Below are 72,089 nucleotides of genomic sequence, written 5' to 3'. Positions count from 1 at the left end.
TAGGTTATTTTCTTGTTGTTCGATTGGTCAGGTGGATTGGGCCTAATTCTCATATGGTTTTGTTATCATAGGAAAAGAGAAAGAAAGCGAGGAAAAGATAGAGAAGAGGTCCAAGCAAAATCTTAGTTGCATGATTATATTATTTTGGGTATACTTGTTAAATTTTATAAGTTCAGTAGTTTGTTGAGATTCATTGTAAAGTCTAAATCCAACTAAGATTCTATTTTTAATTGATCATTAATTTTAATGATTAATTATTTCTTCTGTATCCTATTCAAATAGAACTCTATCTCTAGTGTTACTATATCTATTTTAGAGTTTGTATTTTAGTGAATTTTATTTTTTTAATTCAGATAGGAGTTAAACTCCCACCTATATGATCTATATTTAAAAGGACCATTGGCATCTCATGTGGGAAGAGTGAGAGAGAGTTAGAGATGTCCTCTTTGGTGAGGATGACAAAGCTTCCTTATGTGGCTCTTTTTTTAATAAAGATTTTCTCTCTCCTAAATTTATTTTTCTTTCAATATTTATTTCCTATTCTTTTTGTGTTTGTTTTGGATCTTGAGCTAGCACATTTGATTTATTTGAGATAGCGTATTGTTTGTTGGGATAGTAGAGCCTGATCTATCCCCTGACCTGAGTCTTATTTGTGCACTACGATTGGTAATCGCGGGTTCTGTTGTATGGTAGAGTGTACATACTGTGGATGGCTGTGATTCTCCTTCCTTCTTATTGGAATGGAAGATAAATTCGAAAATATTTCTATCAATTGTTAATCGTATCCTTGGTATAAATAAATAATTATTGAGTAACTAAATATACGAGAGCATTGCATCCAGAAGAGAAAAGAGAGCCAGCAGCTGTGGTGTGCAGAAGAGAGGGCATGTGAGAGAGAGTTTCTTTCCATCTCTTATACTTATATAAACTCCCTAATTATATGATGAAAATTCTCTATACGACTATAGATGTAGAAGCAAGAGACTCTGAATCACGTAAATCTCTGTGTGTTCTTGTATGTGCGATTTGGTGTTCCTTCTTTCTTTCTCCCACTATTCTTCACATCTCGCTATACATAGGATCGAGCCTTAGTTCCTGACAACTGATATCAGAGTAAGGTTTGAGGAAAAGAGTGAGAGCGATGGTGGTAGAAGAAGAAAAGGTAGAGATCGATAGGTTCGATTACAAAGACTTCAATTTCTGAAAGATACAGATCGAAGACTATCTGTATCAGAAGAAGCTTCATCTACCTCTTGAAGGTAAGAGATCTAAAAAAATGTTATAAGCAGATTGGGATTTATTAGACTACCAGGCATTGAGGGCATTTGGTTGACACTGACTAGAAATATCGCCTTCAACATCCTGGAAGAGAAGACGACGGCAGATTTGACGAAGGTGCTATCGAATATGTATGAGAAGCCCTCGACCTTTGACAAGGTATATTTGATGCATCAATTGTTTAATTTGAAGATGAATGAGGGTGCCTTTGTCACAGATCATATCAATGGGGTTAATTTAATTACTAGTTAGTTAAGTTCTGTAGAAATCAATTTTGAAGATGAAGTTCGTGCCTTGATTCTTCTATCTTTGCCTAAGAGCTAAGGTGCTACTGTGACTACCATAAGTAGTTCTTATGGCTCAAATAAGTTAAAGTTTGAGGAGGCCCGAAAACTAATTCTCAATGAAGACATCAGAAAAAGAGAGTCTAGTGAGAACTCTGGCTCGGTCCTAAATGTACATGAAGGCAGAGAAAAAATTATACAGTGTATTGAAAATCGTGACAGATCCAAGTCTAAGAAGAGAAGCCAGTCAAGACTGAAGGATGATGGTTGTTGGCATTGTGGCAAGAAGAGTCACACTAGAAAAAATTGTTACTTCAGAAAGAAGAATCAGAACAAAGGTCAGAATGGGCAATCTATGAATGTAACTACAGAAGAAGCTAATGATACCCTGATTCTTAGTGTGGACAGACCTATGGAGTCATAGATTTTAGACTCTAGAACTTTCTTTCATTCTTCCTCATGAAAGGAATGCATGGTGAAATACATTGCTGGAAATTTTGGAAAGGTTTATCTTGCTGATGATGAACCTTTGGACATTATGGGGAAGGATGATGTTCATATCAAGATGCCAAATGGGTTTATGTAAAAGCTAAAAAATGTCAGACATATTTCAAGCTTGAAGAGAAATTTAATCTCTATTAGGTAGCTAGACAATGAAGGGTATGTCACTATCTTTGTAAGTGGCTCATGAAAGATCACTAAAGGTGCTATGGTGATGGCACGAGGGAACAAGATGGATACTGTCCATATGACCAGCAGCATAAAAAATGTGGTGGCATTTGCTAATGCAAAGGCGGACATAAATCTTTGGCACTGCAGACTAAAATATATGAGTTAGAAAGGCATGAAGGTGATGTTGAAGAAGGGCAAGCTAGCTGGTTTGAAATCTATTGATGTTGGTCTTTATGAGGATTATATATTTAGAAAGCAAAAGAAAATCAGTTTCTCAAAGATTGAAAGAATACTAAAGATAGGAATGCTAGAGCTTATGCACATAGATATGTGGGATCCTTCTCCAATTCCATCTCTTAGAGGTTCACGCCATTATGTCACTTTTATTGATGATTCTACTAGAAAGAGGAATGGACAGAAAAAGTAGTGAATTTGTCACACTTGAAGGTATTCGGTTGTCTCCTATGTGCACATCAATGCAGAAAAATGGGACCAGCTAGATGCAAAATCCAAAAAGTATTTTTTCATTGGATATGGCACTGATGAGTTCGACTACAAGTTTTAGGATGAGTAGGACAAGAAATTCATCAAAATAAAGATGTAATATTCAATAAAAAAGTTCTATAAGGACAAGAATATTTTTTATTTTGATAGTGCAGGAGATCTGACCAAGAAGAATGAGCAAGTTGAGTTGGAAGAGATCATAAAGAAAAATATTGCTAAGAGGGTTTAAAAAAATCCTGAAAATGTTATGGCATAATCTCAACCAAGCACACCTCAATTGAGGAGATCCATGAGAACCTCAAGACTATCTAAAAGGTATTTGCCCTCTTTACACTATCTATTATTGACTGATGGTGATGAATTCGAATGCTATGAAGAAGCAATGCAGAGCGAAGATTTGGTAAAGTGGGAGCTAGCCATGAAGGATGAGATGCAATCTTTGAAGAAATTTTAGACTTGAGAGCTCACTCCACTACTGAAAGGTAAAAAAATATTACACAATAAATGTGTTTACAAAATTAAAGAGGAATATGATGGTAGAAAGAGGTACAAGGCAAGGCTGGTTGTGAAGGACTTCCAACAAAAAGAAGGTATTGACTATACTGAAATTTTTTCTCCTATTGTTAAGCACCCAATAATTAGAGTAATTCTAAGTATAGTAGCAGCTTAAAATTTATACTTAAAATAGTTGGATGTTACGACTGCTTTTCTCCATGGTGAGGTGGATAAAGACATCTACATGCAGCAACCTTAGTTTTATAGTTCCTAATAAGGAGAGAATCTTGTGTGTAAGCTGAAAAAGAGCTTCTATGGCCTAAAATAGGCCCGTAGATTATGGTACAAGAAGTTTGATGGATTCATATCTAACAATAATTTTGCAAGGTATGATGAAGATCATTACTGCTATTTCAAGATATTTGATTAGAGTTTTATTATCTTACTCTTATATGTTGATAATATGCTTACAGCTGGACCAAATATACAAGACATTGAAAGATAGAAGAAGTTATCAAGAGAACTTGCAATGAAAGATATGGGTGCAGTAAAACAAATACTTGGGTTGAGAATTGAAAGAGATATGGTAGCTGGAGCATTGATGCTTTCTCAAGTTAGTTACATTAAAAAGGTACTGGTCACACTAGCAGATTTATGTTGAGGGGAGGTGTGTCACATGACACACCTCAACTCCTAATAAATTATATATATATATATAATATAATTAATATGAAAGGATACCTCTATCCTTAATAAAAGAACAATCCTCAAAGTCCAATGGGGATATTATAGTATTTAATATACAATAATTGATGGATACTCACTTATAAAAAAAAACAGCTGGTGGATACTCATGATTCTCCGATTCATCTGACTTGTACCCAATAAAAAAAAGAGACCACCTCTACTAGTGGTGGTCCCCTACCAACAAAAATATAGAAAAAATTTACTTACTTAGGGAGTATTTATGTGCTGAAGGCTGAAGCTTTTTTCATTAAAAAAAGAAGTCTGTTGGACTTCTCAAATAAAAAATTTAATTGTAGCATTTTGCTTAAAAAAATTACTCTCTCTTTTTGAAAGTTCAAAGCATGCAGACTTCTCAGGCAAATTTGCTTGGGCAGCATTTTGATGGCAAAGATAATTTAAACAATCAACAGTCGATCGAGTGGATAGTGGTGGTTTCCTACAGACGTACAGTGACGACTAAGTGACCAATTACTCGAGTTTAATCTGGGTACAATCACAATTATAAATCCTAAATCTTCAATTAAAAATTTTAATTTAATTTTTTAGATGAAAATTAATTAATATAGAATTAAAGATTGAATAATGAAATTGATTTTTATAATTAATTAAGAATTGCATAAATTAATACTGTAACTTGTGAGATGATTAGATGTTGGTGTGTTATATATTTCTTCCCCAATTTTTTTTTATGTTGATGCCTGTTGGGACTTAGTTGTGATCTTGATTGAAATTGTGAGATGGTGAGATATTGGTTTGAATCATTTAAAAAAAATTATGCTTTTTAGATACAAACTAATTAAATTTAATAATTGCTTTGGTCAATTAACCTATGGAGAGATTTTTGATAAAGAAACTTTTTTTATCTCAATCACAGGAAGAGACAAGTGGAAATGGTTCTAATTCTAGTACTTAAAAAATTGAAATAGACTTAGAAAATCTTTCGGTTAATCCAGATCTGAAGAAAAAAAATTCAAAGTATCATCTTAATAAAAGAGATGAAGTAAGGAGAAAATATTTGTAAAGAGGCCCCTATCAAACTCGTGAGCATAATTTTCCAGATTGATTGGAGGAAAGCGACATAAGTTTGGTCCTAATTGGTTTGATTTACACAATAAATAGTTGGAATATAGCATATCGAAAGATGCATTGTGTTGCTTGTATTGCTATCTGTTTAAGCCTAAAGAAAAGTAAGATGGGGTGAAGCTTTTATTTCAGAAGGATTTTTAAATTGGAATAAAAAGAAAAATTTAGTTAATCATGTTGGTAAATGTAATAGTTTTCATAATAAAGCTCTCAAGAAATGTGAGAATTTAATGAGAAAAAAATAATCTATCCAGATTTGTCTTCATAAGCAATTAGAGCAAGCTAAGAATGAATACCGGATTTGGTTACATGTTTGAGTTGTTTGTGTGAGATTTTTATTGTATCAAGGATTGCTTTTTCATGACCATGATGAATCCGAGGATTCAAACAATAAAGAAAATTTTTTTGAACTTGTAAAAGTTGTTGTCTCTTTGAATGATAAAATAGCTATAGTGGTGTTGAATAATGCTCTTGAGAATCAACAAGTGACAACCCCTAGTATTCAGAAAAATATTGCAAATGTAGTTGCAAAAGAGACTCTTAATGTCATCATTAAGGATCTTGGAGATGATCTATTTGAGATATTAGTTGATGAATCTAGTGATGTATTTTAAAAAAAATAAATGGCCATTGTGTTACATTATGTTGATGACATGGGATCTGTTAAAGTGAGTTTTGTTGATATTATATATGTTACTAATACTTTCGCATCATTTCTTAAGTCAGTAATTGATTCCTTACTTTGCGAACATAAGTTGAGTACATCAAGAATGCATGGGCAAGATTATGATGGAACAAATAATATGCAAGATGAGTTCAATAGTCTTAAAACTTTGATTTTGAAAAAAAATAAGTCTACATATTCTATTCATTGTTTTGTACACTAGTTTCAGTTGACACTTGTAGCTATGGCAAAGAATTATGATGACATCATTTGGTTCTTTGACTTGATTTCTCATATAACAAATATAATTAAAGCTTTTTGCAAGTGATAAGATACACTTCGAGAAATAAATACTAAAAAAATTGCAAAGACAATAAGTAGTGGTCAAATTGAAAGTGGATAAGGGTTAAATCAAGAACTTTCTCTGAAAAGAGCAAGTGATACAAGATAAGATTTTCATTATAAATCATTTTTGAATTTGACTGAGATGTATCCAAATGTGATTAAAGTACTTGAGTATATTTATGAAGATGCTTCAAATGCAGAGCATAAAAAGAAAGTTCTCTTGTGGTCTTATTAGAGTCATTTGATTTTATTTTCATCATGTATTTGATATTGGATATACTTGGCATTACAAAGGAGCTATCACTGGCTTTACAAAAAGAAGAGCAGGATATTGTAAATGCAATGCGACTTGTAGAAGTATCTAAGCAAAGATTACAGACTATGAAAGAAGTTGAATGGAACTTTTTATTTGAGAAAGTTTATACTTTTTGTTGTTAATAAGATATTAACATCCTTGACATAAATAATGTTTATGTGCTCCTAAAAAAATCAAAGCACAAAGTTGGGTAAAACACCAATTTCCATCATTATCGGATAAAAATATTCTATGCAGTTATAGATATATAATTGCAGGAGCTTAATAATCATTTTAATAAGATAAATAATGAGTTGCTTCTTTGTATAGTTTGCTTGAGTCCTAGAAACTTATTCTATACTTTTGATGTATCCAAGTTGATGAGAATGGCTGAGTTTTATCCTTATGATTTTTTTAGGATTGATATTAAAGCCCTTGAGCCTCAACTTAAAAATTACATTACTAATGTGCAATCACATGATGAATTTGTAAATCTTAAAAGATTTGGTGATCTTTCTAAAAAGCTAGTGGAGATCAAAAAATATTTTCTTTATCCCTTAGTGTTTTTACTTTTGAAGTTAGTTTTGGTTTTACTCGTTGCGACCGCTAGTGTGGAAAGAACCCTTTCAGTAATGAAGTATGTTAAGTCTGAATCGTAGAATCAAATGTATGATCAATTCTTGAATGATTGTTTGGTGATATTCATTGAAAGAGATGTATTTGAAACAATCACTGATGAAGCTATTATGCCTCGCTTTTAAAACATGAAAGCAAATAGGGGACTTTATTAAATATATGTTATTTATTCATTTTGATGCAATTATAATGCTATATTTTCTAATTCTTAATATTTTATGTATATTTTTGTATGATAACTTGTTATAAAAAGGACATCGGTAACAAAAATTTCTAGATCCGCCACTGGTTGGTTAAGTTTAATATGTTAGATGCAAAATCTACGAAGACTCCTTTGACTGATCACTTTAAACTTTCTAAGGAACAATCACCCAAGAATGATGATGAGCTGAAGAGAATGTCAAAGATTTCTTATGCTTCAGCTACAGATAGTCTAATATATGCAATGGTATGTACTAGATCCGATATTGCACATACAGTGAGAGCTGTGAGTAGATACATGGCAAATTTAGGTGAACAACATTAGGAGGCTATCAAATGGATCCTAAGACACTTAAAAGGTACCAAGAATGTAGGCTTATATTTCAGGAGGAGCAGTTAAACACTACAAAATTTTATAGATGCTGATTTGGATAGTGATGTTGACACAAGAGAAAGCACTATCGGATATGTTTACACTATTGGAGGGATAGCAGTGAGCTGGATTTTCTAGCTATAGAAAATTATTGCTCTTTCTACAACCGAGGCAAAGTATGTTGCTATTACATAAGCTAGCAAAGATATGATTTGGCTGTAGAATCTTTTGAAAGAGCTGGATAGAGAATAAAATTATAGTGTACTATTATGTGACAGTCAGAGTGCTATTCATCTTACTAAGAATATGATATTTCATGATAGGACAAAGTATATACAGCTGAGGTATCACTTCATTAGGAGATTGCTTGAAGATGAAAGTTTATCGCTTGAGAAGATTCAAGGTGCAAAGAATTCAGCCGACATGTTGACAAAGACAATCATTGCAGAGAAGTTGAGGCTATACATGGCCTCAATTGACCTCCAAAATTATTTGAATAGAAGCACCGTATAAAATATATAGATTTATGGTATGGGAGTTTGTTTTTTTTTTCAAATGGATGTATATTTGGATGTCTCAGTCTCCAAGTGGGAGAGTTGTTGGGATAGTGGAGTCTGATCTATTTCTGATCCGAGTCTTATTTATGCGCTACGATTGATAGTCGTGGATCCCACTGTGCAGTAGAGAGTACATGTTGCGGATGGCTATGATTCTCTTTTTCTGTCTTATTGGAATGGAGGGCAAATCCGAAAATATCCCTATCAGTTGTTAACCCTATCCCTAGTATAAATAGATAATCATTGGGTATCCAAATATATGAGAGCAGAAGAGAGAGCTAGTGACTGTGCTATGTAAAAGAGAGGGCGTGTGAGGGAGAGTTTCTTCCCATTTCTTATACTCCTGTAAACTCTCTGATTATAAAATAAAAATTCTTTGTACGACTGTGGACATAGGAGCAAAAAACTCTGAACCATGTAAATCCTTATATGTTCTTGTGTGTATGTGATTTGCTGCTCCTTCTTTCTTTCTCCTGCTATTCTTCGTTTCTCGCTGCACGTAAGGCTGAGCTCTAGTTCCTAATATTATTCTATATGGTATCAAAGCTAAGATTTTGATAGTCATGGCTCATGTGTTTATAGCCTTACATGGTATCAAATCTAAGCATTTGAGATTCATAGCCCATTTGTTTGTGGCTCTATATGGTATTAAAGCTATAGATTTTGAAGATTAGTGATTGATATATTGGTTATTCTATATGATATCAGAGCTATAGGTTTGAAGAGTGGTTGAGTAATTTGCAGCTTCGATCAAATTTATTAAAGATGCGATCTTTTGGAGTGGCATTTTGGCTATTGATGATTTTGGTGTTCATAGTTTGGCATGATTAAAGAGCTTCTAATAATTTGTTATACAGTAATGCAAGCATGTGGACTCTTATTTCGATGATTCAAAAAGTAAATCATCATGATCGATGCTATTATCTTCTATATCAATAGATTTAAGCAAGAAATGTTCGATATTACCACCATTGATAAGGTTGCTTTTACAACCACTACTTTTTATAAATTGAACAACATACGTTATCCATATTAGAAGGCTCTTATTAAGCCTTATTTGAAAGAATTGGTTTTATGAGATATCTTGGACGAGTCAGAGATGATGTCAATAGATAAGACTATGAGAAGAAAAAAAAATTAGAAATCTCAAAAGATAATATGGATTCTTCAAATTTTAGTTAATAAAAAAAATTTCTCCATATTCATGATGTAAAGAAGCCAAAAAAAGCATAGGATATTCTTGTGGCTGTCTATTCTAATTCATACAAATGGAGACATCTCAAACAAAAATTACCTAAATAATAGATTCTAGATCTCCCTAAAAATCTAAAAGAAGAATAAATTTGATTTAAAAATGAACATTTGAAGCAGGGAGAGCTTAATCAGTTAGAGATTGGATCAATTTCGAAGATTCAGAATATGATAAGGTGGATCAGTTTGATGATTAATCGAGTCTAGAAGAAAATCTTAAGTAAGAGAAGCTTGATCAAGTAGTTATGATTGAAGAATCCGTTAATTTTAGAATTATTCAGGAAGAGTCAAACGATGCTACGATTGATTTAGTTATAAAGATCTGTATTGAGGAATCAAATCATATGGAAGAGTCTTATATTGAAACTATCCAAAATATAAATATTTTATTTGGAGACTTAATCAATCATGTGGATAAAAAATTGATTAATTTTAAAGTAGCTTCGAAGACCAAGCAATAAGAATACATACTTATGATTTTTATTGTATTTTAGTGGCCAACAAGATTTTTGGTAGATGGGTTGATTTTGAAGTTTTTCTAAAGTTTGAGTATTGAAATACTCTATGCATGAAGATTTGACTCCATATATAGAAGCTAATTATGTGCGGATACTTGAAGATCCTAAAGTGAAGGTATATGAATATGACTAAATTTTTATTTTTAATTTTACCTATTTGCAGGTAATGCTTGATGCTCATAGTTATTGCAACCGGCAACTTGATATTCATTCGAATAAACTAGATACTCGAAGAAATTTTGACATCATGATCGTGGAGTTAATATCGAGAGAAAGTATTGAAGGACATTATTGTCTTGAATATATACATCGAAGAAAACGAGTCAATAAAGAAATTATTGTTCGAGCCACTAATGAATTCCACTATTCAATCATTGGATTGACAAGTTGTTATATGTTGTTATTACTATGATAATGATAGTGATGGCTACGATGATGCTTCATGACATCGACAAATTCAGAATTGTCGATGTGGACTTTATAATGAGAGAAAATATTGACCTCGCTAAGTTGAAATCCAACTATGATTCTGTTTTTACTTGGTCATTAGTTTTTGTTGGGGAATATCGACCGACCCCGCTCATGCCGACTTATAATCGGGCAAACACGACCGACCGACCGACCGATCGATCGTCGGATGCCGTTACCAATTGATCAACGGCTGTCGATCGATCGAGGATATGTCGGTCGGGCAGACCCTTTCCGCCCTCCCGACCGACTGCACCAGGGGGTCCGATGCCTAACTCCCGCGACGTGCCCGACTGACCATCGAAGGGATCCGAATCTCCACCCGACGCACCTCAGCTGGGCACCGACCCAAGGTCGGTTGACTCCTCCAATCACCGTACTACTGTCAGAGACTGTCGGTCCTGACAACAGCATGCGGCACTGCCGCCTAGGGGCATTATCCCACCTAGGGTATGGGTCAACCCTAGCGATTTGACAGTCCCATGACGATTTGACACATTTACGGTGACTCTGATAATCTCCAGTGAATTGACAATTCTTTAATTGTCTGCGCCATTAATGACGGCGCCATACCACGCTCCACTATATATATCGGAGAAAGCAACAGTGCTAGAGGTCTTTCCGAAAACTATCAGGCTTGCTCCCTCTCTCTCTTTCCCTCTCTCGTTGAGCTCCTTGTTTTCTTCTCACTGTTGCCTAGTCTCCTCTCTGACTTGACCGTCGGAGGGTCCCCGCCGGAGCCATCTCCGGTCAGTGCGGACTTTCTTTTGCAGGCGCTCGTTCTCGACGACCAGACGATGAGGGGATTGGCCGCAACAGATTGGCGCGCCAGGAAAGGAGAAACAGCATCAGGTCTTAGTGCTTCATTGACAGCACCAGAGATCGTAACCCCCATAGAATTTAAGATGACAAAGACAAGAGCTCAGCGATCGAGGGTCACTGGATCGGCGAGGCGATCTTCCCACCGGGAAGAGGCCTCTCCTCCACCCTCCGCGGCGGAACCCAGTTCTCCACACCCCGCGGTGACCACGGAGGCGCAAATCGCGGTGATCGTGCGGCAAATGATCGTGCTGACGGAGCGGTCAAAAGCCTCCAGCAACAGTCGGTCCAGCTGCCGCCATCACCGACCGGGCAACCGGCGGCACGTCCGATGCCCTCCAGGAGCAGCCGCCGACGCCCGCGTCGATCTCCGTCGCCTCCGCGGGAGCACCTGCCACAGCACTCCTACGGAGAGGAGGAGGAGCGGCCGCGGCGCGACGCCCACCGGTCCCGACGGCATTCTCCCTCCCAGCTAGAACGAGCAAGGAAGGAGAAACACCCACGAATGCCGTCCGCCTCTCTCTCGGACTCTTTCGGAGACTCCACTCCTGGGGTCTCCCAGCACCGACGGACAGACGACTACGAACGCAGGTTCGAGAAAATCGACCGTCGGCTCGCACAGCTACAGGTGGACGGACGAAAGTCTTCAAACGATGTTGACTTCCAGACCGCCCAATCTCTCTCTCGACTCGTCCTCGACGAACCGATCCTCAGTCGGTTCAAGATGCCGCATGTGGAGCCTTACGACGGCTCCACCGACCCAATCGACCACCTGGAGAGCTACAAAGCTCTCATGACGATTCAAGAGACAACCGACGCTCTCTTTTGCATCGGCTTCCCCACCACGCTCCGCAAAGCTGCCAGGGCCTGGTACTCTGATCTTCGATCGAAAAGTATCCACTCCTTCGGACAGCTCGAGCACTCTTTCGTGGCTCACTTCAGCACCAGTCGGAAGCCGCCGCGAACGTCGGACAGCCTTTTCTCCCTCAAACAGGGAGAAAATGAGATGCTCCGATACTTCGTGACGTGATTCAACGTGGCCACGCTTGAGGTCTGGGACCTCAATGAAGACATGGCTATCTCGGCCATGAAACGGAGGCTGAGGGCATCCCGGTTCACTTACTCCCTGGACAAGACCCTCCCCGGACGTATGCCGAACTATTGGAGTGCGCATACAAGTACATACGCGCAGACGAAGGAGCCTCCGACCGGTGCTTGACCGAGTTCAAGGGCCCGAAGAAAAAGCGAAGAAAGGGTCGGGACCCCGCTGAACCTAGCAGGCCCCCGACCGACGGTCGGGTCTCACCCCCACGACGAAGCCAGAAGTCGCCCCGACGGCAGACTCCAAGGCCGACACGCCCCAGGTATGACTCCTACACTCCTCTCTCTGCTCCTCGTGCGCAGATTCTGATGGAGATCGAGGGGGAAGAGTACCTGCGACGGCCTCCGCCTCTGAAGGCAAAAGGCCTCGACCGATGAAAGTACTGCCGATTCCACTGGGGCCACGACCACAATACCGAGCAATGCATCCAACTTAAGGATGAGATCGAAGCTTTCATCTGTCGAGGGTATCTCGATAAATTTCGGAGGAACCCGCCGACTCAACCAGTCGTCGATCGACGACCCCAGCCGATTGAAGAAGCGACGACTAATCAGCCAACGGCCAGGATCATCAATATGATTTTCAAACGACTTGGCCCGGGGACGTCTGCTGGAGGGGAGCCGACGAAGAGGCTGCGCTCGGACAACGTAATTACCTTTACGGAAGAAGATGTTCGGGGCATCCAAACTCCCCACGATGATGCTGTTATTGTCTCGACGACAATAGCGAACTACGATGTAAAAAGAATTTTTGTAGATAATGGAAGTTCAACGAACGTTTTGTTTTACTCGACCTTCTCCCGGATGCGACTATCAACCGACCGACTCAAGAGGGTCCCTACGCCCTTGATAGGCTTCGCCGGGGACGCCGTCGTGACGGAAGGAGAAATTATCCTGCTCGTGATGGTCGGCACCGAACCACGATAAAGCACGGTCCATTTGACTTTTGCGGTCGTCCAAGTACCCTCGGCCTATAACGCCATACTTGGAAGATCCGGACTAAATGCCCTCAAGGTGATTGTCTCGACGTACCATCTCTTGGTTCAATTTTTCAACCAAAAATGGAGTCGGAAAGATGCGCGGAGACCAACAGCTCGCTCGCCGATGCTTCTAGATCTCCGTCCAAAGCGACAAGTTGAAGGGCTCCCTAACAATTGACAAACTAGACCAACGGGAGGAGGAAGAACAGGGCTCACCGGTCGAACAGCTCGTGTCAATCCCGATAGTGGAAAGCCCCGACCGAAAGGTATGGGTCGGGTCTCAACTACCCGACCCAGAACGACAACGGTTGGCGGAGCTGCTGAAGGCCAACGCCGACATGTTTGCTTGGTCGGCAGCAGATATGTCGGGCATCCCTTCGGAGACAATAACGCACCGACTCAACATCGACCCGACGATGAGGCTGGTGAGGCAGAAGAAAAGGTCTTTTGTTCCCGAAAGACAGAAGGCCATCGATGAAGAAGTGGACAAGCTACTCGAGGCAGGCTTCATCAGAGAAACTGCATATCCCGATTGGCTCGCCAATGTTGTCATGGTAAAGAAAGCCAACGGAAAGTGGAGGATTTGCATCGACTACACCGACTTGAATCGGGCCTGTCCGAAGGACAGCTTTCCACTTCCAAAGATCGACCAGCTAGTGGATGCGACGTCCGGTTATCGACTGCTCAGCTTCATGGATGCCTTCATCGGGTACAATCAGATCCGAATGGCACCTGAAGACGAGGAGCACACTGCCTTCGTGACCCCCAAGGGCCTCTACTGCTATAGGGTAATGCCCTTCGGGCTGAAGAACGCTGGAGCTACCTACCAACGACTTGTCAATAAGGTCTTCAAAGACCAGATCGGACGCAATATGGAAGTATATGTGGATGACATGCTGGTAAAGAGTGTGCCGACCGCAGACCATGTTCGAGACCTCGAAGAAGCTTTTCGCACTCTACGACAACATCGAATGAAGCTGAATTCGACTAAGTGCACCTTCGGAGTAACCTCGGGAAAGTTCCTCGAATTTCTCATCTCGCAATGGGGAATCGAGGCCAACTCTGAGAAAATCAAGGCCATCATCGACGTGCGCCACCCGAACACCCAGAAGGAAGTCCAGCAGTTGAATGGAAAAATCGTCGCTCTTAGCCGGTTCATCTCTCGATCGGCTGAAAGGTGCCTCCCGTTCTTCAAAACTCTGAGGCAGGCGAAGGGCTTCTCTTGGTCGAATGAGTGCCAACGGGCCTTCGAGGATCTGAAGAGGTACTTGGCTTCCCCGCCGTTGCTTGTGAAGCCGGAGGTCAGGGAGACATTGTATCTCTATTTGGCCACCTCCCTTGATGCGGTCAGTTCGGTGCTCGTCAGAGAAAATGAGAGCCAGACCCATCAACCTATCTACTATACCAGCAAAGTGCTCCGCGACGTTGAAGCTCGATATTCGGAGATGGAAAAGATAATTTTCGTCCTGACCATCTCCGCACAGCGACTCCGCCCATACTTCCAGGCGCACGCCATTGTGGTTCTCACCAACCAACCCCTGAGGGCGATACTGCACCGACCTGATACATCGGGATGACTGGCAAAGTGGACGATAAAGCTCAGCGAGTTCGACATACAGTACCGATCGCGACCTGCCTTAAAGGCCCAGGTCCTGGCCGACTTCATCGCAGAATGCCCGACGACCGACCAAGGGTCGGAAGATGTGGACCCCGGATGAGACGCGGCCTCCAAGCCTGACCCGATCTCCACCTGGGTACTGCACATCGACGGAGCTTCAAATGCTCAAGGAAGCAGGGCTGGGTTCCTGCTCACCAACTCGGATGGGGTAGTCATCGAGTACGCCCTCCAATTCGACTTCAAAGCCTCCAATAACCAAGCCGAGTATGAAGCACTCCTCGCCGGCTTGAGGATGGCAAGAAAACTTGGGATCGACAGCCTCAGGGCATTCTCCGATTCTCAGCTGATCGTGGGGCAGGTCAAAGGCGAATTCGAGGTGCGAGATCCAGCCATGGCAAAATATCTTCAGAAAGTGAAGGATCTCGTGACGCGTCTCGGGTATTTTCAAATCTCCCACATCCCCAGGTCGGAGAATGCCGGGGCCGACGCACTCTCCAGGCTGGCAACCTCGGCTTTCGACTCTTTGGGTCGGACGTTCGTGGAGAATCTCAAGCAGCCGAGTATCAATAAGGTCGAGGAGGTGCTATAACTGACGACCGAACCAAGCTGGATGGATCCGATTGTTCGGTACCTGACCGATGGGATCCGATTGTTCGGTACCACGGAGGCCAGGCGGCTCCGATGGTCGGCCTCCCAATATGTGATCATGGATGGCCGACTGTACAAAAGGTCATTCTTCCTTCCCTTGCTCAGGTGCTTGGGACCGACCGATGCAGATTACGCACTCAGAGAAGTGCACGAAGGAATCTGCGGGAGTCACTTGGGGGGCAAATCCTTAGCCTACAAGGTCCTGCGGCAGGATTACTACTGACCCACTATGAGGAAGGATGCGGCTGAGTTGGTCCGAAAGTACGAACCATGCCAGAAGTATGCCAACGTACAACACCGACCGGCCAGCCAAATCACTCTTATTGCCGCCTCATGGCCCTTTGCTCAATGGGGGGTCGACATCCTTGGTCCTTTCCCTCCGGCATCGGGCCAGAGGAAGTTCATAGTCGTCGCCATCGACTACTTCACCAAGTGGGTGGAGGCCGAGCCCCTGGCGCAGATTACCGAACGGAAGATGGAGGACTTCATCCAAAAGTCCATCATCTTCAGGTTCGGATTGCTGCATACCATTATCACCGACAATGGATGACAATTCGACAACCAGGACTTCAGAGACTTCTACGTGAGGTTTCACATCACGCACCGACTGACTTCAGTCGGACATCCACAGTCCAATGGTGAAGTCGAGGTGCCCAACCGGACCATATTACACGGGCTTAAAACCCGACTGAATGAAGCCAAAGGCCTCTGGGTCGATGAGCTGAGCTCCGTTCTGTGGGCTTACCGAACGACCCCCCGCGTTCCAACTGGAGAGTCGCCTTTCAGTTTGGCCTATGGGATGGAGGCGATGATACCACTCGAGATGGGCTGCCATCTACCAGGGTCGAGCAGTATCAAGAGCCGAACAACTCTGATTGCCGGAGAGCCGATCTAGACCTCCTCCCCAAACTACGGAATGAGGCTCAACTTCGTATGGCTTCATACCGACAGAGAGTGGCCCGATATTACAACGCCAAGGTCAAGCCAAAGCTTTTCAGGCTCGAGGACCTAGTCTTAAGAAAGGCAGAAGTCTCGAAGCCCCTAGACCAAGGGAAGCTAGCTCCGAATTGGGAAGGGCCCTACATGGTAGCGGACACCTACGGACCAAGGGCTTACCGACTGAAAACTCTGGAAGGGAAACCGATTCCCCGTACCTGGAATGCTGACAACCTGAAGTTGTATCACCAATGAATTTTGTACCTGTTCATTCGGAATGCAAATCCAGTTCCAAGTTTCAGAGTTTTCACTCTTCGACTGACGACCGGCGCTCGCCAAGAAGGCCGAGTTCCGACGTCCCGACTCGGACTTAATGTCCACATGGAACCGATGGCCCGATCGTCGACGATGCATCGGATGCTCTCAAGGGTTGAATCATCCATGACAACGGGAGTTAACACTCCTACGATCGAACTTTCGGGCCAACCGATCGGCTAACTTGCCGACTGAGCCCCGACCAAAGAAAGGCTTGACGCCTGCGCGATTGCCGTCGCGACTCACCGACCGAGCTACGGCCAGTCGAAGGATATTCGGCTTACCACCGTCTATCACACGAAGCGACCACTGTCGCATTCATAACTCACCGACCGAGCTACAGCCGGTAGGGAGATATTCGGCTTACCACCGTATATCATGCGGTGCAGTGTAAGTACCCGACACAAGGGTATCGGGATCCGACTTATCATCGTTTCTCCGAGTAAACGTGTCGGACGACATCTAACTGAATGCGTTGAAAGAGACCCGACTGCCAAATCTTATCCGACGGTCGGTCGGCTTTCGACTCAACGAGCGCGCCCGACTCACAGCCAGGCGAAGGACGCCCGACTTAGGCCCTCGACCATCGAAAGGCCGATCCAAGATCGGAACTTGTTCTACCTTCGTGGCGGCAAGAATTACCGAATGTCCTAACTGATCTATATGGGTTAGCGACTTACGTGTTCAAATGCATTCCACGACACATGAAAAAAGACGTGCGGAAGAAAAAAGTTTAAGTCCAAAACTTTGACTCTGATTCCATTAAAGATCAAGACAAGTTTACAAACTGGGCCGAAGCCCGACTACAAGTATAACCGGTCGAAGCAAAAATAAAAACAAAAAATTGACTAATCCTCAGAGTCGGCCTCCTCCACTAGATGACGGTCGGGGACGGTCGGCGAACCTACTCTGGCTTCGGCAGTCGGGGCCGCTTGATCTTCGGTGGCTTGCTCTGCGTCTTCTTTGGCTTCTGCCCTGGTGGTGAGGCCTTCCGATGCTGGGTCGGCCGTCTCCTCCACAGCTGGGGCCTCCGACTCTGGCAAAACAATGCTGCTGAGATCAAGCTCCGGGTATAGGCTTCGAACGGCTTCCCGAGCGTCCTCGTACCCGACCCGGTACGAAAGGAAGCCGCTCTCCAAAAGCTCTTCTCGGTACTCTTCCGAGTCACGAAAGTCTTCGACGGCCCGACCCATGGCCTCCTTCGCCGACTCCGCTTCTGCCCTCGCGATGTCTGCGTCGGCCTGGGCAACGGACAGACCTTCCTCGGCCTTAGCAAGATTTTCGAGGCTTACTCGGAGCTGCTCGCGGTCGGCCTCCAGCTCCTTGGTGAAGCTGTCCCGCTCGTGCCGAAGCCGACGGACGGTCCGGGACTTCTTCTTCGCATCGTCCCGGGTCGACTGCAGCTCCGACTCCGATGTCGCCAAGGCACCCTTGAGTCGGGAGACCTCCTCCGTGAGTTGGGAGACCTCCCCCTCAAGTCGGCCCTCCCATTCGACCGACTGTTGCAGCTGGTCGACCAGGACGACCTTGTCGGCTTCAACGGCCGCGACCTTGTCCCTCCAAGCCGCGCGCATGTCGCCGAACTTCCGGTATCCAGCCTCTAGCTCGGATATGTTGTAGACCAGCTACAGAAAGCAAAATCGACCGTTAGGAGATCGGACTCACGGAAACAATATTGAAAATGAAGGAGAGAGGAACTTACCCGGATCATCATCGGGTAGAACGAAGACAGCATGTCGGAGACACGCTGGTTCTTCATCGCCTCGATGTCGGCAGGAAGAAGGAGCGCCTGGCACAGACTCCTGGCCAAGTCATGGTTGGCCAGGCCCGATGCACCTTCGGGGAGTGGGAAGTCGGTCGATCCTCCACCGTCGGCCGACCGTCCTTCATCGCCCGACGCCATAGCGGCCTTCCCTCGACCGGACGCCCAGGCCCTGACGTCGGAGGTGGACGGCAAACTTGAGCCCGATCGAGTCTCGACCGACGGTGCAGCAGCAGCGGGCGCAGGTCGCTCGGGCTCGTGCGCCTCCTCTCGATCCTCCTCTGTCGGCTGAGCGGCCGGTGCGCCATCGACCGACTCATCGGCCGCCCTTCTTTCGGGCGAGGCAGCGCCCTCGCCCGATGGTCCCTCGGACGGGACTTCGACGAGCACTGTCGGTGCTGATAGTGCGATGACGGGCTCCGCCCCCGACCCGATCGGTTCGCTCGGCGGAGCTACGTGAGGCCTCTTGGGAGGCCGCGATGGCCCGACCCCTTGCACCGGCCTCTTTCGAACGGCGTACTGACGTACGTCGGCTGCCGTCAGTCTTGATCTCGGTGGCATATCTGCAAACAACGTCAGACGGTCAGCACCATAAAGAAAAAACAAAAAGAAGAAAAAGGGAAAGAAAAATGAAAGACCGACCTAAGTGAGGGACCGGGCTGAGGCCGGCGTCGTATAGGGCCTGCTTGATGACGAGCTCCCTCTGCTTCGACATCGAGATGTCCTTCAGCTGGTGGAAGTCTTCCCGGTCCTCAGCTTCCACCCGACTGTTCTCGTTCGGCTCAGTTCGGGGATTCCCCCAACGGACAGGGAACCCCCAAGGGGTGGAAGAGGATGCGAAGAAGAACTGGTTCTTCCATCCGTGAATAGACGACGGAAGACCAGTAATGAACGAGAGCCCCTTCCGAGGATTGAAGTACCACTACCCTCGGGCTTTAGGGTGGGGTCGGAGGACGAAGAACGCTCGGAAGAGGGAGATCCGAGGATCAGTCGGCAAAAGCCGACACAGAAGAGCAAAACTGACTATTAGCCGAACTCAGTTCGGTGCGAGTTGCACCGGGCACAGCCCGTAATAGTCTAGCACGTTTCGGATGAACTCCGGGATCGGGAAGCGAAGGCCGGCCCAGAGGTCCTCCACGTAGAAGGCCACCTGGCCCTCAGGCGGGCTGTTAACCCGACTGTTGACACCAGGGGCGAATAGCCGAAACTGCTTCGGGATGCAATATTGCTCCCAGAGTTGATCGACGTTCGGCCCCGATAGTGAAGAAATCTCCACCTCCGGGGTCGACCGAGGGTTGTCAGTCGGCTCTCCCGACCGACTGCCTCGTGGAGACGTTCTAGCTATGGACTGGAACAAAAGACAAGGAAATGAAGACGAAGGCAGGGAGGGAGACGGTGAAGATGGGGAAGGCCCTTAAAAGAAAATCTGAAAGGAAGGAAGACGGAGTACCTGAAACTACGTGCGCAGAGTTTCGACAGCAAAGTGAGGGGGGTAAAAACTGAATATGGGCGACCCTGTATATATAGTACCCCCCGACGGTCGAGATGAAGGCACGACCAACGAGGAGTCCCTAGATCTCACCACATGGCATCATCCGGACCGTCCGTCGGCCCGACGGTTCGATGCACCCATCTTCAGATCGAGCCACGTCACCTCAATCTGCTCCAACAGATCCGTCCCAATGGCCACATGCCACATGGCACAGAGGCTGTGACATTTCGTATCCTCGAAGGGGCGGCGGGAACGATGGTTTTTCTTCCCGATGGGACGAGACGTCTGACACCGACAGGACGTCCGACACCGACGGGACACCTGGCGCCGACAGGATGCCTGGCGCCGACAGGACGTCTGACACTGACGGGACAGGACATCTGACACCGACTGGACATCTGACGCCAGCGAATCGTACGGCATTCATGAGATGCCTGACATCCTATCAACCCACGGTACAGTCGGAACTTGATACACAGAGGATCCACTCTTTTTCGCCCGACGCTACTATCCAAACGAAGACATCGGCTAGCGCGCCGTCCGACTCAGGAGTAGAGGGGGACAACTGTTGGAGAATACCGACCGACCCCACTCATGCCGACTTATAATCGGGCATACACGACCGACCGATCGATCGTTGGGTGCCATTATCGACCGATCAACGACTGCCAACCGATCGAGGATATGTCGGTCGGGCAGACCCTTTCCGCCCTCCCGACCGACTGCACCAGGGGGTCCGATGCCCGACTCCCGCGACGTGCCCGACTGACCGTTGGAGGGGTCCGAATCTCCACCCGATGCCCCTTAGCTGGCCACCGATCCAAGGTCGGTCGACTCCTCCAATCATCGTACTACTGCCAGAGACTGTCGGTCCTGACAACAGCATGTGGCATTGCCGTCTAGGGGCATTATCCCACATAGGGTATGGGTCAACCCTAGCGATTTGACAGCCCCACGACGATTTGACACATTTATGGCGACTCTGACAATCTCTAGTGAATTGACAATTCTTCAATTATCCGCGCCATTAATGACGGCGCCATACCACGCTCCACTATATATATCGGGGAAGGCAACAGTGCTAGAGGTCTTTCCAAAAACTATCAGGCTTGCTCCCTCTCTCTCTTTCCCTCTCTCGTTGAGCTCCTTGTTTTCTTCTCACTGTTGCCTAGTCTCCTCTCTGACTTGACCGTCGGAGGGTCCCCACCGGAGTCGTCTCCAGTCAGTGCGGACTTTCTTTTACAGGCGCTCGTTCCCGACGACCAAGCGACGAGGGGATTGGCCGCAACAGTTTTAATGATTTTAGGACTCTATTTAATTATTTTTTATATCATATTCAAATAGGATTATTTCTAGTAATACTCTATCTATTTTAGAGTTTTTGTTTTAGTAGATTTTATTTTTTAAGTTGAGGTAGGAGTTAAACTCCCATCCATGTGATCTTTATTTAAAGGGACTATTAGTGTTTTCTTTAGGATGTAGGAAGAGAGAGAGTTAGAGGTATCATCTTTGATGAGAATGAGGGAGCTTCTTACTTCATTGTATGACTCATTTTTTTAATAATTTTTTTTTTCTCCTAAATTTTTTTTCAATATTTCTTCTCCGCTATTTTTTTGATATTTATTTTTGAACTTGGATCGGATCTACTTCAGATAGCATGCCATTCTATATTGTTGACCATATGAATCTTCAAAAAATCTTAAAGATAATATAGCCAAATATTCAAAAGATCACTAAAAACATATTCAAAAAATGATCAAAATATATTTCAATAATCCATCATTCTATATTTTCATCATTATATCCATTAACATTATAAGCCGTTATATAAAAACACTATAGAAGATACGAACACCACCTCACCTGCATAGATTGAGATAGAGATTGTCTCTACAATTTCAATTTTTTTCCTTCAAGTTCCTTTTCCTTATGTAAAGAAGCAAAGAAAAAGTTTACTATAGAAACAACAGTAACGAAAAGCAATTGACCATACAAATCCTAGTCATAGCTGTTGGGATATACCGACCGACCGACCGACCAATCGACCAACCGATCGACCGATCGATCGACCGACCGATCACCGGATGTCGTTACCGATCGATCGACGGCTGTCGACCGACCGAGGATATGTCGGTCGGGCAAATCCTTTTCGTCCTCCCGACCGACTGCACCAGGGGGTCCGATGCCCGACTCCCGCGACGTGTCCGACTGACCGTCGGAAGGGTCCGAATCTTTACCCGACGCCCCTCAGCTGGCCACCGACCCAAGATCGATCGACTCCTCCAATCATCGTACTACTGCCAGAGACTGTCGGTCCTGACAACAGCATGCGGCACTGCCGCCTAGGGGTATTATCCCACCTAGGGTATGGGTCAACCCTAGCGATTTGACAGCCCCACGACGATTTGACATATTTACGGTGACTCTGACAATCTCTAGTGAATTGACAATTCTTCAATTATCCGCACTATTAATGACAGCGCCATACCATGCTCCACTATATATATCGGGGAAGGCAACAGTGCTAGGGGTCTTTCCGAAAACTCTCAGACTTGCTCCCTCTCTCTCTCTCTTTCTCTCTCTCGTTGAGCTCCTTGTTTTCTTCTCACTGTTGCCTAGTCTCCTCTCTGACTTGACCGTCGAAGGGTCCCCGTCGGAGCCGTCTCTGGTCAGTGCGGACTTTCTTTTGCAGGCGCTCGTTCCCGACGACCAGACGATGAGGGGATTGGCCGCAACAGATTGGCGCACCAGGAAGGGACGAAGCAACGCTCATAGTGACAAGTTAGTGCTTCATCGACAGCACAGGGGATCGTAGCCCCCACAGAATCTTAGATGACAAAGACAAGAGCTCAGCGATCGAGGGTCACCGGATCGACGAGGCGCTCTTTCCATCGGGAAGAGGCCTCTCCTCCACCCTCCGCGGCAGAACCCAGCTCTCCACATCCCGCGGTGACCACGGAGGCACAGATCACGGTGATTGTACGACAGATGATCGTGCTGACGGATGCGGTCAAAAGCCTTCAGCAACCACCGACTCGGCTGCTGCCTTCACCGATCGGACAGCCGTCGGCACGTCCGATGCCCTCCAGGAGCAACCGCCGACGCCCGCGTCGGTCTCCATCGCCTCCGCAGGAGCATCTGCCACAGCACTCCTACAGAGAGGAGGAGGAGCGGCCGTGACGCGATACCCATCGGTCCCAACGGCATTCTCCCTCCCAGCTAGAACGAGCGAGTAAGGAGAAGCGACTGCGAACACCGCTCGCCTCCCTCTCAGAATCTTCTGGAGACTCCACCCCTGGGGTCTCCCAGCACCGACGGACGGACGACTACGAACGCAGGTTCGAAGAAATTGACCATCGGCTCGCGCAGCTGCAGGTGGACGGGCAGAAGTCTTCAAACGATGTCGACTTCCAGACCGCCCAACCTCTCTCCCGACTCATCCTCGATGAATCGATTTCCAGTCGGTTCAGGATGTCGCACGTGGAGTCCTACGACGGCTCCACTGACCCAATCGACCATCTGGAGAGCTACAAAGCTCTCATGACGATTCAAGGGGCAACCGACGCTCTCTTTTGCATCGGCTTCTCCGTCACGCTCCTTCGGACAGCTCGAGCACTCTTTCGTGGCTCACTTCAGCACCAGCCGGAAGCCGCCGCGAACGTCGGACAGCCTTTTCTCCCTCAAATAGGGAGAAAATGAGACGCTCCGACACTTCGTGACACGATTCAATGCGGCCACGCTTGAGGTCCGGGACCTCAACGAAGATATGGCTATCTCGGCCATGAAACGAGGGCTAAGGGGGTCCCGTTTCACATACTCCTTGGACAAGACCCTCCCCCGGACATACGCCAAACTGCTGGAGCGCGCGTACAAGTACATCCGTGCGGACGAAGGAGCTTCCGACCGGTGCCTGACTTAAGGCACGGGCCGAAAGGAAAAATGGAAGAAAGGTCGGGCCCATGCTGAACCCAGCAGGGCCTCCACCGATAGATGGATCTTGCCCCGACGACGGAGTTCGAGATCGATGCATCGCAGGTATGACTCCTACACCCCTCTCCCCGCTCCTTGTGTGCAGATCCTGATAGAGATCGAAGGAGCGGAGAATCTACGACGACCTCGGCCTCTGAAGGCAAAAGGTCCCGACCAACACGGTCGATCGTCGATCGTCGAATCAACGGCTCGATCATCGATCGTCGAACCGACGGTCTCGGCCTCTGAAGGCAAAAGGCCCCGACCAACATGGCTCGATCATCGATCGTCGAATCAATGGCTCGATCATCGATCGCTGAAACCGACGACCTCGGCCTCTGAAGGCAAAAGGCCCCGACCAACACGGTCGATCGTCGATCGCCGAATCAACGGCTCGATCATCGATCATCGAACCGACGGCCTCAGCCTCTGAAGGCAAAAGGCCCTGACCAATACGATCGATCGTCGATCGTCGAATCAACGGCTCGATCACCGATTGCCGAACCGACGGCCTCGGCCTTTGAAGGCAAAAGGCCCCGACCAACATGGCTCGATCATCGATCGCCGAATCAACGGCTCGATCACCGATCGCCAAAACCGACGGCCTCGATCTCTGAAGGCAAAAGACCCCGACCAACATGGCTCGATCATCGATCGCCGAATCAACGGCTCGATCACCGATCGTCGAAACCGACGGCCTCGGCCTCTGAAGGCAGAAGGCCCCGACCAACATGGCTCGATCATCGATCGTCGAATCAACGGTTCGATCATCGATCGCCGAAACCGACGACCTCGGCCTCTGAAGGCAAAAGGCCCCGACCAACATGGCTCGATCATCGATCGCCGAATCAACGGCTCGATCACTGATCGCCGAAACTGACGGCCTCGACCTCTGAAGGCAAAAGGCCCCGACCAACATGGCTCGATTGTCGATCGTCGAATCTATGACTCCGTCGTCGGTCTGATCATCGAATCGCCGAACCAACGGCTCAATCTACGTCTCGATCGTCGAGGACACATCGGATTCTACGACGGAGATCGAAGGGGCGGAATATCTACGACGGCCCCCACCTTTGAAGGCAAAGAGCTTCGACTAATGTGGCTGGCTAACTTGCCGACTTAGCTTCGACTAAGAAGGGCAAAACACCAAGACGACCGCAGTCGCATTCGCGACATACCGATCTGGTCATGACCGGTCGAAGGATATTCGGCTTGCCACCGTTTATCATACATCCCGACGCATACGTCCGACCAAGGGCCGGACAATGGATATTCGACTTGCCATCGTTATCCTATCTGAATACGTCGGACTCTACTTGACTATCAGATTCTGCGAAATGATCGTGTCGACGAGCAATGTTCGGAGGTTGGCCGACCTCCGACCTGACGTGCATGCTCAACCTACAGTCGGGACGATCGATATTGGATCGTTCGTTGATGTGATCGCCAGAGTCGGGGCAAGACGAGATGGAAAATCACTCCTTTCATCCGAAGCCGTCGCCCACGTGTTCATGCGAGCCAACACGACATCGGACTCAGGAGTGGGGGGGGGCAACTGTTGGGATATACCGACCGACCGACCGACCGACCGACCAACCGACCGATCGATCGATCGATCGATCGATTGCCGGGTGCCGTTATCGATCGATCGACGGCTGTCGACCGACTGAGGATATGTCGGTCGGGCAGACCCTTTCCGCCCTCCCGACCGACTGCACCAGGGGGTCCGATGCCCGACTCCCGCGACGTACCCGACTGACCGTCGGAGGGATCCGAATCTCTACCCGACGCCTCTCAGCTGGCCACCGACTCAAGGTCGGTCGATTCCTCCAATCGCCGTACTACTGCCAGAGACTGTCGGTCCTGACAACAGCATGCGGCACTGCCGCCTAGGGGCATTATCCCACTTAGGGTATGGGTCAACCCTAGCGATTTGACAGCCCCACGACGATTTGACATATTTACGACGACTCTGACAATCTCCAGTAAATTGACAATTCTTCAATTGTCCGCGTCATTAATGACGGCGCCATACCACGCTCCACTATATATATCGGGGAAGGCAACAGTGCTAGGGGTCTTTCCGAAAACTCTCAGACTTGCTCCCTCTCTCTCTTTCCCTCTCTCGTTGAGCTCCTTGTTTTTTTTCACTGTTGCCTAGTCTCCTCTCTGACTTGACCGTCGGAGGGTCCCCGCCGGAACCATCTCTGATCAGTGCGGACTTTTTTTTGCAGGCGCTCGTTTCCGACGATCAGGCGACGGGGGAATTGGCCGCAACAATAGCCTTTCAGCATAGATGAAATCTGCTTGATCCTTCCATTTGTGAATTTGGAGTGCATACATCTACAATGCGATGGCTTAGGACATTGATCAAGCGGTGGACTCAAGCTGACTCCCGCTTGAGACAGGGCCGGGTGGTTTTTTTTTTTTTTTTTTTTTTTTTTTGTGGGTAAAAGAGGCCGGAAGGCTTCGCCTCGCAGACGCACAGCACAGGGGTTGGGGACGAAACGCAGCCCAATCCTTCATGGGCACACCTCGTTCCCACGCAAGACGCCCATCCCTCCCTATCGTACCCCTGCAGAACACCATACCCCAGACTCCAGTTCCAGCCAATCGCTGGCTACTCCATCTTGGCGGCTCACGGCCTCCCACTGCCCCATCCGTCGCCACATAGTCGGGCCACATTATCCTTAAATACTCCTGCGGACCACCGACGCCTCCTCAACCCCGAGCCCAGCGTAGGGTGTCCTAGGCGACATCCCCTCTCGCAATTCACAAGCGTATCCAACTCCGAGGTGCACATTTTCACTAGAATGTACTCCTACGTGGCATGTTTCCGTTGGCCATTCGCCCCACATATCTCTGAAATTAGGGTGACCTAAGCGAGCTTTAAAGAGAATCGGGAGAGGGACGGGGGACGCCCTCTCTATAAAGAACGTATCACCGTAGGAGAAAAAAGCCCTCTATCTGTGATCTCTCCCTTTCTTTTCCCATCTGTGTTAACACCTCTCCCTCTCTGTTCTCTTTCTCTCTCGCGTGGAGGCGTCGACCCGCGAATCCGAAATCCCCTTGCCCGCCGCCCGAAATCGGCCGATAAATCGCCGAAACCCGCTACCGATTACCCCCCACCTCCCCTGCCTCCCTCCGCCGATTCGCCCCCGAGACCAAAAGAATTTGGAAAAAAGATTAAAAATTTGAAAAAAATTCGAATATTTTCTCTCCCTCCCCGTTCCCACTCTCCACCGCCACCCCTCCTTCGGCGCACGGTTGCTAATCTGCGCGCCGCCGCTTCTTTATAAACCCCCCTTTGTCCTCGCTTCTCATCTGTTCTCCGAGGTACGTCTCTTCTCCGGTGAATCTGGTCTTCTTTCCATCCTCTGACCGTCCCGCTCGTTCGGTTTTCATGCGGCTTCGAGCCATCTCGCATCGGTTCCGTCTTTGCTTCCAATCTATCGCTTCGATTCTAGGATTTGTCGAGGCTTGTGGCGATTAATTTGATCGTTTTGAGGGTGTTTGTTTGCCGATCCGCCTGGTTTTTGCTTGGATTCGACGTTTTTCGGTGTCGATCGGGGTGGAATCCCGTGGGCCGATCTTGTCGGTGCTTTTTCTGATTGGATTCTATTTGACTTCGGATTGCTCTGTTATCCAATTAAGCGGAGTATTTGCTGCTGCTTGTTTGTTTGATAGTAGGTGTGTTTTTCCGTTCTTCTTTTTTTTATTTTTTTTGGTGAGATTTCATGTTCTTTAATGGCGTTGTTTAGATAGTGCTTCTAATATGTTAGATTGTGTCTTTTTCTTCCTATAAATGGATTGTTTAGTACGCTGATCGTGGATATGGATATGGACGTGACTTTGTTTTAATGGCATGCTTTTTGTAAAATTTATGAGTTTTGTTTCCAGAATTGGATTTTAGGGTTTATGAATGCAATATGGGTTTGGAAATTTTATTTTGAGCGAATGAGTCTAATTTATGGAATTATGTTGGAGTCTAATTTCTTTTACCATATTTGTAACTTTATAGCTTTTAGATGAAACAAGGTTGTTAGTTTACTGACTAGTGAATGGCAATTAAGATAGAATGAAATTAAAAGATTTTATTTATTTCTTTGTTGGCAGTGAGAGTGTTAGGTGCACGTTCGATACTTTTATGTGAGAGTGCAATGGCATTCTTCAGGAGCTATGGGAGCAAGATGGAATCTGCGCATGACTTGAATGAGAAGGCAAGGGATGGTGGGGCTGAGGATGCATCTGGCTCTGTAGGCAATACAGATGCAGATGTGAATATAAGCGATAAGGATGTTGATATAAAGGCAGAAGACACTCACCAGAGTGAAGAGGAGCCGTTTGATGCTGGTAGACTGCAGAGTGATACTTCTGGTGGGAATGCCACTGGGAAGCCTGGAAGAAGAACAGCTCCTGGTTCATGGGGCTCAAATTTCTGGAGGGACTGCCAACCAATGTGGGACTCTAAAGATGCAGAGGATGATGGAATTAGAGGCGAGGAAGAATCTGATGGTAATTCTTTAGAAGAATTAGATGGACAGGGAGATGGTGGAAGATCTCGAAGAGGGCAAGTCGATGTACCTGCAGATGAAATGCTATCAGATGATTATTATGAGCAGGATGGCGAGGAGCAGAGTGACTCATTTCATTGCAGAGCACTAAGCCATCATAGCAACTCTGGTTCGAGATTGTCACCAAAGGCATCTTCAACCAGCAAGAACAAGTCAAAGAGTTCAAAGTCTGCAAATTATGATGAATATGATGATGATGAGGATTATGAGGAAGAAGACGAGGAAGAAGGTGAATTTTTTTTAACATTATGGAACAAGCAGTTTTCGGTGTCCTTGGATGAACACAAGCTACATGCTTTATTCTTTAACTAATGACAGTATTAATAAAGTAGCCTCCTGTCTATTTGCTTTCAGAAGATGATCCAGATGATGCTGATTTTGAGCCAGATTTTAGTGAAACAGAAAAGGGCACCAAAAACAAGGTTGCTTTTGGACATTTTTATAATTTTGGAGTTTTTATAATTTATCATTATTTTGGATTTTTCTCTCTCTTTATATATATTTTGAATTTATATCTATTCTAAATTTGCTCATAGAGCTACCCAGCTGTGGCATTTAGCTATAACCTTTTTAGGGGAATGTTCAGATGTGGTTATTTTGTTATATGGTTTCAACAAACTCTGGTGGTTAAAATTGAGGACTTAATTGTCTCTAAGGCCTTTGGCTAAATTGTGTTTTTTTTTTTTTTTCTGTTTGTATCTTGGTAGCTTATCTGACAACTTTTACTATATTTATCTTTATATATCTTTGGTTTTATTCAGTCCAACAAGTTTATGCTGCTTATCTATGCCCATTGTAATATGCGTAGCTTTTCTATCAATGAATAGTATGCTTCAGAAAATGCTTTATTTTTACATCATTATAAATGATCATGACATGTGCGAGCAGAGCGATTATTACTGAATTATATGTTTCAAATTCCCATCAGTATATTAGTGTATTCTGCCAATGCTTATCTTGTTCTGTCTACCAACAATTGTTTTCTATTATCACCTTGGACACCACTCAGCCTATATTGTAAAAATAACATTAAATTGCTTTTTAATGTTCATGTCACCATATTATTAAACTTTTCATCGGAACATTGGTGGTCAGAATGTCCTCTCTTGAGTTACCTCTGCAGTCACATGCTTGTAGGTTTTTTAAAAATTGATGGATTCTTCATGTTATTCATTTTTTTAAAATCAAAGATAAAATATTCATGATACGATACTTAGGGATTAAATTTTTGATCCACACATGACTTTTCAAACTGAAAGTATGAGGCTTTATAATTTGTGTTGTTATTCTGTATGAGTCCTTGTGGATCAGAGTACTTAATTTCAGTAACTTTTTAGCAACCAATCTGCCAAAACTTATTATTGCTTTGTAACTGTACTATCATTGCTTGGTAATTGTTATTGTTTAAATAAAAAGTTTAATGTTTTAGTGCATTGATTTGAGTTCAGACAGTTATGTTCTTTCCTCACTCATGTTAGCTTAGTTGAAGGATGATTACTTCTTCTTGCTTGCAATATTATATTTAGGACGAACCTGTGATTGGAATGGAGAACATCCCTAGGTTGAGTTTTTACCTTCAAAATTCTTAGGTGTCATAATACATTAGAACAGATCTTTGATTATGTCAATTATTTGCTTGGAAGTTTCATTTTTTGTTTGCTGGACTCTGAGGAACTTCAAAATATAGCTAATAATTTGTTAAATATTCATGCTGCATCTTGCTGAGGATAGGTTTATTTCTTTGGGTATCAAAAGAAAGTGGTTCACGCGCTTCCACTTCATCTTTTACATCTTTGCATTGAGACAATACTCTTCATTTCGTTGGTCATATATTCACCAGGTAGTCATGTTGGAAGCTAAATTGAATATATTTATTGTTTTGATGTGCACTTATGCTGTACTCTATGACAGGCAAAATTGTCAGAGAGCGATGATTTTGATGATGATGATGACGACGACGATGATGATGAGGATCTTGATCTCTCTGATGAGGATGATTTTATTGATCGGCGGCGAAAGGTGCGTCGTAAAGCTGGACGCATTCTGAAGTCCAAAGAAATGAAATCTTCTGTATATAGTCGACGGAAAAGAGGCAAAATTTTCTCAGATGAGGAATTTTCATCAGGAAAAGTTTCAGAAGATGATACTGATGGAGACTTTGATCATAAAACAAGGAGATCATTGAAGGTGCATGGAAAAGTTGGAGGTCGATCAACCATGTTTGAGAATGTGAATTCTCATAATAGTGAGCTTCGTACATCTGGTAGGTCAGTGAAAAAAATTTCATATGCTGAAAGCGAAGAAAGTGAAGATAATGATGAAGAAAGAGCAAACAAGTCCCAGAAGGTGTGGTTCTATATCCAGAAACTTCGTTCCTTGTAGCTTTTGGGGTTTCTTTTTGTCTATCTGGATCAAAATTTCTATATATCCTTTGCAGTTCTTTGACTTGGTCCAACAAGTTCCTATATGTATGTTAGATACATGTTTAGATTAGTTGAGATAATTTTATTTCTTTCCTTGATTTCCTGGAAATCTAGATGTAATGTTGTGTATTTTTTTTTGGCAACCAACTTGCAAAGATATCATTAAGGTGTTTCTAGAGAATGGCAACAGAAGTTGGGTTATTGGTTTCAACCCGTCTCAGTGGTAATGTGCTTTGACTTGTAAAGGCCATTCTGAGGGTTTGAAACTGATGCTGCCCCTTCTGCCATCAAGACATTGGGAGCTTGATTTGACTGACTTGCTGATCATTTATTTCTTTTAACGAGGAGATGCTTGGCAATAATGAGGTTATTGGTCCAATCGATGATCTATTCCGATAGACACAAACCTTATAAGGTTGTTTCTTTGTTGCTATTTTAATTTGATGAATAATGCTCTTCTCTTGTAGATTCATTGTTGTCTTGAAACCCAATATTTTTTCACAAACGACTTCTGGTTCAGAGTTATGTGGTATGCCATGAGTGTGGTGAATCATGCTACACCTTTAAAATTCTTGTTCATCTTTTATGTCTAGGTTTTGCAGGAGGATGTTGAAGAAGATGATGGTGATACAATTGAAAAGGTAGTCTGGCACCAGGCAAAAGGTATGGCTGAAGAAGCTACAAGGAACAACCAATCAATTTTCCCTGTTCTATTGAGCACCATGTCGGACTCGGAACTTGATTGGGATGAAGTGGAATTTTATATAAAATGGAAAGGACAGTCATATTTACACTGCCAATGGAAATCCATCTCTGATCTTCATAATGTGAGCCTTCAGATCACACTGTGGGTCACAAATAGTAATTATTTTAAGTAAATGTGCAAATGTTTCCTTCTTTTTTCTTTAAGTTTTTTTCACTCTTATCCATATAAGTGTCTTGCTTTCTGAGGTTTAAGTTCTCTTTTTTTAACTCTACATGGTGAATGGCAGCTTAGTGGATTTAAAAAGGTTTCAAACTACATGAAAAGAGTTTCTGAAGAAAGAAAATACAAAAAGGCCTTGTCACGTGAGGAGGTAATGCCATAGCTGGCTATGTTCTTCCTTTTTGTTTGATGAGTGACATGCTTTTGGGCTTGATATGCTGCCTTTTGTTTTGATGCATAAATTTTGTTTTCTTCTTCTTCTTCATGACTTGTTTGCTCAAAATGTGAGATGTCTTTGAACTGTAGGCTAATCAATTTATTTGAAAACAACTGCTGCAGTGTCAAATTGCCTTTCACATTGAAATCAATGAAGTTTTAATTTGCGGAATATTTGCAGAAGAACTAAACTAACCCTGTTTGACGACACTTAAGTATGAATAAGTCCATTTGCGCCAGCCACTCTAATCAGCTAAAATAATTAACAAAGTGGCAGTATCCTTGTTAGGAGCTAAAGCTATAGTAGGCATCTGTCCTGAGATCAACCTAGTTTACTGAGATTTCTTTCATGTTGAATGGCCACTTGATACTTTGTCTAATGAGATACTGAAATTGGATATCATGTTGACAAGTTCCAGAAATATAGTGATTTTGAAAAAAAAGTCAGACTTTTCATAAATTATATGAAACAAGCATATTTCTGAATGATTATATTTTCAGTTAAGGATGGATATGGTGGGCTCCTCTTGGGTGGAGATTATTGTCAGTATTTTTGATAGAAAGGATTAGAGACTACTACATTTTATGGTGAATAAACCTCCTTCATCTGAGACATAGCTTTCTTTGGAATGTAATTGATCCAACTAGACTAGAGACCTAGATATGTGTTTTTAGGAAAATATTTTCAAATTCTCCACCTGGGATCGAGTGCTAGTTTAAAGACCTTGAGTTGTTGGTGGAAGTTTGTTTTTGTTAGTCTTTGTTAATCTTTTTAACATTCAGAAATTATAAGCTGCTTAGAAATTTTGATAGAACATCGACATCAGGTGCTGAGAAGTCAAAATATGAATATTGGAAAAAGGAGAGCAAAGGGGACAAATTAGTTGATTATAATGTAGTTTTCCAACCAATCATGTCTTTATCTGTTAAAGAGCATGATATAATGAATTGAGAAATTGTAGCTTCAAATGCTTTATGGAGTTCGGTATTCTTCATAAAGTTCAAGCAAAATAAATTGCTGGTTTTGGCATGATAAAGTAAGTGCCTTTTTTATTAAATTTCTGTTAGTGGATATATTATATGCATGATGGAGCAGCGAAATATGGAAGGTTGTTTCAGTAGGTTTTGAAAAATGTCCTGAACATGCTTGTGGAATGGAGTAGGAAATATGTTTGAACTTCTTTGCAAAGAGAATTAGAATTAGAATGCTTATACTGAGTGTTTAGTTTCTGAACTTCAGTTTAGTTCTTATGTTTCCACTCTTGGCAATTCAGATATTCGTGTGTTTTTTGTGCTGAAAGTTGCATATGAGAGTATTTGTTTTGTTACTCTGTCTTTTAAAGTTATTTTCACAGAATTTATATGTTGGATGGTCTTCCTTGTTTTCCTTTTATTGTTTTTCTATTGTTTTCCTTTCATCTTGCATCTTGGAAGGAAAACAGGTATCTCATTTGACTTGTAGGTTTTGAAATTCTGCTTCTCAAATAAATGTCATAGTTTTGTTTTGTATGGAAAGTCTTTCTTTGTCGTAAGACCCTATTTTTTAACAAATTATCAATTTAAAGGAAATTGGGATTTCCTGTGACAGGCTGAGGTTCATGATGTAAGCAAGGAAATGGACTTAGACCTACTTAAACAGTATAGCCAGGTTTTATTTCATCTGTTTTGCATCATCGGTGTTATAATCTAATTTAGAAGAACTCCTATTTCTCTTCTTTTGTCGGTACTTTAACCGGTCTTTGTGTATACATAATCAGGTAGAAAGAATATTTGCGGATAGAATCAGTAAAGTTGGTGATGATGTGGTACCTGAGTATTTAGTCAAGTGGCAAGGGCTTTCTTATGCTGAAGCAACCTGGTATATTTTTTGTATCCTAATTTCATTATATTTAGATTCTGTCAAGCATTCTCATGCAAAACCTTGAGGTAGATTCACAATGCTTTATGCTAAAATAATCATTCTACATGTTCGTACTCTTTTGCTACTTTTATCTGGTAGTATTGATGAATCTTTTCAGCTATGCTGCTTGTTTTAATCTGCTAACTGGTGAGGCATTATAACATGTAAGGATAGGTACCACACTAGGTAATTCATGTGAGTTGCACATATTGTACTTCTAAATTATGGCAATTGGAGGCATACAATTTAGTTCTTGATAATTTCCACAACCAAATAGAAGGGAACAAGTATTTCTTGTTTATTTTTATCATTTTTTTTTCATAATGACTTGTCTGGACTCAAGTTTCTAGTGTAGGTAAATGTCATGTTAATGTACATTAACAATTGATATTTGTGTTTGGTTGACGTATGGGATGCATGATAAATATCAACTTTCCCAATGAAGTTCGAACACCCACATCATTTACTTTCCTTAGTGTCAAATTATTATTCTTATGTATCTCCGCCTCAGAAAAATCAATGAGGCTTATGCCGATTGCTACACTCCTTAATTTTTAAGCCTTGTGTTGTTAAGACTCCGAACTCCTCTGGCTTGTTAAACATTGGATATGTTATTTACTAAGGAGTTGTGATTTAGAAGGTTGGTGAGTTGACAAAGTAGGGAAAGAATATGGGCCTTGTTGGATAGGTGATGGCATGAAATGAACCAGTATGGAAGAAGCTAAATATTATCTAATAAGATATCAGTAAGTTAGCTTGGCAGGAGCTTCTATGAATGCCATGGCATGATTTATTGATTGTAAATACATGATAAATTTTGGAACTAGGACTAAAAGTGGATTGAATTATCATGTACTTTGGAGTGGTAAAAATGTATTCTATAGTACACATGAAAAAGCGATGCTAACATCTGTGAGTGCATGCCAGTATTTTAATAGGGAAATTGCGAGTTTAGGTTTATCATTTATGATGAAATTACAATAAACTTCTTTGAATGTCACTTGACAGACCTTGTGCTTGCTGGGCAATGCTTTGAATTGAATATAATAATGCACCACTTGATCTACCTATAATCTATTTGGTTTCTATTTGGAAATATTTGTTTGCAAGGAAAATTACGTTAATGACAAATTCAAAAATGAATATTATAGAGAATTGTGCAGGAAAGTAGCCACTACGCTTAGTCATGAAGAGTTTAAGATGTATAAAATGGTAAAGAAGTTTTATGCCAATGGAATACATTTGCATTTGTTTCAAGGAGCAAATTGGAGGCATAAAACTTATCAGTTAACCGGTGTAGTGTATCCCTTCTTGTAATGGTGAATACATTATTATCACAATTGATGAGTTGGCTAAATGTACAAAAGAGAAAAAAGAAATGAAAGATCCCAAAGTACTGAAATATGTATCTTTGTGCCGCTGGAGCGATAAGTTAATGGTTTTAAGGAATTTGCATTAGTGGTGACTTCTCTGCAGTGCCTAGATATAAGTTCATATTAATGAAAGAATGTTGTAAGATTGAAAGTAATGAACAAGTTGTTCAACTGCTGAGGAAGATGGCTTTGAAACTGGTTATTTACATCATGCATGCTCTAAATTTCTTCACATTACTCTAAGGGTAAGCTTTAAGGGCTTGGGCAAAGTTTGCTGTATCGATTGGTACTGTACCATACTGGGCATACCATATTATACCGACACTTAGTATGCCTTGCCATCTTGTACCATATTGCGTACCGATACTGTAATAAGATGGTACTTATACAGGATTTGGTACCGAGGTGGCGAACCTTTAAGTTGTCCATTGCAAGGAAAACCTAGAAAACTTGCTTTTCTCGGAAAATCTCGTGTTTTTTTTTTTTTGTTTTGTTTTGATGGATAATTGACAACTACATAACCTTCTTTCTTAATTTCTGAAAACCTTTTCCTTGAAAAACTCTTATTTTTCATTTCCTTTTCCAAAGATTCCCTTGCAACCAAAGATACCCTAAATATATGGCATTGATTCAACAATCTAGCTCTTGTCTAGAAAGAAGTGCTTTAGTATCTAAGTTAAAAGCATCTAGACCTGTAGTGTGCACAGAGTTTAATGTGATTCAAGGGAGGTGTGCAAATATTTGATGGCCATTAGCATTAGGAACAAAACCATGGAGGTCAAACATTCTATACCTTATCAACTATCCTCTGCCTGGCAAGAAAGAAATTTATTGGGGTCATACAAAGAATGTTTCATGACACATGCTTAGAATGTAATGTTCCGATGAGCTACAATCAATGATGAAATCATGAATGTGGGATTTTGATTACAGATTTCTTATCATAAAATTGGGAACAAGGTGTCAGATAAGCTATATTCTGAGTGTGATTACATTGAAGTTGTTGGAAGCCATTGCTATATTAACAGCTATGGAGATATTCTGTTCTGTATAACTAGCTTATCTAACTATATATTTTGTTGAATATTGACTAGAGGAGAAAGAATTATTGCTCACCACCATTCTACCAATGTAACTTTCATGGAAAATGATTCAGTTGTGCATGTTGGTACTGAACTATTATGATGTTTAGGGCCTTAAGAGATTACAGGAGATTGTATTGCACTATCAAATCATTGTTGACAAGGATTTAGGTTCCGGTGGTTTGGGTCGGTACCATCAGTATCATACCATGTTAACCAAAAATCAGTACCTGGGATGGATGTGGGACTCCTGGTTCCTTTGTGGGACAAGATGTCCAACCCTTGCCACTTGAAAACTGTCTGAGACTTTGGATTTGCCAGTACCAAGGCCAGTTTGGCTGGTACCAAGGCACAACCTGGCCGGGTTGCCTGGTTCCCCCCCCCCCAACACACACACACACACACACACACACACACACACGCAGAGAGAGCATTGTGGGGGTGCTCTTTTCTCATTCATCAAGTCACGAGGATGGGGCATTTGGAGAAAAATAGAGAAAGGGAGAGGAAAAAATGTGAAAAAAGAGAAAAATACATCTAGGTATGGTATTGGGATGCAGGACTGTCCCATACTATTCCAAGAAAATACTAGTACAGAGGATTTTAAACCTTGCTTGTTGGCATATTCAATTTTAGAATTTGTTAGAAAAACATTGGGTGGTTGTTTTTACTCGTAAGAGGTTAATCTGTTGAGGCATTTTTATTTGATGCAATCAATTGGTAAATTAACATTATGCACTGTTGAGAAATGGCCTCTCAATGATTTTTAGATGCAGACATTGGCTTTGGTCAATTATAAGCCTAGTCTTTAGTTTTAACTGATAATAGTACATTCAAGTTCATGTCATCCTGCTTTGAGGTTTGTGCTTTATTGTTAATCAATTGAATTTTCTTTATTTCATTGCAGGGAGAAGGACACTGATATTGCATTTGCTCAGGATGCAATAGATGAATACAAGGTAATATAGTTCTTAACTGTGAACTTTGTGTCACAAATATCGATTCTCTTTCTTTCTATTATCCTGTTCATAAAAGGATACAAACTTTAATGCATCCCAGAATCAGAGTGGACTGCATGCCTTGAAGCTGAAGTGTGATTATATTAGCATTTTATTGGATGAACATATTAAAGTTAAATAAACAATTGTAGAGCTAGAATTTTCTCCTGCACAATGTTTGTGTCTATTATATGGTTTCTTTTAGATATTTGACGTCAAGACATGCTTCCAAGCTATGGCATGGATATTTTGTGTATATGAATGGCATGGATATATTTCCTGGCTGTCTATACATTAGGTGCCCGGGTTTGACAATTCAGCCTCATATCTTATAATGGTAGCTGAAAACATTGCCTTGTATCAGTCTATAACAAAAAAACAATTTCTTTATCACATTTTGTAACATATATAATCTCGATGGCTGTAAAACCTATTTTAGCTTTGGTTCTGATTTTTATTTATAGAATTCAATCCTTGATCAACTATTTTGTCAAACTAATTCTGAAGAACCCATAGATATCCCCTTTGCTCTTCTTCTGTATTGAGTGTTCGAGTTTTCAAATTTTCAGTTGTTATGGGCTTCTCCAATAGGACAATATTGTTGGTATGTAGTGGATGAGTATAACCTTGAATGTTTGGAGGACTTTGTTGAGCTACTATATAAATTTAATTTAAATTTGTAAATGCATTTTTCATATGTTTTCTTTTTCTCGATAAATATTTTACTCTTTGTTAGTTATGTACTTTTATAATTTTTCTTATGCAATGCCATCCTGCTATTTTCTTGTAGTAATATATTTCTGGTTTGACCTTTTCTATGTAATTCAAGCACATTCATACGTTCATCACCTTATTTATTTTGTACTATTAATTTTTTGGTAAAAAATTTTTTTTGATATGCCTTTAGTGGAGCATCTTCTTGCTGATAATTCTAACCCGTCAATCATGGAGTTTGTGTTTAGTGTTAGCTACCCTAAGATAGAGCTAGCCATTTTGAATCACAAGTGTATATGTGCAAAAATCCTTTTGAGGTTGATTTTTCTAATGTTTCCTGAATGTTATTCGAGCTTGGTTTTAATATGCATATATTATATATCCATCTATTGTGCTTTACCTAGTTGTACCTGTGTTCTTCAAGTTCGTGTGGATATTTATGTGTGAGGTAACATTGGCTTTTTGTGGTAGATTTTATTTTAATTTTTTTAGGTAAAGATTTGATTAAGCTTAGACAAATAAATGCTGTTTTTCTTGAAGTATGAGTGGGTTGTTTCTTATGTTAGACTGTTGCTTGAATAGTTGCTGACAGAACATGAATTTCTCAAGAATACTATGAATATGGAAATGCATGTGATGCTTTGGGTATGAATAGAACAGCCAGAAGTAATTATTTGGGCCTTCATCTAAAACTAAGCCTGATCAGTTTTTAGAAGGTTGTGCTGAAGTCTAGCTTGAGCCCAAGTTCAAGGCCTGAAGCTGAGCCATGCCATCTCTTCTTTCATCAACCCCTTGCTCCTCTTAATCTCTACCTCTAACCATTGTCCGGACCTTTCAAACTGAAGGTTTCTTTTAGGAGTATGGGAGATTAAGTGGTGGAGCCATGGTGGTAATAACGAAGATGCAAGATCGTGGTTCTTGGTTTGGATGACATGCAAGATGGACTTGGGCCATTGGCATCCTGTCACATTCCTGCGGGATGGCATCCTGTCACATTCCTGCGGGAAGCCATCCCTCCTCAACTACCATGAAATATGGGCATTTTTTCTACTTCTACCCTATTACACGGCCAAGGATGGTGCAATCCTGCATTGTTCCATTTCTTTGGAGGGAGATGGTATGTAGGATGCGAGCAGTCTGGAGGGTTGTCGAGGGCATGGGAGGGAAGGTAGCAGGCATGGAAAGATAATTGAGCTAGAAGCTGGGCATAGGAGGCAGTGGCAAGGGGGAGGATAATAGAGATCAAAGGTGTAGGGCAATGGCGATGGTAATGTTTTGGGGAGAGAGAAGTAGTCAAGGTTAAATCCTAGCCATGGTTCGCCGTACCGGGCCGAACCGCCCAGTACGGGGTGTACCGAGCCAGACCGGTCCCTTACCGGTCTGGTTCGGGCCTTTTTTTCGGAAAAAGACCCCGAACTGCACCGAACGGTTCGGGCCCATACCGCCCGGAACCAAGCGGTACGGCTCGGTTCTAGACCGGTTCGGGGTGAACTGAATCATACCGCCCATGGGAAAGGGGGCGGAAGGTGGCTCAGTTTGATGAGGATCTTGTGTTATTTTCTTGGTATCTGAAATAAAATGAAATCTCAAGCACATCTCTCTCTCTCTCTCTATCATATCTGTTATATCATCTGTCTTGTAGTATTCGATATGATGTATTATATCATATTGATATGTTATTTCATATTATACCAATATTTGGTATGTTGTTTTGTACCAAATTGAAATATATATCGGTATTATAATAGAATGGTGTCAGTATAAGATCCGGTATCGAGATTGTAAAGTTTGTACCATGTATTAGTTCATCGGAATCCAACTCGTAAGATGAATTTGATTTGGTTTTTCATCACCAAACAGATGGAAATGCCTAGGGAAGCATTCTGAGAACTTGAGAGGAACCTGAAAGAAAATTTTGAACCTCTGATAGCTAGTAATAGAGATTCCCCGCCCCAACAATTACTAAGCATTTACCATTATCCTTCTCCCTGTTTGGTACCATGACTCCTTGCTCATTTAATCTTGTGCATTCGTACCGTTTTAAGTATTCGTTTCCACAACAATTAATCGCAGTTGTAACAGATAGTTTAGAGGCCTCAACAAGATTTTAAAATAAAAATCTCAGTATTATAATCACACAACACTCAGTATTTATGATTACAAAAGAAGCATGGGCGATATCTAATATTCCAATTAGTAACTCAAAATGGCATCATAAAATTGAATAATATCTGGTTGTATCAATATCATAAATCTTGTGATGCTAGTAGTGGTATATATGTCTCAGAGTTAATGAAGAAATTCTTATGGTGGAATCATAAAATTGAATAACTTCTGGTTGCATAATGTTGTGATGCTGGAAGCTTAAACTGTTATATGCGATATCATATAGGATCACAATTGGAGCAAGGCTTTTCATAAATAAGTCAAATAGGAGAGAGTTCAGGTGTTTTACCACCCTAATTTTAATCAAGATAAATGGTTGAGGGCTTTATGATGTGTTCTGAATCTTCCAAACCCATTTTCTTCTGCATGAAACTGATTCGATTGCAACATATGGCTATTAAGAGTCTTTGTACCGCAATCTAACTCCAAATTGAACCCAAATATGTCAATAATATGCAATATAATGCCATATTGAAGTTGTATTTATCAATTATTAACTTAAAAAATCCAAAAAAAAAATTTGAAAATCGAAAAAAATATTGTGTACCGATATCGGACCGGTACGCCCAGGCATACCGTGTGTCAGTATGGTACGGTACCAGTACCGTACCGTACCGGTTCGGGACCGGCATGCCGTCCGGTACCAGTACAGCGAACCTTGATCCTAGCTGTTCATTTAGTGGATGGCCAGGATTAATAAATATACCAGTATATCTAATATATAATTATTTTTTATATATATCATATTATTTGTTGGGCTTCTGGCCAGGGTAGGCTGGGCAAAAGGCTGCTCAAACTTAGAATGAAGTCCATCTGGACCTTGTGTTTTAGGCTCTGGTCTGACCTGAATATATAAAAATTTGGCCTGAAGCTGGCTTGGTGCCAGACTTCCAGTCTTATATTTAGATATTATGACATCTTAATATGGTCTAACATATCAGCATATGGTTATTTGAGGTTTAGAAATGTCACTTTTTCATCTAGTGCCTGTGCATTATGGATTGTGATTGCCGTGCGTATGTAACTCTTAATCTATACTTTAACAGGCTCGTGAGGCTGCCATGACTGTCCAAGGAAAGATGGTTGACTTCCAGCGGAAGAAAAGCAAAGGTCTTGTTTAATCTGCATATGTTCATTATGTTTTGTTCTTGGCCCTACATAAGCTGAACATGGAATGTAACTGCTTGTGTTGTTTCTTGATTTCATGCTACTGCAACCACTGTCAAGAAAGGAAAAATCTCAAATAGCCTTGTAGTTGATGTTTCCTTTCTTTTGTGGGTGCATGTGTGTCATTCTGGTGATTGTTGTTGTTCTATGATACAACAAGAGAAGATTGAGAAGGCCACTGACTTAAAATTGGCCTTTGTACCAGAGTCCAACATATGTCTTGGAACCTTTGTGAAGAGGATCCTTAGCTAATTACTGGCAAGTTGCCCAACGAGATTAGCTTCTTTCATCTCTCTTTGCGCCTTTTCATATTTGCTTTCCAATTAACACAACACTCCTATATTCTTATTTGTTTTATTTTTTATAACTGTCATTGTCCATCATGGTTTGTCATGCTGAACCATATCATCCAGCATTGAGCAAACTGTATCAAACCAGTAGCGAACCGGTACTCGGTATAGGGGCGTATTGCATATTGAGTATGGTTACTACCAATTGACCTGTACTGGAACTGTACGAGCATGATACTTTTATGTGTACCAAATTGGTACTGTCAACTATGGTTCATCCATAGGCAAGTTCTAAAAAGGTTTGAATTTTTAAATTCCTTCGCAATCTCTTCTGCTATGTTCATTGGCTAAGCTTGTTATATGTTTTGTGAGTTCTTCACTTTTCAACTGGTCCCCACAACAAAGGTGCTTTCGTAACTTTTTGGTGAAGACTTGATTATTTACAATGTTGCACATCACGCTAGAGGCTTATCATTGTTTTAAGTCTTTCTCTTGCTTGTTCGATCCTACTTGACTCATTTTTATTGCTCCTGTTTTTATCGAATAGAACTAAGATGGTGGCAATAGTTTGTTTGGGGGGTTTATTTTTCCTCAACCATATGCTTTCCATACCCAAGTCCTTTTCGGTTTATTAATTCTGTAGTTCCATGAACTGACATTATAACATTTATAAACACCATAGTTTAAGGGATATGTTCGTGCATGTTATTAGTTAATAATTTATAACAAGTGTTGGTTTAGATATGATTCTCTGTATTACTGTTCTGTTAGCTTCTTTTTCTGAAGTACATGTTTCTAATGCCAGCAATATTTACATTCAGTATTCATCAAATTATCATTGCGCACTAAATGACCTTTTGATATTCTATATAACTGCTTCTTCATACCAGCAGAGTTCATTTGTAGGTTCTTCCTTGTCATTGCAAGTTGTTTCATTATTTTGTTGAGCAAAAAAGTCTTAATGGATTGTTTTTCAGTCATGAATCTGCATTGCATCAAAGAAATTTCCGTTTATAGAAGTCCTATCTAATTTGTTATAGGATCGCATAAAGTTCATTGTAGTTATTCATTCTCTGTCATTATGTCCTTTTTTTTGTTGTCTATGATGAAATAATTTAACATAAATTTTGTGGTTTTCTGGTAGCTCATTATTTCATTCTTTTGTTTTTTGGCTATTTCTCAACTCCTACCTCATTCTATATATAAATGTATGAAGAGATGTTATTTGGATTTTTTTTTTTTTTTTTTTTGTCATTTTCAGCTAGTTTGCGAAAGCTTGATGAGCAACCTGAATGGCTGAGGGGAGGTAAACTTCGTGATTATCAACTGGAGGGCTTGAATTTTCTGGTTAACAGGTTTGTTATCACTTCATTTTGTTAGAATATTCTCTTGCATACCGGTTACTTCCCTTGTTCTATTAGTTAGTGTTTTTTTGGAGTGCTTAGACATGGTCATTTTGTAGTACAGCTGGAGGAATGATACAAATGTAATTTTAGCTGATGAAATGGGTCTTGGTAAAACTGTTCAGTCGGTTTCGATGTTAGGCTTTCTGCAGGTTTGTTATTTGTTATCCTTTGAATATGTTGTCTCCTGTAATCATATTAATTGTTTTCTTTAATGTAATCTGTCCATTCTTATTGCAGAATGCTCAACAAATTCATGGGCCTTTTCTTGTTGTTGTACCACTTTCGACATTATCAAACTGGGCTAGAGAATTCAGAAAGTGGCTTCCTGAAATGAATATTGTTGTATATGTTGGAAATCGTGCTAGCAGAGAGGCAAGTCCTGTTTGTGTTTCACTATTGTTTATGGTCTCTGCAGTATGCACGGTAGATAGAGATATTCGTGGAAGAGTAGATGTCTCGTATGAATAAAGTTAAACAATAAATTCAACTGTAAAATGTTTCTGCTTGAACTTGTTCAGTCAAAGGAAACTGATGATTAGTTTGTCAGTTTATCTCTTTGCTGGAGATATAGTAATCTTTAATATAAGTTATCAATTCATCAATTTTTTTTATGTCAGCAATTCATCTTTCTTTATGTAACTTTTAAGGAAAACTTTTCCATGATCAAAATTAAAGTAGGGAGAAAAACTGTATTGTTCAGATTAAATAAAAAACATTGAGATAGAATACTGACTGACTAAAGTAGGGAGAAAAACTATGTTGTTCTACAGAACAGGCTAATTTTGGAATTATCTGAAATTTGAGAAAGTGTGAGATCCTGAAGATTGGGAGATGTGGTTTGGTGCTACTTGTGTTGATTATAATGCTTTACTGTGATGCCAAATATCTGGAATTAATGCATCAGATTCTGTATCATAGTTATAGAGGATAATGGAAGAGATTAGTAAATAAAGTAATAAACAATGATGTATGAGCCCCAATTTATAATTTTGAATTAATTCATCAGATGGTATATCATTGTTATGGAGGATAATGGTAGATATTAATAAATAAACAATGATATTCGAGAACTAATTTGTAATTTTCCCAGCAACATCAATCCTCAATGCCTAAAGGAAATGATGACAAGCACATTAGACAGACAATTGTGCCGTGGCCGTTATATTCCTAATTGTGATTGCCTGGTTGGTTTAATTAAGGGTTGTCCTTGAGCTATTATTTGTGTAGAGCAAGAAAAGGGTGAGTGCTAATGTGAACCATGGAAAAATTTTCCAAGATAAATGTCTAGAATATTAATTGAGTGAAATTAGAGTATAGTCCATGCCATTTATGCTTGAGTATGTGGTGCTTTCCCATTTAGAGCAACTTTTTGAAGATAAAGATATTGTATGGTTATGAAGTGCAAGACTGCAAGTAATTGTACGGTTTGAAATGTTGGATTACAACATAGTTTCATTTCTGCATAATGATTTGAGGTGGATTTATGGTAAAAGCATGAAGTATATAACATGAAAGGAGGTAGCATGAATAACTTTTTTTTTTTTTTTTTTTTTTAAGATTTCATGAGCATACATAATTGAGGATGAACTATATTAAAGGATTTTGGAGGATGGAGTACTTGTGATGTAATAAATAGAAGTTATGAGAAAGGATTTGGAAAAGCTTGCAATAACATTGCAGATAGCCTTAATAGAAAAAAAGTTGGGAATGAGGATCCATGGTTGACGCCAAATATTTGTGCTAGAGCTTGATGGTTATGGTTTTATTTTATTGAACTAGTACTGGAGGGCATACCGGTTGGCAGCTGGTTTAGCATGGTACAAGTCCATGTCGTCCAGTTTCGGGGTGTATTGACACAGGGTGACCGGGAGAGGAGGGGGCGAGGGGGAGAGGAAGAGAGAGAGAGAGAGAGAGAGGAGGAGTGAACCCTAGCCTAACCCGACCGAGAGAGAGAGAGAGAGGGGGGGGGGGGCGTGAGGGAGGAGCTTATTGGAATTGAGCGGTGATCCTTCCATGACCGAGGAGGTGGGGTGGTGTTCATGAGCATGGAAGGGGGGAGGGCATGGAATCGAGTCTCAAGCGAGTTGGAACCATTTTAATAACAGGGGAGGATGGTGGGGAAGTTTTATTAGCGTGATGGAGGGTTGAACCCTTTTTTAAAATCATTATCTGATTTGACTTAAATCGTTGTGACCCAAATTGACCTACCCTCAGTGACCCAAGTTGGGTCAAAGCTTTGACCCATATTCGTGCCATTTGAAGTTTCGGTTAGAAATTTTGACTCATACCTTACCCTCTTCCCCTCTTCCCCTCTCTTCCTCCCTCCATGTGTATGTATGGACATATGCACGTTTATCTGTGGGCATCTCTGTTTGCGCTTGGTGCAGTGAATACTTGATGAGACATAAGAGCACCATCTATAAGTGGAAGTGGATCTTCGTTATGCTTGTTTACTAGCGGTAATGGCTATGCGCCACATAAGAAGCTAAAGCCCTTGACATTTATCACACAACACAAGCAGCCCCCCCCCTCCCTCCTTTTTTCTTTCCTGTTCCTGGCATGTTGGTCTAAGCCATTTGTAAGTTGGCTAACTTTTTGGGCTTTCTGGGCTTTTCACTGAACCCTGGGATGTTTGCTGTTGGCCAAGGCATTACACTGAGCAATCAAGCCCATGGTCATTCAGGTGCATGAGCATATATGTTTGGTTTTATTACATATTAGAAGAAGGGTTCTTATATGCTTTTTATGTCAATTATTAATGATAGACTGCCGCCTACGTTCTGTAAGAGCATTGGGACATGTAGTTTTTGTACCATCAACATTCCATATCACTCTTAAAGTTTCATGCTATAATTTCTCATGGCATCATTGGCTCTTATCTTTTAATCATTGGATTGCCTTTGACTTGTGCATGATTTATGTTCTTTTCTGAAAACAGATCTGTCAGCAGTATGAATTCTACACAAACAAGAAGGCTGGCAGACATATACAATTCAATACATTGTTAACCACATATGAAGTGATATTGAAGGATAAAGCTGTGTTATCGAAGATTAAGTGGAACTACCTTATGGTTGATGAGGCTCATAGATTGAAGAACAGTGAAGCATCACTATATACAACCCTTTCGGTGTGTCACATATCCCTTATGCTTGCTGAGCTATCTTGATTTTGCTTTACATGGTACTTTGATGTTAGAATTCTAGTCCAGAGTTGCTTTTATATAAATTGTATTAAGTTTTATTTTGGCACAGGAATTCAGCACCAAAAACAAGCTTCTTATCACTGGCACCCCACTGCAGAACAGTGTTGAGGAGCTATGGTGATTGTTCTCTCTTGAAGTTCTTATGTGTAATATAGATAAGTTGCAAATGGTGATGTATGCTTTTCTCAAGTTTTTCTGTGCTACTTACAAAACATGGTTGCCATATGGAATTTACCGTTCTAGTTTGTTATTACTAGGATGACACTAATGGTTTTGCGATGTGAAGACATTTTTCGTGTTCTTTTCATGTTCTGCCATGCTGTCTATATAATTCAGGATTCATTCATTATTAATCTAGTGGATTGATTCTCCATCTTCCTTATGTTTAAGCACTTTTTTGCTTTCCGGTTTCTGTGAACTCCCTCTACTTTTTGCATGGTATTAGGAGCTTTTCAGTTTTCTAGACCACCAAACAGCTCTCTAGTTTGGTGGGTCGATTTCCCATTGTCACACCACGACATGCTAGCTGGATTTTTTTTTCTTTTTTAATATAAACCTTGGTTCTCTTAGAATGATAAGCATGTCCTTTTTTCCTACTTTGTACATGCAATTGAAAAATGTGGAAAAGTGAATGACGGTGGCTGTACTTCGATTGTTTTCCACCTCCGCCAATTCATATGGGCAGGAGACTTGCACTACTCTTCTCCCTTAGGTCTCCAATCCATGGTTGTTGAAAAGAAACATGGTGTTTATCAAGCCCATTACCTCCTCTCTCTCTATTGGGCTAGAAGAAGGTTGTTGATCCAGCAGGTGCTGGAGGGCAGAGGGGTATGGTTGTAGATGGATGATGTGGTAGGTTTCACCTTTATTTGGAATTTGTTTGCTGCTGCAATTTTTATTCTAGTTCAAAAATTTTAGTACTTCCAATGAAGGTGTGGGATGGAAATCTTGTGGAAGATGTGGTGCGGATGAAGAATTGTAAGCTTTTTTAGTTTCCTCGAGCTCTCTCTCTCTCTCTCTCTCTCATGCCTACGGCTGCAAATGGGTCAGGCTGGACCTTGGCATGCTTGACCGTGCCTTGACCCAATTTCGTATTCTAGTCATGATTTGGACCTGGAAGTAAATCATTAGTTGATCAAGTTGGGTCGGTTGGGTTGAGTCCATCAAAAGGATTTAGACCTACGAGGTCATTTGGGTTGGGGTCAAGTCTGACCTGGACCCAACCCAAAATGTTTGGATTTGGGTTGAGATTGGGTTGGAGCAGGTTCACACTTCAAGTCAAATATCTAGCTATTCTTTGTAGTTAAAATTTGATAATTTATAGTTAAATATATGGTGACAAAAAATTTTAATGAAACTAAAAGACTCTTTGTAAACATGAATTTTCATTCAATAACTTCTAATTTCATCCAAGTAATTGCCTATTCTTAAATTTACAATAACGATTTTGAAAATATATATAAATATACTTGAGAGCATTATAAATAAGAACCCATCAAATCAAATAATGAAATATGAACGTTTAAATGTAATTTAATTGAAAATAGATAAGAGGAGATGTAGTTGTTTGATGAAAAAAGAGGAATTAGTTTAAATGAGAGTTTATTCAATGAATTGGAAAAAATATTTAGAGTGCAAGAGACCGAGGTCTACATGATTCAGGTTTTTGTGTTTGGCCAGCGGTTATAGGTTAGGATAGGCTTATATGTTGTTGACCCAGTTTAAACGCGGATGATATACAAGAGGCCAGGCCAATGCGGGTTGAAAAATACAAGACAAAGATCCAACCCTGAATTTAGATCAGGTCCAAATATTGAAACTGACCCAACCTAGAGATCTTCAAATCTGGGTTGGGTCAGGTATAATTGGGTTGGGACCGGGTCAGATCATAGGTGGACCCAACCCATTTGCAGCCCTACTCGTGCCTTTGTTATTGGGTGAAAATCTGTTTATATAGTATTTTGTACTAGCAAATGGGTCAGGCTGGACCTTAGCATGCTTGACCGCGCCTCGACCCAATTTCGTATTCTAGTCATGATTTGGACCTGGAAGGTAAACCATTAGTTGATCAAGTTGGGTCGGTTGGGTTGAGTCCATCAAAAGGATTTAGACCTACGAGGTCATTTGGGTTGGGATCAAGTCTGACTTGGACCCAACCCAAAATGTTTGGATTTGGGTTGAGATTGGGTTGGAGCAAGTTCACAGTTCAAGTCAAATATCTAGCTATTCTTTGTAGTTAAAATTTGATAATTTATAGTTAAATATATAATGACAAAAAATTTTAATGAAACTAAAAGACTCTTTGTAAACATGAATTTTCATTCAATAACTTCTAATTTCATCCAAGTAATTGCCTATTCTTAAATTTACAATAATGATTTTGAAAATATATATAAATATATACTTGAGAGCATTATAAATAAGAACCCATCAAATCAAATAATGAAATATGAATGTTTAAATGTAATTTAAGTGAAAATAGATAAGAGGAGATGTAGTTGTTTGATGAAAAAAGAGGAATTAGTTTAAATGAGAGTTTATTCAATGAATTGGAAAAAATATTTAGGTTTTTGTGTTTGGCCAGCGGTTATAGGTTAGGATAGGCTTATATGTTGTTGACCCAGTTTAAACGCGGATGATATACAAGAGGCCAGGCCAATGCGGGTTGAAAAATACAAGACAAAGATCCAACCCTGAATTTAGATCAGGTCCAAATATTGAAACTGACCCAACCTAGAGATCTTCAAATCTGGGTTGGGTCAGGTATAATTGGGTTGGGACCGGGTCAGATCATAGGTGGACCCAACCCATTTGCAGCCCTACTTGTGCCCTTGTTATTGGGTGAAAATCTGTCTATATAGTATTTTGTACCCAGCAAATAAGAACAAGTGGGTTTCCATGATTGGGAAATGGGTTTGATGTGGAGTGTTTGAAAGACTTGGTGCTTCATTCAACTTTCGTTGAATCCTCGCTCGTAGTATGTAGAACAAAGGATCAAGAATCTCTCTCTCCCTTGCTTGTTGCAACATGTTTCTATTACCCCATTTAAGTTAGCTTGATTCAACAAGATTCTATAACTGCACATGGACTCCAGCCTTCCTGCTCTTGAATAATGGTGTATGTGTCATTCAGTTATCCACTTCTATAAGCTTGACTGTTCATACCATCTCTTGACATATGAGTGGATATCTACGTGAATGTGTGAATTTATATATGTGGATATCTATGTGAATGTGTATATATATAATCACCGGCAAAATTATATGGTCATTTTGAGGGTTGGCATAGCTATAGTGTTTTCGTATTACAGCATAGCATAGATATTCAAGAGGTTTGTGAAAATTTCCTTATGAGTGATGACATTTTTTGCATGCATGGTCTTGCATTGAAAGGAAAAAAAATTATTGCAAGAATCTGAAGAAGTTTTTTGGATGCAAGTTTCTATATAAGTTTCTAAAATTTGTATGGTACATATATAAGATTAAAATATTTTATCTATTATTTTTTTAATTGCAACTTCCATTATGTGAACTAGACAATAAAGACGAAATATTTTGAATCTCAAGTACATTTTTGATTTTTTTGCACATGAACAAATTTTTAAAAATGTCAAAAGCTTTTAGTTACTGTTTGACCAATTTTTGAGTCATTTTTCCTATTTGAACAAATGATATTGTGGAGCAAATTTCTTCTCTATGTGCATGAATAAATGTATGTATAGGTTGCCAACAGTTATTTGCCTTGCGCCTATCTCATTTTTGGTTGTGGTTGGGCCACTTTATGTTGGTTATGACCAAGGTTCACCATACTGCTTGGTATCGTACCATATTTGTTGGTACCATATCGTACCAGTCACACTGTATCATATCGGTATGCAGTTTTGAACCATACTGACACTCAGTATGCCTCACTATCTTGTATTACACTGCATATCGATACTATAATAGGATGGTACTAATATGGGGTATGGTACTAAGATAGTGAGCCTTGGTCATGACACTATACATGTATATGGACTAGATGGTTTTATAAGGGCATTTAAGATGATAGATAATGCGCTCATCTAGAACTTTGTGTGCACACATATCTAGTGGAGAGCCTTCTTTAATGATTCAAGTGTCTATTTGGATAAACAGAAATAGGGAAATATATTTTGCCAGACCTTTATCGGACCTTACAAAACTTGCAACGATTGTTGTGCCAGTATCGAGGCCATATTGGTTGCTTGACGGCATAGTTCAGTATGGTACTGTCATTCCATATTGGGCCCATATCGACACAGTAGATAGGGTCGAGGAGGGGGAGAATAGAAGAGATAAAAAGAGAGAAGGGGGGGGGGAGGGAGGTGGATGGCTGGTGGAGGGTCACGGAGGGTCGGGGAGGGTTGGGGAGTGGCAGAGGAAGGGCTCCACACTCTGATTCTCCTGTTTCAAACAAAATAGGGAACTTGAAGGGTGGAGCCCTTCCTTCACCCCACCTCCCTGCCATCCTCGGCCTCATCTGGCCATCCACATTCCTCTCCCTCCCCCTCCCCCTCCCCCTTCTTTGTTTTCCTCTATCCCGTTCTCCCTCTCCCTCTCCCTTGTCACTATCTCGAACGAAGGGGCAGAATCATGTTAGTCCACATGTGGTAGGTTGGTACAGCTTGGTACACCCTGAACTATGGCAAACCCTGCTTGCAAGGAGTGATGGTAGATGTGAAAAATTGAGGCGTCATTATGTAGTTATCTTTCATGTTATATGTTATCATTCAGATCCTATATCCTTTATATTATTATTGGTTGTTGATATTTTGTAGTTGTTTTCTTTTATTTTTGCATTGAGTATTGATGCATTCAGATTGTAGGTTAATTGTGAGCTATGTGCCTTTTTTCATAGAGTTTCTTTAAATTCCCATGGTAAGACCTCCAAATTTTGGCTTGAAGTGCTTGGTGGACCTCTTGCTCTTCTTGCTCTATATATAAATTTTGTTCAACAATCGAAGGACCCTGGATGAATATCTAGGTCCAAATTATTATTAAGAGGCTATAGCAGCAATGATGAAACTTGAATCCTTGGAGAAACCTACATTGGTAAAAGTCCTTGAAAAGTCTCTTTGCATCATTTCTTATTATGTGCAAATTGTTGATAGAAGATTCAAGGTGTACTCGAAGTTTAAATATATGTAGCCATATTTATACTATATGTGCATGGTAATAAAAGAACATCCAATATATTTTGTATCATACCGCATTACTCGATGTTCTTATTTTCAAGGGTTTAGATTCGTCGGCATGTCCCGTGGGACATCAGGATGGGGTATCATGCCATGTGTTAGGATAGGACTGTCCCGCCATCATCCCAGCATCCTGATCAGGATGTCTTGGGACATCCCCTATCTCAAGTGTTGGGATAAAGTGGGATGGCAGGACATCTTGTTTCATGAGAAAAATGGAGCAGCTCCATCCCAGGGGATTTAAAACTTTGCTTGTCTGTAATTGCAAATGAATGTAACCATATTTATATTAGGAAGTTGCACTAGTGTAGTGGGCTAGCCTTGACATAATGGTTAGGTTGATTCTTTGTGACTTGGGTGTCATAGGTTCGAAATATGGCAACAATCTTGGGGTGAGGCTGCAAACATCTGATCGACTCTCTCCAGACCCCGTAGTGGTGGGGCCGTGGGTGCCTTGTACACTAGGATGCCCTTTATTTTTAGCTGCACTAATTTGAAGATTCAACATTTTGATTTTGTTGTGCGAGATATGTACTATGAAAACAATTTTTGATGTTGATTTGTAAGAATGTCATGTATGATGATGTTGATACACACCATGTAATGCTTTGTTACAAATAAACCATTTTTGCTGATTTGTCTTGAGTGTTGCTGCTGGCTCTATCTTATGATTTGGGCTTCAAGAAGCATGTCTCTTCCTGTATTTATCCTTGGCATTTTTTGCATTCATTCAAAAGTTGCCTAGACTAGGAAAGTGACATGATTTCATGGAGGGCTAATCTTAAGTTGAGAACCAACTGTATTATGTTCTTGAACCTTGGTTATGGCTTGATATGTAAGTGAAAAATTCTTGAGGTTGGTCAGATGCAGATCATTTAACTAAATGTTGGTAGAACTATCTCGAATTGCTTGGTTCGGAGCGTGCTGAACTGTACTAGTGGTGGACCGGGACAGTTCTGGCCTTCGAAATGAAGCACTGGGGAGGATCAGGGGAGGGAGAAGGAAAGAGGAAGAGGAAGAGAGAGAGGGAGAGGTGGCCTCTGGAGGCCACCGATTCCGCCGTTATCGAGGGAAAATATCTCTAGATCAATCAGTTTCGTTCTTTTATTTTGATGTTATCAGGGGAAGTTGGCAACAGCCTCCGGTGGCCTCTCTTTCTCCTTTCTTTCCTTCTTCCTCTTCCCTCTCTACGGTGTCGATTCGGGCTTGGCATGGAATGGCATGGAGGTGTAACTAACCATGCCACTGGCTGACTGGTACAGGCTTCAGTACTGGCACAACCAACCTTGATTAACTTTTTTCACCTATAATGAACACTCTTAATTTTGTAGTTGCAAAAGAATAATCCTGTAGAAGGCGTGATATTCCATCATGTACTGTTTACCTGGAATATAAGGATCACAAGTGCCAAAGATAGGGACATTTTGTGCAAAACTGCAGAAAAACTTGCTCAAAAGTACCATGGCATGTGTGTCAAGGTTCATTGCTGTTATAAATGCTTTGATAGTCACTGGATAGAAAAACTTCAGTGGATTTGACAAAGAAATGGAGATTATATTTGCGACTTTTTGAATACATGGTAGTGATGATTGGAGGAATGATTGCTTGATTATCTTTTCTGAATTGACTGTCATATAATATTAGTTTGTTGTTCTTGTGCTGCATTATGTCTTTTTGTTGGTTTGCTGTTCATCCTATGATCCTATCTGATTTTTTTTAGAGCATTATTTTCATTATTACATTTGCATCTTGAAATTGTTAATTTGATTTGTCTTGTTCTTATTGGTGACAGGGCCCTTCTACATTTCCTTGATGCTGTAAAGTTTAACAGCAAGGATGATTTTGTTGAGAAATACAAGAATTTAAGTTCTTTCAATGAAATGGAGGTCCATCATTTGATTATTTAGCTCATATTCTCATTTCCTTGTGATTTGTATTTGTGTGAATGGAGCAAGATTCTCCACATGCTGAATTCTCACTTGGTTGTGTTTTTAGCTTGCTAATCTTCATAAGGAATTGAGGCCACACATTCTTCGAAGAGTTATAAAGGATGTCGAGAAGTCCTTGCCTCCGAAAATCGAGCGCATTCTTAGGGTAGAAATGTCTCCTCTTCAGAAACAGTAAGCCCCTTCATCATATCATGATTGATTAGTTGGATTTTTTTTTTCCTTTTCATTGCTAGCTGTGTAAATTTACATTTTTATTCATATTTCTACAGGTATTACAAGTGGATTTTGGAGCGTAATTTCCACAATTTGAATAAAGGGGTTCGTGGGAATCAGGTATTACACTTTCATATCTTGAGATATTTACTTCTACATCGAGTACTGATGCTAAATTTCTGTTGTATTATGTGATTGATTATTTTCTTCAACTTAGAAGCAGGATCGATATTTTCATAACAACTAATAAATAACTTGTGCTTGTGTCTGATACCCCCTTATGTGGAACGTCTGTTTCCGTGAAGTAGGATTCCATGGTATTATTATTATTATAATATGGCATATGTGTAGTAAAAAAATCACTTATTCTAAAGTTATTTAAATATTATGAACTGTTTCCATCAAATAGCTTTTTCAAGTTTTTACTAACGGAAATGCCACATGTCTATGAATTTCTCATGCTCTAACTAACCAGTCATCATTTTTCATGAATATTTTAGAATATTTTTTAACCTTTTTTTGACTTTTCCATCTGTTTACCTGTTTGTTCACTTTTTAATCCATCATATGTTCAAGTTCTCCTTAAATAATTTTGAATCCCGAATTGATTATTATGTTAACAGCTTAACAGGTGTACTTCATGTTTTCTTGGTTTATGTGAGTGCTAAGATCTGTTTACAGATAATTGTCACCAATCATATATAATTTAATGGATATCTTTCATTGATTAAGGTTACAGTTTCAAGTATGTCTTGTCAACCCAATGGCTGCATCATCTGCTAAGGCCTTGTATGTTTTATGACTTAGTCCTGATGTTTCCTGAGCATGTTTTATGTTTCCTTGAACTTTTTATAACCGAACCAGTGGGTTTCTGATTTCTAAACATATAGAAGAGAATCAAATACTTTGATTATTGTTTACCAGAATTCAAGTATCCTCTGCTTTAAAATCAAGATTACAAGAACCCTGCAAATAGAATTTTCTTTGTTGGGTGCAGGCACATGATTGGCACTGATAGTCATGGACAACTTTCTCTGTAATAGAGCAAAAGCAATAAAAAGTGAATATAAATGAATAAAGTATTTCTTGCATTCCACACCTCTCAGTAGCATAGAAAGATATTATCCCACATAGATATATTTATATCCATGTGTCATGTATAACTGTGACATATCACTTGTACTAAATGTTGTAATAATTAAAATGTTAAATTGGTTTCTTTTAATTTTCAAAAATCATGCAGGTTTCGCTCTTGAATATTGTTGTTGAGTTGAAGAAATGCTGCAATCATCCTTTCTTGTTTGAAAGTGCTGATCATGGATATGGTGGAGATAACAGCACTAGTGATAGCAATAAAGTTGAGCGCATAGTTTTGAGCAGTGGGAAGTTAGTAATCCTTGACAAACTACTTATTAGGCTGCGGGAGACAAATCACCGTGTTTTAATATTCTCTCAGGTTGGTTCATTGTCTGTACTTTGCAAACAAGAGCTCTATACTTTGCAATTTGTTTGTAAATGTGGTACGACTTGAGGTATTGTGTTACTTCTTTTTTGTTTTAATTTTCCTATTGAAACAAATTTGCATTACATATGAACCGGTGGTTAGTATTTTCTGTGACCTTTATGTTGGAATGCTGATTTTACTATTATTATCTACCCAAGTAATCCAAAGCAGGCTATAACCACTATGGGCTGCTTGGATCCTGATGACAATCACTAACAAAAAGTTTAATTACTAAAAATTGTGCAATAATTGCACCCTTGTTTTACTTCATCGCTTTAGTTTCTTTTGCAAATGTCTAATGACAAGTAGTTATTTTTCAGAAAGTCGACGTTCATTATCATTTGGACGCTCTATTAGTAATGCCCTGGTGTTCTGCATTGTCTGAGGATTGAATTGTGTGTTTCACAGAGTTTTGCATAATTGTAGATATTGCCCATTATTAAATCTGTGGCAATAAAATAAATGAGATGTGTAATTTCATTAGTAACTCTGGTCCTAGCTCTGGCATTCTATGGATACTTCAAAGATATACTGGGATTTTTAATACTAATTGTTTTTTGGGAGTAACATGTGCTAGATATTATTGTTGATGTTGAGAGCCTTGAGGAAAGAGAGATAAAGGTGTATAGTTTGATCCTCGTCCTTCGGTCATAGCCAGTTACGACTTGCAGAGGGCATTACAAAACAATGACCTTAATGGTGCCAAGTCTAGATGCTGGAGGATGATTGGCAGAGCCTTTTAAGGTAGTTGGAGCATTTTGTAGGTTTATAGCAGTGTGGCAGATGAACTCGCAAAGTTATCAGAACATTTTGTCATAGTACTGAATACTGATACTATGAAAACAAATTGGATAATATGCCTAAGTGTGTCCTTTTCTAATTTAGGTGACCCTTTTCCTAGCATAGCCAAATGGCCACTCTTTAGCCTGAGGGCATTTTCTTGGAGTCAACTAAAATTTCTATCTATTTAATGTACAGTGACTGTAGTTTTATTTGTTGAAGAGTAAAATACAAAAAAAGAGATGTACATGTTATCTGTCTTGCCTGACATGCAGATGGTTAGGATGTTGGACATACTTGCGGAGTATTTATCGCTTAGAGGATTCCAATTTCAGAGGCTTGATGGTAGTACAAGGGCTGATCTGCGCCAGCAGGCCATGGAACATTTCAATGCACCTGGAAGTGATGATTTCTGCTTCCTTCTTTCAACACGTGCTGGTGGGCTGGGCATTAATCTTGCTACTGCAGATACTGTTATAATATTTGACTCAGACTGGAATCCTCAAAATGACTTGCAGGTTTGAAGTGTGATGGCGTCACATTTTGTTTAATTGAATACTTTGTTCCTTGTTATTAACTTTTTCATTTATTTCACATAGGCAGATTTTTGCCAGTCAATTAACTGCAATTTGTATGATGTGCTTGAGATATTTATGCAGCATGTTGACATTCTGCAGCCCTGTTAATGGACCATTAGTTTAATGTTTATAGGCAATGAGTAGAGCACATCGGATAGGACAACAAGAAGTTGTCAACATCTACCGGTTTGTTACTAGCAAAAGTGTGGAGGAGGATATCTTGGAGCGTGCTAAGAAAAAGATGGTAATACTGTCTTCTTACCTTTTTTTTTCCAGTATCAAGTTTGCACGAAATTAAGTGTGCACGTAAGCTTTAGAATTTACTATTTTTCGTTACAGGTTTTAGATCACCTGGTTATTCAGAAGCTAAATGCAGAGGGCAGGCTCGAGAAGAAAGAAACAAAGAAAGGCAGTTCTATGTTTGACAAGGTGAATAAAAATCATGCCTGTCCATTTAACAGTTTGACAAATCTCTCACACACACAAGAGTTAATGGGGAATTAATCAAAATTTTCATTCATGCACTTCCTTTGCTGCAGAATGAACTTTCTGCAATATTGAGGTTTGGAGCAGAGGAATTGTTTAAGGAAGATAAGAATGATGAAGAGAGCAAAAAACAACTTGAAAGTATGGATATTGATGAAATTCTGGCGAGAGCTGAGAAAGTTGAATCTAAGGTTGCTGATGGGGAGCCAGGAAATGAACTGTTAAGTGCTTTCAAGGTAATTAGTTAATATGAAACACCAGAGTTTCTGAATGTTTTCTTTGTCAGGCTTGTTATTGAACATTGCACTATTAGTTGCTTATATGCTACTTTTGCTTCTTTTATTGCTTTACAGGTTGCCAATTTCTGCAGTGCTGAAGATGATGGGACATTTTGGAGCCGGTTGATACAACCGGAAGCTGTGGAACAAGCTGATGTATGAACTTATGCCTTAACTGATATATAATGTATCTTGTGGTTGTTGTTGATCTTTAATTCTTTAATTAGTAAATCGATCATGGGGCGATCTTTGTTGAACTGTCTGCTATTCTCCATGTTCCAGTAGGAATTGAACTTATTCATATCATCTTCATCTTGTGCATGTTGCAGGAAGCATTAGCACCACGTGCTGCAAGAAATACCAGGAGCTATGCTGAAAATAACAAAGCTGAGAAAAGTATGAAGCGAAAAAAGAGGTCTGTCGAGCCTCGAGAAAAAGCTCAGAAGCGTTCGAGCAAAGCTGCAGATGCTTCAGTGTGTTCATTGCCATTGATTGAGGGAGCAGCTGCTCAAGTAAGAGACTGGTCCTTTGGAAATCTATCAAAGAAAGATGCTTCGCATTTTGTTCGTGCGGTAATGTGTTGCTTTCTTTTAGAAATCCTTAATTCGTCTCTAAACATCTATAGTACTCAGTTACTTGTTAGATCATTTCAAATAATGCCACTTTGAATATATGCAGCAATTTGATGTGCATGTTCTATATGTGATAATGTTGATTGCATATGCATGTCATAAACTCATAATGTCCTTGTCTTTACATGGATGTATATTGACATATACGTTAAAGATATTGGAATTTTTGTGTCCATTCATCATTCACCCTCCCCAATCCCTTTATCTTTCAGTGCTCCACAATCCCCATGCCCCTTCTCGTCAATATTAGGTTTATTCGTCTCTAAACATCTATAACAGTGGTGCATTCCATTCATACCGTACCATTTCACATTAGAATACATTATGGACTTGTTTGGTTCGCGGGAAGAATTTTTCTTCCCAGACAGTAACTTTTTGGAAAGTTATTTTCTAGGAAGTTACTTTCTAGGAATAGAATTCTAGCATGTTTGGTTGATCACGAGAAAGTGACTTATTATAGAGTAGCTTATGTTTGGTTAAGCTTCCATTTTCTTGGAAAAATTGTGTAAAATGCCTACTATATCCTTCATAGATATAAGACCATATATTTTTTGCTCCTTAACTTTATATAAATATAAATATTATATTATAACATTAGACTATAATAATTTATTATGTTAATATAATATAATATATATTAATATAATATTAATATTTAATATAATAAATTTATTAATATAAATATAAATATAATATTATATTAATGTAAATATCAATATATTAATATAAATATTATATTAATATTAATAAAAATATTATATTAGTGTAAATATTAAAATAATATTAAAATATAATAAATATAATAATATTATATTTATATAAATATTAGGATAATACTAATATAATATTATATTACTATTCAGTATTTTATCCTCACCATCCATTGATATTTTGTGAAACCTTAGCCGTTGATCTAAAAGGGATATTTTGAAAAAGAAAAAAGTACCATCACTTTTCATCCGAAGTGCCAAAACCCTCCTCCCCCATGGATTTTCATTTTCCATGAAATATGAAAAGTGACTTCTCGGGAAGAGCTTTTTCCACTCTCTCTTTTTGAAATTCCAACTAAACAAGAGACCCCCTCTCCGCTTTCCAGGAACTACCTCTTCCCCCCTCTACTTTCCGTCAACCAAACAAGTCCTATATGGAAGAACATTGAGACACCTATTTGCTAAAGAATTGGGACGTCCTGGTTGTCTTGGTTGGTATTGGATGGGATCTACTGGTTTGGTAGTAACTGGTGGGACATCCAAGCCCTATGCATAGAGAATAGAGCTTTTATTGGCTTTCTTTTCTTGTGGATTAGTCAAGGGGGAGAGCTTAGAGAAGGAAAAGGTCAAAAGGTGGGGGTGGGGGTGGGGAGAGAGAGAAAGGAGAGGAGGTCATACATATAGCCTTCTCAACATTGGATCATGGTCTCTGGTAAGGTTATCACACTTCCTTTTTTTGCCATTTATTTGGCTGAAAATTGAGAAAATAATGGAGAATTATGCCAAAGTTTTGTTTAGCATGAAATTTATGTATGTTGTAGGCAAGGACTAACCTTTAATATCATAGATTTCTTGAATGTATATTTTAATTTGATAAATTATGTTATTGTTGGATTAAATTAATTGTTCAAATACTAAAAAATAATTTTGTTTTATTGCGTGTTTTCACTATTAGGTTAAAAAAAATAAAAAGTTCATTAAAATAATAAAATTTAAAAACCTAGCAATGGGTGCCTCGATGCTCTATTTATTGAAAAAACTTAAAAAGCCCACTTAAGAGGCTAAAAAGATCTTAAAATTCATCAAAAGAAATGAAAATAAATAACTAAAAAAATGAAAAAGGTTTTTAGAGGAATCCTAGTAAGTTTTGAGATGCTGACCTGTATTGAGTGTTGGGATGCGAGCATCCTGGTCCTATATGAAACCTGGACCAGACCAGGAGAGATGCTGGTACTAGGTCTTGATCCTTGGGCTTATTGCATATTTTGCCAATCTAAAGTTAGAAATTTACATGCATGCCTTTTTTTTCTTTTAGTGCGTGTCACATAGCCCTACTATCAAATCTTGTTCATTGCTACTTTTTTAACAAAATTTGGGCTTATTGCATATTTTGCCAATCTAAAGTTAGAAATTTACATGCATGCCTTTTGTTTTCTTTTAGTGCGTGTCGCATAGCCCTACTATCCAATCTTGTTCATTGCTACTTTGTTAACGAAATTTGGGAAAGGTTAAAGTGCCAAATAACCCCTCAACTGAGCTAGCAGTTTGTATGTATTTCTGTGTGGCACAGCAGGATGTTCGAGTTTTTTTGATGGGTATAATAATTGGTAAGTTCAATGTTTAGGTCTTAGTAATGATGTTCTGCTGTTCAGATATGACAGGTGAACTTTGAGAGACATTAATATATGAAATTCATTGCAGCTACATGTATGCACTTTGTACATTTAGAGGGGAAATACACAATGTCAGATTTTGGATGATACATGCAGGGGAGAAAACTTATAAATGTCTAGTTTTCGAATTGTATTTTAGTAGTTTTGGACAACTGAGCTCCTTTTCCATTGTTCTGCATGTTGTCATAAACCACCCATAACCAATATCTAGACAATATAGCATGTCTCAATTCAGTTGTTGGTGTGAATTTCTTCACATGGTTTATTTTATGTACTGTTTTGCTAGGAAATCATTTTTTTTCCTTTGTGAATTCATGTTAGTAATGATTAGTATCCAAGAACAGCGGTGGATGCAGCAATATATGTGGATGTGGTCCCTTGATCACACCACTTTCTATAGGTGGTTACTATATTTGGCCGGGTTGTATATGGGGCTGAATAGAGTTCCCACTTAGCATTATCCGGCTGTGTAGGTGTGGCACAGGTTCAGTTGGTTGGTGGCTGGATTTGGGTTATGGCGATGTCAGGTGCAAGTCAAGGATCCAAGTCCCGGTGGGAGGTCCCATGGGACACTGGGATGGGGTACCATTCTATGTATTGGGATAGGACTATCCCGCTATTGTCATAGCATCCCAATTGGCATGTCTTGAGACATCTCCTGTCCTAAGTGTTGGGATGAGGTGGAACGACGATGCATCCTATTCCATGGGAGAACTGGGATAGTCTTGTTTTATGGGATTTAAAACCTTGATGCAAGTATTATTGATGATGTTCATTTGTTGAGAATATTATAATTATTGCTGTATGTATCAGGTACTATGTTGCAAGTAGTAGTTATTCCTAGTTATTAATGTTGCTGATATTATTTTGGCTATTATTATTTATGTATTTATTTTTTTAAAATATTTAAAGATCCCTACAACCTATGCACTCACATTTGCATTTCCATACAAAGGTCACCTGACCATCTGCATACATGGCTGCCCTTTAAAACACCAATCAGATATTAGTTCTTGCTACATCCTTGTTTCTGAGGTGAGTGCAACTTGTCCTGTTATCTTCTTTATGTCTTTGTCGATGCTTCAAGTTATAACAAGCTGTTGGGCATGTTTCAGAGGTGATTTGATAGGTGGGACTCGGAAGTATATCAGTGAACAATTGAGGTCTCTTGCAGAGGGTTGCACATTTGTGATAACTCGTAAGAGTAAGGAAGGTGTTACATTAAGGAATGAAAAAGAATCCAATGAGTATGATTTGAGAGAGAGGGAGAGTCTTGGAATTTATGTGCAGTCTATGTTGACGACAGATGAGAGCAATCTTTAAAGGATTGGTGCTGATCCTTTATTGATAGCATAATACAGGACAGGTTGGTATGATATGCCCCGTATCAACACATGAAACACTGCTGGAGTTGACACATCAGCTGTTCGATATATTAGTGCTGGAGTGCACCAAGCCCCTGTACCATTCTGGTATGATACCAGATTCGTATGGTATGCCCTGTGACAGCTAGTACAGGTTGGTTTTTAAAAACTTGGATGAGAGCAAAGTGTTATTGTTGTCAATGGTTCTAACCCAGCTCAGTGTGTGAGAGAGGGAGATTCTTTGATCTTTTTCTTTTACTCCAATTTACCTAGCTTCATGGTCAATGTCTGCTTCATTTCTGCACAAAATTTATGAAGTTTGTGCATTATGTGAGGTTAATGTGTTTACATTGTGCCTGTTGAGTAAGAGGAGCACGGGTCTCTAAGAAAAGTATGATGGTTTGGAAAAACATACTGAAGACTTTTTCTTTGAGTCATAGCCGAAAGTGTGGGCAAGGCTTTCTATAGCATGAGGCGTATGCTTCATAAGGGAGCTCGGTTGATGTTTATGATTTTCATGTTACGTCTTCTGAGAGATGCACATTAGGCTTTTTTCTCTTCTTTAACAATGGAGTACTCTGGATGAATCTTATATTCATCGATTTTTTTTTTTCTTCAAATAGTTGTTCTTTGTGCAGTAAAATTCCAAACTTTTGTGTTGAATATGTTTTTGTATATGCTATGTTCTGGGTATTCTAAAAAAAAGAGAATATGCTACACTTTTTGGCAAACATTATGGGGTAGTAACTTTGAATGCTAGCTACTTATTGAAATGTTTTGCTATAGGTTCATGTACAATGTTAGATCCTGTAATCTAAGTACGTATGCAAACTTAAATGCTTATGGAATTCTGATGCAGATATTGAGTCTAGATGCAACAATCTTATCTTTATATTATGTATTTGTTTTCTACGGTTGTCCCAGATCTGATGATCTTCATAACTGTTTCTTACATTATTAGTAGAAGTCAAGAAGTTCTGGCTGAATGCCTGAAACCTAGAGTCCAAATGTGTTGCTTGACACCCCTTCTTTCTTAACATTGCTCACTGTTAGTGTTGATCGTTGGACAACTGAGTCTCATGGATGCTCCATCTACCTTACCATACTAAATATGTTGTCCCTTGATTCTCTGTGATTCATTTATCCTGGAATTTTTACCCTGTTGATGTTACTATTTGATCTGGTTATATCCATCTTCATATGTGTTTATTCAAAGTATGGTGTGAGGAGTATGGTCTTACATATCCTATATGTTATTTGTTGATCATCCTCTCAAATGAATTTTCAACTTTCTTGGATGCATATTTTCAACTGATTTAGCCCTTTCTGCTTTTGTGTAGTATATTTATGTCAAAAAGTCAGCTTTTTTTTTTTTTATTAGTTCATTTTTCATGATTTAGTCATGGGATAAATGAGCTAGAATTTAAGGTCATCATTGATGCTTCAAACAGCTTCCGGTTTGATCTTCTTACCAGAGCCCTAGTCTGATTGGGCATTGAAACCAACAAATAATCTTTCTTTCAGCATCTTACTGTTTTTGTGATTAGGGAATTCACAGTTACTATGTCTTCTTTATTTTTTTTAATCATAAATATTCTCTTTCTTTCGTCATCCTTATTCTTAAGTTTTTTCTTCTTAGGTCAAGAGGTTTGGAAACTCAAGCCAAATTGACTTAATTGTGGCTGAGGTTGGTGGTATTATTGAAACAACTCCTCCTGAGGCTCAAATTGAGCTGTTTGAGTTGTTGATTGATGGTTGTCAAGAAGCAGTTAGAGGAGGAAATATGGACGTTAAGGTTTGTCACATAATATGATGTGATGCATTATTTTTTTTTATATATATGAGATGGATAACTGGTTGCACCGCCAGTTTATTTAGTTTGCTATTCTGGTCTTATCTGCAGGGAACTCTATTGGATTTTTTTGGTGTACCTGTAAAGGCATATGAAGTATTAGATCGTGTAGAAGAGCTTCAGCTTCTAGCAAAACGCATTGCACGTTACAAAGATCCAGTTGCTCAATTTCGTTTGATAACGCAACATAAAAGTCCACAGTGGTCCAAAAGCTGTGGTTGGAATTCAGGCAAATCTTGACTCCCAATTAAATGCTAATTATTTAGGTAAATCCTGATTGTTATTCACTTATACTGATGAACATTTATATTTCTGTTCAAAATTTCATCAGTTGATGATGCAAGATTGCTTCTTGGAATACACTATCATGGATATGGAAATTGGGAAAAGATAAGATTAGATCCTAGGCTGGGTCTTACGAGGAAAATTGCTCCAGCAACTCTTGGGGAAAGGGAAACCTTTTTACCCCGTGCTCCTAACTTAGATAATCGGGCTAGTGCTCTTCTAGCAAAGGTATGTCATTCTTAAATCTAACATGACTATAATTTTTCTCTTGTATGGAAATGACTTGCATTTTTAGCAACGGTGCAGTTTATTCTTCACTTTCTGCATCTTTAGATAATTGTGCTAGTTGTTTACTTCATTTGTTGTATTACTGAGTTTCATTAGTAGAGGTGTTTCTTCATAACTTTCTTCTTCACATCAAGATGTTCCTGTTATGTCATTCATGGTACTTGTAGGAGTTGTAGCTATTTGCTTATGTGATTGTATGGCCTATCTAAAGCTCGATGCCTGTCTATAATTCTGAAACTTCACCCAGATTAATCTGTTGTGATGTAATTTACTACATTTTCACTAATGAACTATTGAATTTCTTCCAGCTTGTTTCAAGTCCTTATAGTTATTGTGCTGTAATTTCACATATAAACCAGTAAATTGCAGAGAATCCTAGACAGACCCATTACAGGTCATTTTGTTTGCTTGATGTCATTTTCTTGAATGGGACCATTATGCCCATGGTTCATCTGTTAACAGTGGTTAGGTAACCATTCCAAGCATTTATTGCAGATGGCTGATAATTGTTTGTTACGTGGCTATGGCCTATGAACATATCCAAGTAGGTTGAAAGTTGGAGCATGAAATGACCTATCGAAATGGTCATTTGGAGGAATCTCATCATTCATATATCATGTCTCATGGACTTTGTACTAGTTTCAGGATTAGATATGTGTCTAAGGCTTTGGTTGGTATTGCTTCTACTGTTTAAAAAGGCACTCTCAAGAAATCAACTCATTTAAATTTCTTGAAAAATTGTCAATTTTGATATATTTGGTAATTACATTTGTAAAACTACCTTTTATGCATCGGGTTATCATATTTTTAGGATAAGGAGCAAGCCTGCGGAAGAAGAACTTAGGAGTAAGTTTTTCTAGCTTCTCCTAAAGGCACCTTTTTTTTTTTTTTACACTTCTACTTCTTGTAGAACCACCTTTAAAATGGTGTTACCAAATAGCTACACTTTTCAAGAAATGCCTTTTTACTTTTAGAAGTTACAAAAGTACTTTTGTTAAGCAACACCAGACACGTCTTTCACCACTTCACCCTTTGTGTCATGCTTGTAGTTTTGTACCCATGATATCTTGTGTCAACATTCACTCTTTTGGTAAACCATGGATTTTAAGTCACGACCAAGAAGGTATAAAATTAAATATATCATGGTTTGAAATTTTGGTTTTGGTCTTGGCTCAACAAGGCTGAACAAGTTTTAAATTTGGCTGTTTTAGTTGTTTTGGCTTCATTTCAACAGTTTGGCCATCCACCAATTTTCTTTTTTTTTAAAAAAAAAATTAAAGAGTACTCTTTTGTCATGATTTTTTGTATTGTTTGGGGCTTGGAACATTCAAAGAAATAATTTAGGATACAGCATCCAAAAATGGAAAAAGGGGGTGTCCCTATGCACGAGGCTCCCAGCACTGTGGGGTAGGGTTTAGATTTATTCAGCCTTATCTTTTGTTGTTTTAACCTGTGACACCTAGGTCACACTGGAGCAACCTTGCTGTTTTCCCAAGGCCCGCTTCTATGGAACCTCCAGAAGTAAAAAGAATTAAGTTATACTCATGGCAAAGTACAATATATTAGACGGGGAGAATCTTGTGTACATTAATATGTAAATGTCTATGTATGCTTTGTAAAATTTAAGAGATCATAATATTCTTATCATTTTTTCACTAGAGTAAACATTCAAAGATGTTTTTCAATTTTATGCATTGATTTGTTTCTCAAACTTGGATATGAAACATAACATGATATTTGCTTTATGCGTGTTAAAACATGCAAGAAACCCATATTATTCAATTGTATGCTAATGAAAAGGATAATAGTTCCAATTTGTTTTTTTAAATCATATGAACAAGATATATAAGTGGTCAAAAAATTTGCTCCTGAAAACTGGGAACCCTAAACCAGAATGTTTACGGATATTCTTAAGAATAATACAAAAGTGCTAGTTCAGTTTTGAAAAAAATGCAAGCAACCATATTTATCATGCATACTTATTTAGAAGAAAGAAAAATGGAATCAGAAATTTTACTGAAAATAAATTATCCATCAAATTTGACCCCTTGCTCAGTTTCAGTTAGTTCCAGGTAAAATAATCTGGATCCTTGGAATTTGCCGAAGGCAGCCCATGGTTGATTAATCCAAAACGACTGAAATTACTATGGCAATATTTAGTTTTGGTTGGGCTTGGCTGAAACCAAATATTTTGGTTGTTGCTGCATTTTATAACATTTAATCATTCTTTAGTTTCATAAGGGCTTATGTTAAAAGAGAGCATACAGATTGCAATTTTAGTGAATATAGGAAAAGAACATGATGAGATATCAGTCTAGATAGATGATCACAGCATGCCGTAAACTGTAAATTAACCAGTCTTGACATTTGAGATCGATTATACAAAACAATAGAAGACGTGTAATAGAATTAGAGCTGGTTTATTGACGCATATGTTGGCAACTTAATGGTGATGTTTATAGAATGACAATAAGGTTTGCAATGTTGTATGGCTTAGAATGGTGGGCACTGGGCATTAATAAGGTTCCGATGAAACAAGTTGAACATAGTAGAAAATAAGAATATCGAAATGAATAGATGGTACAGCTATGAAGCATGGAGTACGAAATCATTGTATTAGAGTTGTAGGGACTGCGCATATTAAGGACAATTTGTGAAGAATTGATTGAGATGGCATGGGCATATATAGGTGAAGATCTGAGTGGCCTGTAGCAAGAAAGGAATACTTTAAGGATGTAAGAGGGGAACCAATAGTAACATAGTTGGAAATACTAAGGTACAGAATGCTTGGCCAATAATTCATTGAACGAAGCTCATAGTTGTGACCAAAAGATCAATAATAAGTGAAATTCTGGTTCTATTCTAGATTGGTTTGACTTTCAACTTGCTAGAATCCTTCTACCTAGGAACTTGATCTTGATAACATGTTTTGGCAAATGATCCATAGAGCCAAGCTCGGTCATGACAAAAGGTTAACAGTAAGTGTAATTCTGGTTCTATTCTACATTGGTTACTTTGAGCTTTCTTGAATCATGCAACCTAGGAAGTTGATCTTGATAACTTGTTTGCTTTAGTCTAGCTCTAATATTTGTTATTTCTGTTCACATTAGTATGAATTGTACATTTCTAATAAAACCCTTTAAAAGCCAATCCTAGGTTATTGAAAATTTTAAGGAGTTTTTATTCTCCCTCTTTCACCATCATTATATATCTGCTGGTGATGGCCACATAGTTTCAGGCACCTCTGATAGTGACTTAAGGTACACAAATCAGTGCACCAGTAAAAATATATTAACCCATTTCATCCATGGGCATGAACCTTGTCATGCTTGGTTGTTGAGCTGTTGTGATACTGATCTTTCTGTATTTGAGTGGTCCAGAAGACCTACCTGCTCTTCCTGTTTGATACATAAAACATAAATGCATGATGGAAATACCCATGCCTACATAGTAAAACCTGACTATCAAATGTATATGCTGTTATTGTGGTACAATGATGTGTTCGGTTAGCATTGCATGTACATTTTTTGATAAATTTAAACCTGCTGCAGATTCACCTTTATGTATCTTACTCTGATGTATTAGTGTCCATGTTTCATAGATTGTATGCATGCATTTGGAGTGTACTTGATTCCTCTGCTGTAATACTTTCGCTAAACATGCCCTCTTTTTCTAGGAATTTGCTAGTGCTAACAGAAAGGGCTCTAAAGGTTCTCGTAAGATTGCCAAGACTGAATTAGAAAATGTATCAAGAACATTAAATAGTCGACCAAGAAATGCAACCTCTAAGTTGCCTAAACTGAATCCTAGAGCAAACAAAGACCGTCTTCAGAGATGCCAGAAAGTAGAACCCCAGGTCAAAGAAGAAGGTGAAATATCAGAGTCTGAGCAAGAAAGGTATCAGCAGTTTAAGGAGGAAAAGTGGATGGAATGGTGTGCAGATGTCATGGAGGAGGAAGAGCAAACCTTGAAACGTCTACAAAGGTTGCAGACTACCAGTTTAGATCTTCCCAAGGAAAAGGTTGGTCCTATATTTTTGTTTTTTGCTTCTTTTGTCAGTTTTTTGGAATATTTTGCTGTTATAATTCATTTCTTCCATGTACTTATCTTCAGGTCCTTGCTAGAATTAGAAAATACCTCCAGCTTATTGGAAGAAAGATTGACAAGATTGTTCAACAGCATGAAGTATCATATAAACAAACCCGTGAGCTCTTTTTTCTTGTCAATCTCATGAAACTGTTATATCAGTGTCATTTAATGCATAATGAGTTGTTTCCTTATGAAGTCTGTAGAGATATTACCTATTGCAGCATAGGATTCTTCTTCTTTGGTGTTTTTTATTGAAAGCAGAAAAATATACCTTGCTTCATGCTTTAACCAGGATGGCAGCATGTTTTTTATTCCAATGAATTATCCTTGGCTGTTAACGAGTGGTTTGCGTGCTTCCTGCTTTAGTAGATTTTTATCATAAACGTTGCATGACAATTAAGTGTTTTTGCATACCATGTTCATTTGCTCTTTAGGTGACTGCTCCAGTGTACTTGTAATGACCTGGAATTTGTTAGAAGATCTCTCTCTCTCTCTCTCTCTCGGCCCTCATCTATTTAGGAATTACTAAGCTATCTTTCATTATTCAATATTTTAAGCGATATAGAAAAATTTGTTACGTTACAGGAATGACAATGAGGTTGTGGAATTATGTCTCCACTTATTCCAATCTGAGTGGTGAAAAGCTATATGAGATCTATTCAAAGCTTAAAGAGGAGCACGCTGTAGCGGGTGTAGGACTCCCCCATGTCAATAGTTCTGCTTCAGGCGCCACTGACAGAGACATTGATACAAGTCAATGCCTCCCGTTCAACAATAATTTGCGTAAAAGGCCAAGACCTTACCAGTTTCCATCCCAACCTTCAGAAGCATTTCATAGGAATCACACCTCAGGAAAGTCAGAAGCATGGAAACGTCGGAGAAGAACAGACATGGATAACCAGCTCCAAACCCAGGCCCCCTATCAACAGCTCATAAGCAATGGGAACCGGATACCTGAACCGAGCAATTCTGCCGGGATTCTTGGTTGCGGCCCAGTAGAGACAAGGCGATTTGGCAATGAAAGACCCAGTAGGGCACATCCTGGCCGTTTTCCCCCATGACAGGGTCACAGTTCAGAAGTGTAACAGTCCGTCACCATGAAAGATGATGTTTTGTTGTATGAGAAGGCGAAGCTGCTTTCACCAGGTGTTTGCCACCTTGCTGTTAAATTTACTCAAATTTTTTTCTCGAGAAAATAAAGGTTTGCCGATCCCATTTTATGATCTTATTCACCGGCCTGAAACTGCTGTTCCATGTGGAGAAAATCTAATGTGAGAGAGATTCATGCATGGATTCTTCTGACGAAAGCCAGCTGCTTGCGAGAGGCAAAGAGAAGTCTTCAAAAATTTTGATGGGGTGAGTTCGGTAATCCATACACCAGCATGAATGTTTTAGTAGCTGGTGAATATTCAAGAATGTTTTTTACATCAACAAAATTGTGTCCATACATGTATAATGGAATATATTACTGAACAGATCCTATAAGTTAAAAATTTAGTTGATTTTTAGTTGATGACAATGTTAGCGCTCCAACCATATACTGTGATAAAGTTGTATAGCCGGTTGACCTTTTCGGTTTACAAGTGTATCATTTTGTAGAATGTTATCGATCTGTTGGTCGAACTGATATGCCCCCTCTGCTCAAGAAATGAAGTATTGTTCATAATTTATTCCTCCTTGAAGGAGTTGTTATTCAAATTTTTTTTCTTTCTATTTTTGAATGTCAGTCATTTGAATCACAGGCGATGCTAAGAGGACCGATTCTATGCCTTGCACTGGCCTATTATGTTCTTTTATTTCGGGTGTGGTGCTGAGTTGATCTGGGAAAGATATATCACCATGTCGTGTATTATAGGAGACCGTATCTTATTCAGGGGTACGTCGGAAGCTCAACATTTTTTTTTTTCCTCCTTCCAGGGGCGAAGAATGCCATTGTTTTGCAATTTCGCATTTTCCAAGGAATGGGATAATGTTTGGATTTTGGAAAATTTGGGGGATTATTTTTTTTTTAATTTTTTTCAAGGAAAGAGAGTCAATAATGTTGAACTAGCAAATTGCAAGCCCGGAAAGATCAAGATTAGTGTGCTTGAGTGTGATTGTGCCGATAATCTTGCAGTAATCTGGGCCTTTATCGGAGCTAAGGGTGATGTACTGATCTTCTGATGGTTGATAAAGGGAAGGGATCGAGCGACGGTGGTTGGTCTTCATCAGAGTCCGATAGAGGAGAGAAGTAATGGGCTTGAATGGCGCAGAGGCCGTTAAGGTAGTCCCGTTGGATGGTGCGCAAGATCACGTCAAATGAGGTGGAGCAGCTGCAGAAATATTTTATGAAGGTCCTCAAGTTTCTGAAGGAGAGAGAGGAATTGAGGAAATAATCAAAAAATCTCTTGATAATTGTGTGGAGTTTTGGCCAAAGAGTCTCGATGGAGTGGATCACAAAGTATGATTCGGAGTTTTTGTTGTTGGCTAAGGACCACCATCTCATCCGATTCCGATCGGAGGTAGATTGTAAAGAGATTCTCAATAGTGGCCTATGGTTCGTTGCCAACCAACTCCTATCTATGGAGCCCACACTTCATGGTGTCAATGTGATCCAAAGGACGGTAAATTGGATCTGTTTGCTTGGGTTGTCGATGGAATCCTGACGACCAGAGACTTTGCTAAGGATATTTTCAGAGACAGACAAACCAGTGGCTATGGATGAGTTCATTGATCAGTATTGAAGAATCGGCTTTGTGAGGCTTTGGATGGAGCTCAACTCATTGGAACCCTTGAAGCCAAGGGTTTCGATCCATGAGAGTAAGGGGATTTTCTGTCAACCATTCGTCTATAAGAATATGTTTAGCCCTCAGATACCAATATGGTTGGTCAGAGAATTTTTTGCCTCCACATGGTTGTGGAAGGGGATTTGGTTGGTGACAATGCAATGATCGTGGCTCAGACTGTGGGTGGCGATTTCAAGGATCCAATAGTCACAGCAAGCTAGGATTGTGATTAAGCTGAGGAAGAAAACCAAGTCTAACCCAGACTCATTAGCCACTTGAACTAGTCAAGCTAAAGAAGGGTTGTTATTATGCTGAGGGGGCCCGAATTGGTCTCCCTCCCATCCAAACTCGCCAAGGCAGAGGGAGAGTTCGTTCGGTTCGCCATCTGACTCGGGTGGCACAAGCCGACCAAATTCACTCTCCGGCACTCATCGGAGAAATAGAGGGGTGAGTCAGTACTGGGCCAAGTCAAACTGATAGGTCTGGATTGGCGTTCTAGGTGCTCACTAAGTTTGGCTTGGATCATATTGATATGGAAGTGGGTCGGGATGAGAACCCAAGCCCACAGGACCACTATATGCCTGATGCGGATGGATTTTCTTTGAAGTGGGCCAGGAGTCTAGCTCGGTTGACCTAGTCCTAGGATGCCAAGTAGATTGTAGCCTAAGCTCTGGGTCCATCTTTATGTAGGCCTTGTGAATCGAGCTCAGGCTCAAGGTCGATCAAGAGGGGAAACTAGGGCATCAGGGGGGGTGCCACCTGTTGCTTCGACGCCCTCACTGAAGGTGAAGACCCCTATGCCGGCTGTGAGTGGTGCCACCCTAGCCTCCTCCTTATCCATCACTAGTGCCAATAAGGACCTACTATTGGTGATTGGGGGTGGTCACAATAGCTTCTTAACATCGAATCCAGATGGGGTGGGTGGCAAGAGATGCTAGGAAGAGGTCTTCGGTGGGTTTTAGTTGGAGGAGGACCATG

General features: G+C 40.4%; 1 protein-coding gene across 4 annotated transcripts; it reads left to right on the top strand.

The window, feature by feature from the left end:
• Positions 1–27,164: 27,164 nt before the first annotated feature.
• LOC105057643 (protein CHROMATIN REMODELING 5) lies at positions 27,165–70,028 on the top strand. 4 transcript variants are annotated; one of them, XM_010940308.4, is made up of 31 exons: positions 27,165–27,347; positions 28,128–28,814; positions 28,940–29,007; positions 30,497–30,931; positions 31,602–31,835; positions 32,001–32,084; positions 33,738–33,797; positions 33,907–34,007; positions 37,412–37,463; positions 41,429–41,492; positions 43,101–43,194; positions 43,307–43,394; positions 43,483–43,617; positions 46,184–46,375; positions 46,500–46,567; positions 53,458–53,551; positions 53,661–53,785; positions 53,884–53,947; positions 55,071–55,283; positions 56,387–56,629; positions 56,823–56,933; positions 57,029–57,118; positions 57,229–57,411; positions 57,529–57,609; positions 57,783–58,025; positions 63,472–63,627; positions 63,736–63,913; positions 64,016–64,197; positions 67,934–68,278; positions 68,371–68,461; positions 68,932–70,028. In XM_010940308.4, the coding sequence occupies exons 2-31, from the start codon at positions 28,172–28,174 to the stop codon at positions 69,405–69,407; spliced, it is 5,193 nt and encodes a 1,730-aa protein (XP_010938610.1). In that variant the 5' UTR covers positions 27,165–27,347; positions 28,128–28,171; the 3' UTR covers positions 69,408–70,028. The 4 variants fall into 4 exon arrangements, with proteins under 4 accessions (XP_010938610.1, XP_010938611.1, XP_073104614.1 ...); XM_010940309.4 differs by having other exon boundaries at positions 27,170–27,347; positions 28,943–29,007; positions 68,932–69,618; XM_073248513.1 differs by having other exon boundaries at positions 27,170–27,347; positions 31,611–31,835; positions 68,932–69,618.
• Positions 70,029–72,089: the final 2,061 nt, after the last annotated feature.

Source organism: Elaeis guineensis, chromosome 14, assembly GCF_000442705.2.
Source record: "Elaeis guineensis isolate ETL-2024a chromosome 14, EG11, whole genome shotgun sequence".
Classification (NCBI taxonomy): domain Eukaryota; kingdom Viridiplantae; phylum Streptophyta; class Magnoliopsida; order Arecales; family Arecaceae; genus Elaeis; species Elaeis guineensis.
Note: the sequence above shows the minus strand (reverse complement) of the source record. Positions and strands in the feature narration are given on the sequence as shown.

Coding starts and splice junctions, on each gene's coding strand:
- LOC105057643 (XM_010940308.4), top strand. CDS start 28,172: ATGGCATTCTTCAGGAGCTATGGGAGCAAGATGGAATCTGCGCATGAC. Junction 31,836..32,000: donor CCATCTCTGATCTTCATAAT/GTGAGCCTTCAG, acceptor GGTGAATGGCAG/CTTAGTGGATTTAAAAAGGT. Junction 33,798..33,906: donor TACTTAAACAGTATAGCCAG/GTTTTATTTCAT, acceptor ATACATAATCAG/GTAGAAAGAATATTTGCGGA.